The sequence below is a fragment of the Conger conger genome, chromosome 1 (assembly GCF_963514075.1).
Source record: "Conger conger chromosome 1, fConCon1.1, whole genome shotgun sequence".
NCBI lineage: Eukaryota > Metazoa > Chordata > Actinopteri > Anguilliformes > Congridae > Conger > Conger conger.
The window spans coordinates 88,657,813-88,727,092 of record NC_083760.1 but is presented as its reverse complement, the minus strand read 5'-3'; the positions used below and the strand labels follow the sequence as shown (position 1 = coordinate 88,727,092).

The window sequence follows — 69,280 nt, the reverse complement described above, 5'->3', positions numbered from 1 at the left end:
CTCTCCTTAACGCATACGCATTTCAGCATGGGCAGAGATATTATAGGTGCGTTGAAGTTTACAGAGTTACCTCGGGTTGATTTTGAGTGAAAGTCCTCTGCCTCCAACGAGCAGGCAGGGCGAAGGGGAGACCACAAGGAAGATATAGTGCACTGAGAGCATCACACCATTTCACCTCCCCAATCAAGAACGGTGAACATTAAGCTTCCAAGCAATAATACGCCTGGGCGTTTATCACCAAAAATATTGGCTCAATTTCCCAAGCATTCACTTAAAAGTAAAAGTAGGCAGAACAAGTCGTCTGGCAGTCAGAGGGTTGCCGGTTCGATACCCTGCCCGTGGGTGTCTCGAAGTGTGCCTGAGCAAGACGCCAAACCCCCCACATTCTCCTGACGAGCTGGTTGGTGTCTTGCATGTCAGCCAATCGCCGTTGGTGTGTGTGTGTGTGTGTGTGTGTGTGTGTGTGTGTGTGTGTGAGAAGCATCAATTGTACAGGGCTTTGGATGAAGGCACTATATAAATGGAAACCATTTACCATCCTGTCCTGGAGGGGGCGCTGTGTCAGCAGGTTTAGCTCATCACGCCTTCAGTGAAGTCCTATATTCTGCCCCTTTTTTTCTGCCTTTCATTGCACGGCCAGGTAAGACCTACGCTACCCCTGAAGAGGAGGCTCGTCGGAAGCAGGCCTGGCTGGAGACCAGGGTCAGGGTGACGGAGCACAACCGCAACTATCTGGCCGGGAAGGAGACTTGGACAATGGGGGCGAACATGTTCGCTGACAGGGTGAGAACGGAATTTAGCCGCTTAGCAGATGCTGTAATCCAGAGTGGCCCCTAGGGCCCAAGTCATCACGGGTCATGCCCATAGCAGTACAGGGGGCCGCGGGGTGTTATAATGGATACTGGGCTAGGGCTCGTCACCTGAAGGTTGCTGGTTCCATTCCCTCAACTTAATCTGGATTACATCAGTATACACTCACTGAGCACTTCATTAGAAACACCTGTACACCTCCTTAGTGATGCAGTTATCTAATCAGCCAATTGTGTGGCAGCAGTGCAATGCACAAACTCATGCAGGTACGGGTCAGGAGCTTCAGATGTTCACATCAACCATCAGAATGGCGAAAAAATGTCATCTATGTGACTTTGACTGTGGCATGATTGCTGGTGCCAGACGGGCTGGTTTGAGTATTTCTGTAACTGTTGATCTCCTGGGATTTTCACACACACCACTTTGTAGAGTTCACAGAGAATGATGCGAAAAACAAAAAATGGCCAGACTGGTCAAAGACATTGATAACCACACATTACAACATTTCATTCAGAAATGAAACATAATAGTAATGATAATAATAATCATGAATACAGTCCCGGCCAAAAGTTTTGTCGCATGAGTGGACAAAAGTGACAATTGGTAATTACCCAACTCTTAATTAGCTAATAAAGTTAGGAAACAACACAAATTAATCATAAGTGTCTAAAGTTTATTAGAAGCTAGCAAAATGACATTTCAAAATTGTTACTAAATGTTACAGCTTGATAATGATCAACAGGCCAGTTTTGGCCAGACAAAAGTCTTGTTGCAATGGCCAACTCCAATTTCTAGGCCACAGTGAATAAGGAGGAAACAAACAAGGGGCTTGATTAGTCAGCTGTAGGTAACTTTGAGCTATAAAAGCAGAAATTTGACACTTTAAGCCATCAAGTTCATGCTCAACATTGCTTCTGTCAACATGCCCAAGATCAAACCAGAAACCAAAGTGCTGATCATCAAGAATCTCAAGTCCAAGTCTCCTGCTGAAGTTGCAGACATCTTCAATGTGTCTAAACGGCAGGTGGAGAGGATTTGCAAGCACTACCAAGAGACTGGCGACGTCCATGAAAGACCCAGGTCGGGCAGACCGCGCAAGACAACTGCTCAAGACGACAGCTTACTGGTCCGACTGTCAAAAGCCAGCCCCATGTCAACCGCCTCACAGCTCCAGGAGGAGTGGACGCCAGCAACACCTGTTTCGTCAAGAACTGTACGTGGGATTCTTGCTCGCAATGGTCTCCACGGTCGTATTGCTGCCCAGAAACCAGCGCTAAACAAGAGACAGTAGATTTTTCCGATGAATCGTCAGTTGAGCTCCATCCCAAGCGCCGCCAATATTGCCGACGACCCAATATTGCCCCGTCTGGACCCACGGTTCACCCAGAAGACCCAAATTTGGAGGTGGAAAGATTATGGTTTGGGGTTACATCCAATACGGAGGTGCCAGGGAGATCTGTAAGGTGGATGGTAACATTGACCGTGCCAAATATCAACAGATTCTTGCCTCCCAGTACATTGCCAACTACAAGAGGGGTCAGATTTTTCAACAGGATGGAGCTCCTTGCCATACCTCAGGTTCCACTATGAAGTTTCTCAGGGGGAAGAAGATCAAGGTCTTCAGGGATGGCCAGCACAGTCTGCAGATATGAATATTATTGAGCATATCTGGGGAAGAATGAAGGAGGAAGCTTGGAGGACCAAGCCAAAGAACTTGGAGGAGCTTTGGGATACCTGCAAGGTGGCCTTCCATGCCATCCCCGACAACTTCATTAACAAGCTCTACGACTCTCTGCCAAACCGGATGGCAACTGTTCTGCAGGCCAAAGGAACCCATACAAAATATGAATTTCTTAACTTATAGTCCATGATGAAATAGGAGACTGATTTTTCATTTGGTATTTTATTTACTTTTTGAGAAAGATGAAATGTATTGATTATAATTTGATTCGCGGCAAGACATGTGTCCAGGTATAAACTGACTTGTTCATCATCTATGAAATTTTTGTTTTGCTAATATCTAAATGAACTTCAGACACTTATGATTAATTTGTGTTGTTTCCTAACTGTATTAGCTAATTAAGAGTTGGATAATTAGCAATTGTCACTTTTGTCCACTCATGCGACAAAACTTTTGGCCGGGACTGTACTAAGGTACAGTATTGGATGCAGCACAGGTCTAGTTGGGTGTAGATAATAATGGTGCGATTAGCTGAGACAGGATGCAGTTTGCAGTGGAAACAGGTGAGGCCCCAAGGAAGGAGTGTTTCCATCAGCAGAGTCTCGGCAGCAGATTAGCGACTCAAACGCTAACATATTTCTGACAGGGGCACTTTGCAGAAGGCTGTGAGCTCTGGCCTGGCCACATTGTATTTGCTCTCAGTGAAGGGGTGTTAGGCTCTGTCTGCGTCGGCTGCGCAGGCACTGCTGTCCGTCTGCGCAGTGACTGCGCAGCTCAGCAGAGTCCTACCGCTGGCCGCTGGCTTTTTAAATGGGGGGGGCCGGAAAAGGGATGTGCGGGCACTTCAGCTTGGCATAAGTTTGACTCTGTACCTCTCCTCCCACAGCTAGAAGGTGACCGTTGTTGCTGCATTGGTGGTGTTGGCGGGGCTGATGGGATGATAGGAATGTTCTAGCAGTGGGCATCGGTCTCAACGCACTGACACCTCTTCTGCTCCACCCGTCTTCTTCATTAAAGATGCTCTCCATTCAGATCTCGAGTCTGACTCAGTTCACTGTGGCATTCTTGGTGTGTGAGTGCTTGTGTGTCTGTGTGTGTGTGTGTGAGTTTGCGTGTGTGTGCGTTGGTATCTCAATCAAACCTCTCAATCAAGGGGTTAAGACTTAGAGAGCAGCAATGAAGAGGCTATACCACAAGATGCAAACCACTCCTCAGTAGTAAGATTACAATTTGCACAAGAAATACAGAAAAGTTCTGGAACAAAGTTTAATGGACTGAAGAGATTAAGATTAACCTCTACCAAAGTGATGGAAAGGCCAAAGTGTGGAGAAAGAAGGGATCTGCTCATGATCCAAAACATAGGAGCTCATCTGTGAAGCACGGTGGAGGAAGGGTCATGGCTTGAGCTTGCATGGCTGCTTCTGGAGTGGGCTCACTAATCTTTATTGATGATGCAACTCATGATGCTAGCAGCAGGATGAATTCAGAAGTCTACAACAACATTCTGTCCTCCAATTTACGGAGAAATGCATCCAAACTAATTGGGAGGAACTTCATCATGCAACAAAACAATGACCCAAAACACAGTACTAACACAACAAAGGACTTCATTAGGGTGAAAATGTGGAAGGTTTTAGACTGGCTAAGTCCATCACCAACCAGTCTGCCAGAAGCTGCTATCTCCTCAACACTTGAAATTTTGAGTTCAGAGTTCAAAGAAGAGACAAATCCAATGAAAAACTCAAAAGTGGAACCGGTCATTTCATTTGTCCTTTGCTTTGTTTTTGTTTTCTTATGACATTTTGACTGGTTGGACAAGGTGTGAAGTCCAGGGGTCAGAAAGTTAAAGTCCTGCAGTTTGTTTCCTCCTCCCATGACCTCAGCCAGCTGATTTCACTCATTAGTTCTATCTGCTGGCTGACGAATTGTACTAATTAGCAAATCCAGGTGGTTGGAACAAAAAACAGCAGAGGACTTTTACTTTCTGAACCTGGACTTCCCACCCCTGCTCATTGGCAGTGACGGTTTTGATTGGAATCAGTCTTTTCATGACCAACATTTTGCTCAGCTTCCAACCACTTCATCTCTTCTTCTGTGAAAACAGAATGAACAGAAACAAACTTTACAACGCAGACCACAATAAAACTGATGGCAAAGCACCAGTGTAGTCTCAGTCCAGACAGGTGTGGCCGAACACTCTCTACTCACCAGAGGGCATAATTAGTCCCATTGGAGGATGTTCACCTTCAAGCTGTGGGAGGAGAGGAGCAGTCAGATGTAGCTCTCACAGTTGTCTGGCAGTCGGAGGGTTGCCGGATCAATCCCGCCCTGAGTGTGTCGTAGTGTCCCTGCACAAGACACCTAACCCCCAAATGCTCCTGATAAGCCGGTTGGTGCCTTGCACGGCAGCCAATCGCCGTTGGTGTGAGTGTGTGTGTGTGTATGAGTGGATGAATGAGAAGCATCAATTGTACAGCGCTTTGAATAAAGGCGTTACATATTTTTTTAAAAGAACAACAACGAACCAGGCAATGCCTCAGAGAGAGGGAGGCGTGAGCAGAGAGAGACTCACCAGCCTAAAAGACTAATCGAAGAACAGGGACTGTGCTCATCTCTTCAAGACGTGATATATTTATATATATATATATTTATAATAATTGCTGGCTACCAGGTTTCAAAATATGATATTATATTATATTATATTATATTGTATTATATTATGTTATATGCAATTACGTCACAATTATTTGCGACTCTATTCATTACAAAAAGAAAAACAACAAAATTATATTTCAAAGATTTTTTCATTTTATTTACTGAACCTTTATTTTGAAAAACTAAACTGAAGTTCCCAAACGTTGCAAGCCAACGATTTCTGCTCGTTAAAACTGTGAAGACACAAATCATTAATGAAACATGTATTTCAATTAATATGTCCATACACACATTCCCTTGTTTGGCTGTATTCATTTATGCATGGGTTGTGTTTAAATATTAAGAGCAAACTGCATCTCAAAGACACTGTCACTCAAAAATGAGTAAGGTAGCACACCCCACAAGGAGAACAAAAATCAGAGTACTTATGTTCACATTTTTTCTATTTATTTTGGCATTGTGAATAAAATAAATAAATAATCAAATATCGCACCAGAGGGCAGCGCTGAGTTGCTGAGTCGTCAGAGGTCTGATCAATTACACATACTTCCGGTGAAGCAGATGCAGGGCGAACTTTACAATAAAGTAGAGTCAAACAAGCAAACGGGCCCTGTTTGAATGAGTGAAGTAGATATTCCCGCAAGGAACAAATCACATAGAGAGGGTTTAACTCATTGCATAGACTACCTCAGAGACGGTAAGTATTGGTTATTATTTGGTATTATGTAACGATGTTAATTTCGAAAATGTGATTTACCATTTTTCATTTTATTCATAGAAACTGACGGTATACCTCCGCTTGTAAATGTAAAACCTTATGAATGCGACGTTTGACAATGCTAAAGAAAACCTACATTGCTTTTAGTATAATCATTACATTACATTACATTACATTATTGGCATTTGGCAGACGCTCTTATCCAGAGCGACGTACAACAAAGTGCATACCCATAACCAGGGATAAGTTCGCTGAAAGACCCTAGAGGGAAGTACAATTTCAACTGCTACCTGTACAACAAAGGGCCTTTTTTTTTTTTTTTTTTTTTTTTTTTTGAACAAACAAACAAACAAACAGAGCAAAAGTCACCAAAGTTAACTATCCAAACACTGCTTACCTAGCCAACTAAAAATACCGATACACAAAGCAGTCACAGAGACAACAATTAAGGTTCACAGGGAGGTAGGGAGGGATGGGGAGAGGTGCTGCTTGAAGAGGTGCGTCTTCAGCTTGCGCTTGAAGGTGGGGAGAGATTCTATAGTTCTGACCTCAACGGGGAGTTCGTTCCACCACCGTGGAGCCAGAACAGACAGTAGTCGTGAGCGTGAGGTGGAGGTTCTGAGAGGGGGAGGTGCCAAGCGGCCTGTGGAGGCTGAACGATGAGGTCTGGCAGGGGTGTAGGGTCTGATGATTTTTTGCAGATAAGCTGGGGAAGACCCTTTAACTGCTTGGAAGGCTAGCACCAATGTTTTGAATTTGATGCGAGCCATGACAGGCAGCCAGTGGAGGGAAGTAAGCAGGGGGGTGACGTGTGAGTATTTGGGAAGGTTGAAGACCAAACGAGCTGCTGCATTCTGGATGAGTTGGAGGGGTCTGATGGCGGACGCTGGGAGGCCAGCCAAGAGGGAATTGCAGTAGTCCAGGCGGGACAGAACCATCGCTTGGACCAGGAGCTGGGTCGAGTAGGGGGTGAGAAAGGGGCGGATTCTCCGTATGTTGTATAGGAAGAACCTGCAAGACCGGGTCACCGCCGCAATGTTCTCGGAAAGGGACAGTCTGCTGTCCATCACCACACCGAGGTTCCTTGCACTGGGTGACGGCGTGAGTGTGGTATCCCCGAGAGAAATGGAGAGATCCAGATGGGGAGAGGTATTAGCAGGGATGAATATCATTTCAGTTTTACCTGGGTTGAGCTTTAGATGGTGGTTGTCCATCCAGCTCTGGATGTCCCTCAGGCAAGCAGAGATACGGGCTGAAACCTGCGTATCAGACGGCGGGAACGAGACGAAGAGTTGGGTATCGTCCGCATAGCAGTGGTAGGATAGCCCATGTGCAGTGATCACAGGGCCAAGGGAGCGAGTGTAGAGAGAAAAAAGAAGTGGGCCAAGGACTGAGCCCTGGGGAACTCCTGTGGCGAGGGGCCGAGGTGTCGATACCGAACCAGCCCAGGCAACCTGGAAGGAGCGACCAGAGAGGTAGGACTCAATCCAGTCCAGGGCTGTGCCACAGATGCCCGTTGCCGACAGGGCAGACAGGAGGATGGAGTGATCCACAGTGTCGAAGGCAGCAGAGAGATCTAGAAGAATGAGGATAGAGGAGAGGGAGGCTGCTCGTGCGGCATGAAGTGACTCACTGACGGAGAGGAGCGCAGTCTCTGTCGAGTGGCCCGATCTGAAGCCAGACTGATGGGGGTCTAGCAGGTTGTTGTTAATCATTCACTTTTCTGCATTGATCAGCGGAAGCAATTAAGCAATTAAACATGAAGTAGCCGTTTGATCGCGAAATAAAGGCGGTGCCCACTGCGCAGGTTCCCAGGACTTTATTTCTGAGCTGGCGCTGCGTCCAATTACATTTCAATTATTTTAGACATGTAGCGTTTGATGCAGATGGGGTTGTATTAAGAGTACTGAGATTTGTGGTGTTTGCTGTTTCAATGATATTATTATGCCATCTAAAATGTGAAGGGATATTTGAGGTGCAGTTGGTTCATGACAGAAAATGTGTCATTACATTATAATAACTAGTTGTATATTTTTTCATTTATTCGTGGAGTAAAAAAGACTTGTTAATTGTAATAATGACAGCAGCTGATATGAGTTAATGAATTTATTTTGTTTTATTGGTTTTCTGTAAAGGTTTTCAACCTAACTCAAAACTCCAAGCTAACTTAAAAAACTCCAACAAAACCGATTGTGTGGAATATAAATGCTGTGGACTTGGAAAATAAACGTAAGGAAAGGAGTTGAGTTGTCCAGCGCGTCCTCTGTTGTTCTCTGAGCCATTTTCGAGTTTAGGCAGGCAGGATCTTACTTCCGCTAAATTAACGGAAGAGTTCACAAAGAACTGTAAAATAGCTTGTCCACAAGTGCAAGTACACAACGAGCTCGACATTTTGTTTTACTTATACTTCATAAACAACGTTTTAATTGCTTAACACACTGAAATAACGTGTGTAACGTTGTAAGCTTCCGTGAGCTAGCCAGCTAAATTGCTTGTAATTACGCATGACGTAATCATTACATTATATTACATTACTGGCATTTGGCAGACGCTCTTATCCAGAGCGACGTACAACAAAGTGCATACCCATAACCAGGGATAAGTTCGCTGAAATACCCTAGAGGGAAGTACAATTTCAACTGCTACCTGTACAACAAAGATAAGGACGAGGGCCAATTTCTTTTTTTTTTTTTTTTTTTGAACAAAGAAACAAACAACAGAGCAAAAGTGACCAAAGTTCACTATCCAAACACTTAATAGCGACTCGCATTACACACTTTCATATTGGCATTGTATTTCTACATTGATAATTCTGTTAAATAAATTGAATTCATTTCAATCTGCATCCTCTGGACTTGCACCACTGCACACCATGCAGCTTTGAGTCCTAACAGACATGGACGATTTTTTTGAAGGACAGGCTTTAAATCAGGCTTTACACTTTGAGTTTCGCCTGCCATGCTCCCAATGTAACCTGTCTCCCGGTTCCCCGAGAAAACCGGCGTCCCATAAAACAATGTCATTAAAGATTTCAAGGTTAAAACAATTGGCTCCGTTTCAGCGATTCTGTCACAGTCTGTAATTTCGTATGTTGCTGTGACGCAGTCTGAATAACAGAAAATTGTCTACGTATGACAGACGGCGGTCAAAGCAATCTTAACTGAAACAGGTCTTCGGAAATGTATTTCAGATTTCTCCATTTTTCTCCCAATTTGGTTGCTCATTGTACCCCATCTAATCCAATTAGAGTTAGTGTTAGATACACCACCCACACCCCGTCCCTCGGCGGCCCGAAGGAGAGCAACACGCCTTCTTCAAGCCGTTTCGTCTCATTCTCGTGACCGTGATTCTCGCCCGAGGTGCTTTTTGTGCGGCGATCAGCTATCCCTGCCATGTCCCTCCCTCTAGAGCAGCGAGCGAATTATGTCGTTCCACCGAGCCGGCCAAACAGAAGATACCATTTGTGTTAATTTGCTGTCGTTGTTTTGAATTCAACTTCCTGGTTCAAGTCTCGAGTTACTCCTGTAAAGTCAAATCTGTAAGCTGAAACCAATTTTTTGTTATCTAATTATTTCCCCCACATAAGCATCTCTCTCTCTCTCTGACAGGGCTTTGTGTTTTTGCAGATGAAGCTGTTGATCTTGGTAGCTGCTTTACTGGCCGTGACCAGTGCTGCCAGCATATCTCTGGAGGACCCAGAGGTCCATGCCTCTAAAACTGGTAAAAGAGCTGGCAAAACCCTGATACTTCTTCCAGCCAATCAGCTGTGCCCATTCAGCAAGGGCAGTGGTCCCCAAACTGTGGGGAAAGTATGTCTCTCTGCAGACTGTGTTTAGCATGTTTTACCCGGGTTTGATGGAAGGACAGTGCTCGTCAATACAGGGCTATTGTTCCCATTGCACTGCCTCTGTGCAATTCTGCCACCTCAGTGGAATGCTCCCAGAACTGTTGAGTTGAAATAGTACGGTATAGATCATGGGTTTTCCACAAACGGTTTTTTTTTTAAAGCTAGTTTTGTAGACAACAGGTTTGTGTCATTGGTGGGCTGATACACAGGGTGCTGAATAATGATCTTGAAATGGCATTTGGAGATAAACCTCAGGTGATGCAAGTTACCTGTGAGTCAGCAGCCAGCTGTGCTACAAAGGTTAACCAGGTTTGTTAAACATACAGAGATAACATCAGCAGGAACATTGTTGTTACTGTCTTGTGACTCTTTATTTGATTTGTTGTTTTTCTGTAAACCCTGGGTATTTTGCGCGAAACATGGAATACGACTTAATAGCGACTCACATTACACACTTTCATATTGGCATTGTATTTCTACATTGATCATTCTGTTAAATAAATTGAATTCAATTCAATCTGCATCCTCTGGACTTGCACCACTGCACACCATGCAGCTTAGAGTCCTAACAGACATAGATGTAAAATATTTTCGAGAGAACCGTGAGTTGTATCATATTTACTGGGTATATTGTATGAGGAATGTACTATAAAATTCACCATAACAAATTGAAATAAACTGACACCAGCCCAAATACCACTTCATAGGTTAATGACAGTGGATAAGTACTGTTAATAACTGAGGATTAGTACTGTAGATATCTGAGTCTATTTTCAGAACATTGACATATTTTTTCAATGGGGGGAAAAAAGGGATGTGCGGGCATTTCATTATGACCTAAGTCTGACTCTGTTCCTCTCCTCCCACAGCTTGAAGGTGAACGTATTTGCTGAATAGATGCTGGATTGGCCGTGGTGTTGTAGAGGCTGTTGGAATGCTGTAGGAGTGGGCTTCGGTCACTGACGCCTCTTCTCCTCCACCCGTCTTCTTCATTAAAGATGCTCTCCATGCAGATCTCGAGTCTGACTCAGTTCACTGTGGCATCCTTGGTGTGTGAGTGCTTGCGCGTCTGTGTGTGTGTGTGTGGTCCTACAAATAAACAAGGTAGTACAATGCAAAGCCCGGGTGACTTGTAGCGTAGTGGTTAAGGTCCATGACAGGGAGTCGCAAGGACAATGGTTCGATCCCCCAATGTAGCCACAAACATTTCTGTCTGTATCACATTTTAGTCTTGTAATGACACAATCTTATTTTTTCTCTCAAGTAGAAATATTATGAATTTTATTACTCAATTGGCAAATCATGAGTTGAGTAAACGCCTTGTTAATGAGACGTCAGACGAGAATGGCCAGACTGGTCGAAGGTGACGGTAACATAAACAACCACACATTACAACAGTGGTATGCAGAAGAGCATCTCTGACCACACAATGCAATTAAGTGGGTAGGCCACAGCAGTAGAAGTCTAATAAGTAGCTAATAAAGTGCTCACTGGGGGCGATATGGCTCAGGCAGTAGGAGCAGTCGTCTGGCAGTCGGAGGGTTGCCGGTTCGATGCCCCGCCTGGGCTGTGTCCCTGAGCAAGACACCTAAGCCCCAAATGCTCCTGACGAGCTGGTCGGTGCCTTGCATGGCAGCCAATCGCCGTCGGTGTGTGTGTGTGTGTATGAATGGGTGAATGAGAAGAATCAATTGTACAGCGCTTTGGATAAATAATGCTAATAATGGTCTGCTATAAAAAATGCAGACCATTTACCCTGTATCTACAATGCACAGAAATGTGGAGGAACGGTACAGTCTGAGGGCCTGGGTTTTAGTTTAGTTTATGTTTTAGTGATGGTTTCATCTTGTCGGTAACTGCATGTGCTGCTGCCTGCTTAGCCAGGTGCCCCCTCGTTCAGCACAGATGGAAGAGGCCTTCGGTGGCTCTGGATGTTGGCTCTGGATGAGTCCAGCGCCTCTACCTCTGGTTCTCACCTGAACGGCCGCGTTTCCCCATTCTGTCCTCCCCGGGCTCCTCAGGGCCGTCCAAGTCATGGATCATTTCCTTTGATTCAGAATGAAATGTCTGGTGCTGTCCACTTCTGTCATGCTCTCAACGTTGAGCGGATGAATGAGAAGCATCAATTGTACAGCGCTTTCAATAAAGGTGTTATATATATATATGTTTTAAAAAGAACAACAATGAACCAGGCATTGCCTCAGAGACTGGCCCCTCAGAGAGAGGGAGGCGTGAGCAGAGAGAGACTCACCAGCCTAAAAGACTAATCGAAGAACAGGGACTGTGCTCATCTCTTTAAGACATGAGTCTAAAGATAAAATTTTCGTTTACTAACTATTTTAAATTATTGCCGTAAGTTTTGATGCAGATAAGTCGGTAGGGAATTGATAGGCTTCGGCCTGAATGAAATGAAAATGCATCAACAATGGCTGGCTACAAGGTTTCATAATCTTATATTATATTATAGGCAATTACATCACAATTATTTGCAACCGTCTTTATTACGAAAAGAAAAGCGACAGAATTATATTTCAAAGATCATTTTATTTACTGAACCTTTATTTTGAAAAACTGAACTGAATATTGCAAGCCAACGATCTCGATGCGCCAACTCGGAACTGTATGTCTGCTTTTGAACTCCGGAAGAAACACACGCCTTTACAGTAAGCTCTGTTTGTAGATACATTTCTGCTCATTAAAACTGTTTAGCTGTGAGGATTTATGACGCACGCACAGTAGTTTGACAAAACTATCTTAACTGGATGGATCTTACTTCCGCTAAATTAACGGAAGAGTTCACAAATAACTGTAAAAGAGCAGTTATACTTTAGAAACAACGTTTTAATTGCTTAACACTGAAATAACGTATGTAACGTTGTAATCCTCCGTGAGCTAGCAATCTAAATTGCTTGTAATTACGCGTGAATACGACACAAATCACTAATACGACACACTTCCACATTGGCATTGTATTTCTACATTGATCATTCTGTTAAATACATTATATTAATTTTAACCTGCATCCTCTTGACTCGCACCACTGCACACCTAGCAGCTTAGAGTCCTAACAGACATAGACATTAAATATTTTCGAGAGAACCTTGAGTTGTATCACATTTAGTGGGTATATTGTGTGAGGAATGTACTATAAAATTCACCATAACAAATTGAAATAAACTGACACCAGCCCAAATGCGACTTCAGAGGTTAATGACGGTGGATAAGTACTGTAAATAACTGAGGATAAGTACTGTAGATATCTGAATCTATTTTCAGAACATTGCCACTCTGCAAACTTTTTGTCGTAATTCTGTGAGTAGAAAGTTTATGATCTCTCTGTTTTTACAGCGACGTCGGGGGAAGAGGAAGGGGACGTGGGTAAGTTGAGAGCCTGAAGTCCAGTTCAGATGAAACCTACAGCAGCTTTGAGCAGTTTTGTCAAATCTAGGCTCAGACAACAAATTCAATTCTTCAGAAAGGAGACAGAATGAGTTAAATTAGCAGGCTGAATGGAATGGACACAAAGGCTCTTAACAGTCAAATTTTCTTGAGGAAAAAAATTTAGTAAAGGCTACGCAATCCAAAGAAAACAACAAAACAATTAAACGACTGTTGCCTATTTTAAGTTGGATTAGAAGATTTGTCTTGTCTCTGAAGACCACAGCAGGTGACAGCAGTCAATCTAAATTATGGCCACTTGCACTGAGATCATACCAGTCCAAGTCACTTAGGTCACTCTGTCACAACTCTTGGGCTGAGTCCGCACCGCGTACGTCACTCCTCTCTCCATATCCATATCCTGGAGTGGCGCGCAGAGGGAGCGCGCCACTCCAGCTTGACTACAGCTGTCTTGTGTTGCTCTCTCTTCAACAGCTCGTAGATATCTTCTGAAGCCAAATTCTGGGATCCTGCTCTAAGGTCTAAAAACTTATCCCTTATATATCTTTTTTGCATACAAAAGTGTACCTTTTTTGATAAGAAATGCCCCCATTATGTCAAGCGGGAAGACATTTATCTTTTATATAACCTGTTTTTCAATGACCATATTAATTATTTCTGTTTTTCCAATTGTCATTTTCTCATACCTCAAAAGAACTGTCCCCAATATTTTATTTCATGGGCCCCTCTGGTTTGGGAATTTCCCCCATCTTAATATATGAGTGGAAAAACACTAGCCCTTATGTTGTTTTTAATGAACCTATTCATCACTGGTGTCTGTGTCAGTTTCATAATCTCTCCTTGACTTCCTCCAAACTTTGATTTCATGTAAGCCAGACGTTAAAGCCTGCCACCATCCCAACACCCTCTTCAGGTGCCCCTTTTTGTGGCGCCTTAAGGGATCTACAAAGGACATCCAGCCAATAGCTGAGTGTAAATCATCCGCCATTAATTATTAATTTTCTTTCGGTATTGACATCCCTTCCGTTTTCCTTATTTTTTGTTTTTCTTTAGCCAGGCATTGTGCCCCTCCCCTGTAGGGTTGGGGTATTCTCAGTCAGAACTTTAACCTTGCTCCTTAAAACCCTAAATCTAAGTCCCCCGACTTCAGACTCCTCTACTGACAAGTATGGCTGCTCATTCTCTGAACCACATATTTTTCTTCTTACGGGCGTTCTTACTACCACCTCGATGGCGTGTGCGAGGGGTTAACAATGCATTCCTTTCTAACCCATCCCCCGTCAATCTCTCATCAGGGGGGCCTAGGGCCGGGTCCTCGACAACTCTTGAACAACAACCAAACCTCTTCACCATATCTTCATATACATATTTAGTTGCAGCAACGTGATACACTGCTTGAAGGAGCAGGCCACTGACTGTTATCGAAAACATGAAATTAAGGAATCCATTGAGCTATGTGTTAAGGTAATTCGAGAGTCGAGAGGGGAGAGATAATACATGTATGTTTTAAAAAACTGAATTTGTTTGCAGAACAGTGTCTCTGTTGGATGGTCGATTTTAAGCATGTGACCTTGCTGTCTTTGTAGAACTCTATGACAATAACAGCGGAGATATAGACCAGGAATTTGAGATCTGGAAGAAGAAATATGGTAAGACTGAGAGCGTTGGAGTTTCATCCAACTCAAACACAAAATTAATATACTGTACTATATAATATACTATTCATTCTTTGTCTAGGCAGGTGAAAGCCAACATGAAGTTCACTTTGCCCATAACTGATCCAAGATGTATAATATGGGGCGGCCTGTAGCGTAGTGGTTAAGGTACATGACTGAGACCCGCAAGGTCGCCAGTTTGATGCCCTGGTGTAGCCATTATAAGATCTGCACAGCCCTTGATTAAGGCCCTTCACCCTACATTGTTCAATACCCTGCCTGTGGGTGTGTTGCAGTGTGCCTGAGCAAGACGCCCAACCCCCACATGCTCCTGACAAGCTGGTTGGTGCCTTGCATGGCAGCCAATCGCTGTGTTTGTGTGTTTGTGTGCGTGTGTGCGTGTGTGTGGCATTAATTGTACAGGGCTTTTGATAAAGGCGCTATATAAACGCCAACCATTTACCATCCTGTCCTGGAGGGGGCGCTGTGTCAGCAGGTTTAGCTCCAGTCTTCTGCCCATCACGTCTTCAGTGAAGTCCTATATTCTGCCCCTTTTTTTCTGCCTTTCATTGCATGGCCAGGTAAGACCTACACTACCCCTGAAGAGGAGGCTGGTCGGAGGCAGGCCTGGCTGAAGACCAGGGTCAGTGTGACGGAGCACAACCGCAAGTATCTGGCCGGGAAGGAGACTTGGACAATGGGGGCGAACATGTTCGCTGACATGGTGAGAACGGAAAAATAAATACATTAGCATTTAGCCGCTTAGCAGATGCTGTAATCCAGAGTGGCCCCTAGGGCCCAAGTCATCACGGGTCATGCCCATAGCAGTACAGGGGGCCGCGGGGTGCTATAATGGGTACGGGGCTAGGGCTTGTCACCTGAAGGTTGCTGGTTCCATTCCCTCAGCGCAAGTTCTGTGTGAGGTACTTCATCTGGATTACATCAGTATACACTCACTGAGAACTTTATTAGGAACGCCTGTACACCTCCTTAGTCATGCAGTTATCTAATCAGCCAATTGTGTGGCAGCAGTGCAATGCATAAAATCACGCAGATACGGGTCAGGAGCTTCAGATGTTCACATCAACCATCAGAATGGGGAAAAAATGTCATCTATGTGACTTTGACTGTGGCATGATTGCTGGTGCCAGACGGGCTGGTTTGAGTATTTCTGTAACTGTTGATCTCCTGGGATATTCACACACATCAGTTTCTAGAGTTCACAGAGAATGATGCAAAAAACAAAAAACATCCATCGTCTTAGTTTTTTTATTGTCATGTCACGTATTACGTCAGTCTAGTCTCGCCACGTTTTCAAGTTTTATTTCGTGTTACGTTTCATTTTCGTGTCAAGTTATCTTCATGTTTAGTTTTTGTTACAATTTATTTTTTAGTCTTGTCATGTCACGTTATATAATTTATTCATGTCACATTTCGCAAATTTGTTATGTCACGATTTATGTTGTTTCGTGTTATGATGTTCCGTTTATTGATTAGCATCCACTTTTTCATGTCTTTCGGCAAACCTTATTATTGTAAACCAAAATGATTGCCTCCTATTTATCAGTGCACTTTTGAGTGGTTTTCCAAGCCATTTTCCACGTTACGATCCAAGCCTGTTTATTGACAAAAGATTATTGACTTCTGTTTTGTTGGCCACTGCCTGCCTGTACCACACTCTTGCCGGCTATCTTTGTACTTTTGCCTGCCTACCATCCGTATGCACTACTGCCCCGCTGACAGCTTTCCTGGTTACTGGACTTTTTGCATGGTGTACCGATTTTGAGACTGCCTTCTCCCTCGGTACTGTACTTTGGTTTTGGCTGGATTATATGTGTAGGAACTTTGCTTATTTTTCCACCACGCTCATTGGACAATCCCTTTTTTGAAGCCCTGATGGGACGTTATTACGCCTTTCTTTGTCTGAGTCCTGCATTTTGGGTCCAACCCCCACGCACCCGTCTCAAATGTTGTGTTTATGTTTTTAAATGGGGGGGGCGGGAAAAGGTATGTGCGGGCATTTCATCATGGCCTAAGTTTGATTCTGTTCCTCTCCTCCCACAGCTTGAAGGTGAACATATTTGCTGAATAGATGCTGGATTGGCCGTGGTGTTGGCGGGGCTGTAGGAATGATGTAGCAGTGGGCATCGGTCACTGACGCCTCTTCTCCTCCACCCGTCTTCTTCATTAAAGATGCTCTCCATGCAGATCTCGAGTCTGACTCAGTTCACTGTGGCATTCTTGGTGTGTGAGTGCTTGCGTGTCTGTGTGTGTGTGAGTGAGTGAGTTTGCGTGTGTGTGCGGTCCTACAAATAAACAAGGTAGTACACTGCAAAACCCGGGTGACTTGTAGCGTAGTGGTTAAGGTCCATGACAGGGAGCCGCAAGGACAATGGTTCGATCCCCCAATGTAGCCACAAACATTTCTGTCTATCACATTTTAGTCTTGTTATGACACAATCTTATTTTTTCTCTCAAGTAGAAATATTATTAATTTTATTACTCAATTGGCAAATCATGAGTTGAGTAAACGCCTTGTTAATGAGACATCAGACGAGAATGGCCAGACTGGTTGAAGGTGACAGTAACAAACAACCACACATTACATCAGTGGTATGCAGAAGAGCATCTCTGACCACACAATGCATCATAGCTCTTAAGTGGATAGGCTACAGCAGTAGAAGTTGAATAAATAGCTAATAAAGTGCTCACTGAGTTTATGTATGTATCTACATTGCACAGAAGTGTGGAGGGACGGTACAGTCTGAGGGCCCAGGTTTTAGTTTAGGTTATGTTTTAGTTATGGTTTCACATTGTCTGTAACTGCATGTGCTGCTGCCTGCTTAGCCAGGTGCCCCCTCGTTCAGCACAGATGGAAACGGCCTTCGGGGGCTCTGGATGTTGGCTCTGGATGAGTCCAGCGCTTCTACCTCTGGTTCTCACCTGAACGGCCGCATTTCCCCATTCTTTACATTACATTACATTATTGGCATTTGGCAGACGCGAAGGCCTTTTTTTTTTTTCTTTTTTTTTTTTTTGAGAACAAAGAAACGAACAAACAGAGCAAAAGTGACCAAAGTTAACTATCCAAACACTGCTTACCTAGCCAGCTAAAAATACCGATACACAAAGCAAGTCACAGAGACAACAATTAAGGTTCACAGGGAGGTAGGGAGGGATGGGGAGAGGTGCTGCTTGAAGAGGTGCGTCTTCAGCTTGCGCTTGAAGGTGGGGAGAGGTTCTACAGTTCTGACCTCAACGGGGAGTTCGTTCCACCACCGTGGAGCCAGAACAGACAGTAGTCGTGAGCGTGAGGTGGAGGTTCGGAGAGGGGGAGGTGCCAAGCGGCCTGTGGAGGCTGAACGAAGAGGTCTGGCAGGGGTGTAGGGTCTGATGATTTTTTGTAGATAAGCTGGGGAAGACCCTTTAACTGCTTGGAAGGCTAGCACCAATGTTTTGAATTTGATGCGAGCCATGACAGGCAACCAGTGGCTGTCCTCCCCAGGCTCCTCAGGGCCGTCCAAGTCATGGATCATTTCCTTTGATTCAGAATGAAATGTCTGGTGCTGTCCACTTCTGTCATGCTCTCAACGTTGAGCGGATGAATGAGAAGCATCAATTGTACAGCGCTTTCAATAAAGGCGTTATATATTGTGGTGCCTCGGGGTGGATCCTGAGGGGCAGTGGGCGGGCGCAGCTGGAAACCAGACACAGGAGATAGCAGATATCAGAAAAAATTATTTTTATTTTTTCTGTGGTTTTTTTTTTTTGGGTATTGGTGATAGCGCCCCCCCTCAGGGCAAGGGTAGGGGAAAACTGGAGAAATAAAAGGGGCCGTTCAGGCAAAAATAAACTAAGGTTCTTCCCAGACTGGGGTATGCTCCAGGGCCTCCTCCCTCCTTCCCTCTTCAGCCACGTCTGGGCTGGGTGGGGGAAACACAAAGATATAGGGTAAGTAGGACGGGTCTTTGTTTGGCTCACGTGTCCGGCGTCCGTTCCGGGTCTTTGGGGTTGCCGTTCGTAAAGGTGGGGTCTCCTTCAGGGTCAGTACAGCAGGGCATAGACGGTCCTTCTCTCTCTCTCTCTCTCTCTCTCTCTCTCTCTCTCTCTCTCTCTCTCTCTCTCTCTCTGCCTTTCTCTCTCTCTCTCTCTCTCTCTCTCTCTCTCTCTCTCTGCCTTTCTCTCTCTCTCTCTGCCTTTCTCTCTCTCTCTCTCTCTGCCTTTCTCTCTCTCTCTCTCTCTCTGCCTTTCTCCCTCTCACACGCTCAGGAAGGGTGCCGACTGAACCTGTTTGCAGCCTCGACCGCGCCTTAAATACCATTCCCTGCTCGTTAGGAAACAGGCTGCAGCTGAGTCAGTACCTTTCCATTCTGCTCACTCATGTGCGCTGTCCGGGGTCCTGGACTGCAGGTAGAGGGATCTCTCTCCAAGGTGCTGATCTTCCCATCACCTCTCTAGGAAGATATACTCCTTCCCAGACCTCTCCTAATGCGTGACGTCTGCGCGGTTGCTCTCCGCGGGTCCCTCCAGGGTTCCCCACCCACGTGGCACAACATGCAGGAGCAGGGGTGCCACAATATATATATATGTTTTAAAAAAGAACAACAATGAACCAGGCATTGCCTCAGAGACTGGCCCCTCAGAGAGAGGGAGGCGTGAGCAGAGAGAGACTCACCAGCCTAAAAGACTAATCGAAGAACAGGGACTGTGCTCATCTCTTTTAGACATGAGTCGAAAGATAAAACTTTTGTTTACTAACTATTTTAAATTATTGCCGTAAGTTTTGATGCAGATAAGTCGGTAGGGAATTGATAGGCTTTGGCCAGACATGAAATGCATCAACAATTGCTGGCTACAAGGTTTCATAATCTTATATTATATTATAGGCAATTACATCACAATTATTTGCAACTGTATTCATTACGAAAAGAAAAGCGACAGAATTATATTTCAAAGGTCATTTTATTTACTGAACTTTTATTTTGAAAAACTCAACTGAAGTCAACTGAACTCAACTGAACCCAAATATTGCAAGCCAACGATCTCGATGCGCCAACTCGGAACTGTACGTCTGCTTTTGAACTCCGGAAGAAACACACGTCTTTACGGTAAGCTCTGTTTGTAGATACATTTCTGCTCATTAAAACTGTTTAGCTGTCAGGATTTATGACGCACGCACAGTAGTTTGACATATGACTGCAAAGAAAGTCATGCTAAACAGAACTGTCTTAACTGGATGGATCTTACTTCCGCTAAATTAACGGAAGAGTTCACAAATAACTGTAAAAGAGCAGTTATACTTTAGAAACAACGTTTTAATTGCTTAACACTGAAATAACGTATGTAACGTTGTAATCCTCCGTGAGCTAGCAATCTAAATTGCTTGTAATTACGCGTGAATACGACACAAATCACTACTACGACACACTTCCACATTGGCATTGTATTTCTACATTGATCATTCTGTTAAATACATTGTATTAATTTTAACCTGCATCCTCTTGACTCGCACCACTGCACACCTAGCAGCTTAGAGACCTAACAGACATAGACATTAAATATTTTCGAGAGAACCTTGAGTTGTATCACATTTAGTGGGTATATTGTGTGAGGAATGTACTTTAAAATTCACCGTAACGAATTCAAATAAACTGACACCAGCCCAAATGCGACTTCAGAGGTTAATGACAGTGGATAAGTACTGTAAATAACTGAGGATAAGTACTGTAGATATCTGAATCTATTTTCAGAACATTGTCATTCTGTTTTTACAGCGATGTCGGGGGATGAGGAAGAGGACGTGGGTAAGTTGAGAGCCTGAAGGTTCAGATGAAAGCTACAGCAGCTTTGAGCAGTGTTGTGAAATCTAGGCTCAGACAACAAAGGACAACGTTTTATTTGCTTAACACACTGAAATAACGTATGTAACGTTGTACTCCTCCGTGAGCTAGCCATCTAAATTGCTTGTAATTACGCATGAATACGACACACTTCCACATTGGCATTGTATTTCTACATTGATCATTCTGTTAAATAAATTGTATTAATTTTAACCTGCATCCTCTTGACTCGCACCACTGCACACCTAGCAGCTTAGATTCCTAACAGACATACCGTTAATCCTCAAATTGTGTCCGGGGTCTTTTATTTACTTAGGTTGGACAAAGCACAGGCCTTTATATGGGGCAGGCTTGTATTCGAGGCAGGCCTGTATTTCTTATTAGGCTTCTGTTGTGGAATTTTATTCTTAGAAATAAAGTAAAAGGCTACACTTAAAGCGGGCCAACACTGTTCAACACTTCCTGTAACCGTTCAGAAATCAATTAGTGTAGGCTAATCAGGAAACACCGTTTGGTAATTCATAGTGTCAGTCTTAACAGACTTAGTTTATTGCAAATATTCTCAAACACAATACATCACATGCAAGTCCAGAATCCATAAAATAACTACTTGCCAGACACGCCTTCATGAACAATAACAAATTAGCGTAGATAACAGCAAGTTAAGGATCTTTTTTTCCTAAAGTGCATTTTATTGTGAGATATGCTTTTCGTTTGGAGCAGCATAACGGTTATCCGGCTATCAAAAGATTTTCGCTTTGGTTTGGGATTTAATTTACTTTTGGACTGTTTGATTCTATTGCTAAATGTTGGGACTGATGGGCACTGAAATCTGGGAGGTATTTGATGGTTCACTGTTACGTTTTATGTAGTTGAAAGAGTGTCGGGATTTCCACCCGTCTGTTTAGTGCGAGGCAAGGCAGCCGCTTTCATTCATTCATTGAACGTGCGCTGTGCTGTAAATACATGCAATCCTTTTTGCGTAGCCAAGTAGACTAAATTGAGTTAATTTTAAAATTTTCCTGATTTACTTTTTATTTAATTCGTAGGCTGGAATGCCTCGCGGCAACAATTGTGTTTGTGAATGTATACTGCTTCAGCCTTTGGCAAGCTACTTAGAAGGGGGCGGCAAGCGACTGATAGCTTGAGAGCAACGTGTCGGAGACCCATGGTGTAGGACAACGACTTTTCATTGGCAACAGTATTAAACCAACCAACAATATAAAATATTAAGAAGAGCTCTTTTATTTCATTGAGTTAAATCGAAACAATGTCTTCTAGTGCTCATGGACTGATAGCCCTACTGGTAGGCAATATTACCCCGGCTTGTATTTTGGGGCCTGAATTGTCTGAATTGGCCACGCCCCCGGCTATTATCCGAGGCCCGGCTTCAAATAGAATCCCGGACACAATTTGAGGATTTACTGTAGACATTAAATATTTTCGAGAGAACCTTGAGTTGTATCACATTTAGTGGGTATATTGTGTGAGGAATGTACTATAAAATTCACCATATATTCACTCAAATACGACTTCAGAGGTTAATGACAGTGGATAAGTACTGTTAATAACTGAGGATTAGTACTGTAGATATCTGAATCTATTTTCAGAACATTGCCACTCTGCAAACCTTTTGTCGTAATTCTGTGAGTAGAAAGTTTATGATCTCTCTGTTTTCACAGCGACATCGGGGGAAGAGGAAGAGGACGTGGGTAAGTTGAGAGCCTGAAGTCCAGTTCAGATGAAACCTACAGCAGCTTTGAGCAGTTTTGTCAAATCTTGGCTCAGACAACAAATTACATTCTTCAGAAAGGAGACAGAATGAGTTAAATTAGCTGGCTGAATGGAATGGACGCAAAAGGCTCTTAACAGTCTAATTGTCTTGAGGAAAATTTTTTAGTAAAGGCTATGCAATCCAAAGAAAACAATAAAACAATTAAACGACTGTTGCCTATTTTAAATTGGATTAGAAGATTTGTCTTGTCTCTGAAGACCACAGCAGGTGACAGCAGTCAATCTAAATTATGGTCACTTGCACTGAGATCATACCAGTCCAAGTCACTTAGGTCACTCTTGAACAACAACCAAACCTCTTCACCATGTCTTCATATACATATTTAGTTGCAGCAACGTGATACACTGCTTTATCGAAAACATGAAATTAAGGAATCCATTGAGCTATATGTTATATGTAGGTAATTCATGGAGGGGAGGCATTGTATCAGAGGCAATGGAGGGGAGGCATTGTATCAGAATTAAACGTTCAGTCCCGTTACAAGAGTTGAGAGGGGAGAGATTATTCATCTTTATTTGAAATAACTGAATTTGTTTGCAGAACAGTGTCTCTGTTGGATGGTTGATTTTAAGAATGTGACCTTGCTGTCTTTGTAGAACTCTATGACAATAACAGCGGGAATATAGACCAGGAATTTGAGATCTGGAAGAAGAAATATGGTAAGACTGAGTGCGTTGGAGTTTCATCCAACTCAAACACAAAATGAATATTTTATACAGCTGTACTATATGATATACTATTCATTCTTTGTCCAGGCAGGTGAAAGCCAACATGAACTTCACTTTGCCAATAACTGATCCAAGATGTATAATATGGGGCGGCCTGTAGCGTAGTGGTTAAGGTACATGACTGAGACCCGCAAGGTTGGCGGTTCCATGCCCCGTTGTAGCCATCACAAGATCTGCACGGACCTTGACCCTTTTACCCTGCACTGCTCCAGGGGAGCATTGTCTCCTACTTAACCTAATCAACTGTACGTCGCTCTGGATAAGATACGTCTGCCAAAAGACAGAATGTACTCTACGTGAGTCATCGCAAGGTGTGCTTCTCTCCTTAATGCATACGCATTTAAGCATGGGCAGAGATATTATAGGTGCGTTGAAGTTTACAGAGTTACCTCGGGTTGATTTTGAGTGAAAGTCCTCTGCCTCCAACGAGCAGGCAGGGCGAAGGGGAGACCACAAGGAAGATATAGTGCACTGAGAGCATCACACCATTTCACCTCCCCAATCAAGAACGGTGAACATTAAGCTTCCAAGCAATAATACGCCTGGGCGTTTATCACCAAAAATATTGGCTCAATTTCCCAAGCATTCACTTAAAAGTAAAAGTAGGCAGAACAAGTCGTCTGGCAGTCAGAGGGTTGCCGGTTCGATACCCTGCCCGTGGATGTGTCGAAGTGTGCCTGAGCAAGACGCCAAACCCCCCAAATGCTCCTGACGAGCTGGTTGGTGTCTTGCATGTCAGCCAATCGCCGTTGGTGTGTGTGTGTGTGTGTGTGTGTGTGTGTGTGAGAAGCATCAATTGTACAGGGCTTTGGATGAAGGCACTATATAAATGGAAACCATTTACCATCCTGTCCTGGAGGGGGCGCTGTGTCAGCAGGTTTAGCTCATCACGCCTTCAGTGAAGTCCTATATTCTGCCCCTTTTTTTCTGCCTTTCATTGCACGGCCAGGTAAGACCTACGCTACCCCTGAAGAGGAGGCTCGTCGGAAGCAGGCCTGGCTGGAGACCAGGGTCAGGGTGACGGAGCACAACCGCAACTATCTGGCCCGGGAAGGAGACTTGGACAATGGGGGCGAACATGTTCGCTGACAGGGTGAGAACGGAATTTAGCCGCTTAGCAGATGCTGTAATCCAGAGTGGCCCCTAGGGCCCAAGTCATCACGGGTCATGCCCATAGCAGTACAGGGGGCCGCGGGGTGTTATAATGGATACTGGGCTAGGGCTCGTCACCTGAAGGTTGCTGGTTCCATTCCCTCAACTTAATCTGGATTACATCAGTATACACTCACTGAGCACTTCATTAGAAACACCTGTACACCTCCTTAGTGATGCAGTTATCTAATCAGCCAATTGTGTGGCAGCAGTGCAATGCACAAACTCATGCAGGTACGGGTCAGGAGCTTCAGATGTTCACATCAACCATCAGAATGGCGAAAAAATGTCATCTATGTGACTTTGACTGTGGCATGATTGCTGGTGCCAGACGGGCTGGTTTGAGTATTTCTGTAACTGTTGATCTCCTGGGATTTTCACACACATCAGTTTCTAGAGTTCAGAGAGAATGATGCGAAATGTGCGCAGCTCAGCAGAGTCCTACCGCTGGCCGCTGGCTTTTTAAATGGGGGGGCTGGAAAAGGGATGTGCGGGCATTTCAGCTTGGCATAAGTTTGACTCTGTACCTCTCCTCCCACAGCTAGAAGGTGACCATTGTTGCTGCATTGGTGGTGTTGGCGGGGCTGATGGGATGATAGGAATGTTCTAGCAGTGGGCATCGGTCTCAATGCACTCTCTTCTGCTCCACCCGTCTTCTTCATTAAAGATGCTCTCCATTCAGATCTCGAGTCTGACTCAGTTCACTGTGGCATTCTTGGTGTGTGAGTGCTTGTGTGTCTCTGTGTGTGTGTGAGTTTGCGTGTGTGTGCGTTGGTATCTCAATCAAACCTCTCAATCAAGGGGTTAAGACTTAGAGAGCAGCAATGAAGAGGCTATACCACAAGATGCAAACCACTCCTCAGTAGTAAGATTACAATTTGCACAAGAAATACAGAAATGAGCCATAGTTCTGGAGCAAAGTTTTATGGACTGAAGAGATTAAGATTAAGCTCTACCAAAGTGATGGAAAGGCCAGAAAGTGTGGAGAAAGAAGGGATCTCATGATCCAAAACATAGGAGCTCATCTGTGAAGCACGGTGGAGGAAGGGTCATGGCTTGGGCTTGCATGGCTGCTTCTGGAGTGGGCTCACTAATCTTTCTTGATGATGCAACTCATGATGCCAGCAGCAGGATGAATTCAGAAGTCTACAACAACATTCTGTGCCAATTTACGGAGAAATGCATCCAAACTAATTGGGAGGAACTTCATCATGCAACAAAACAATGACCAAAAACACAGTACTAACACAACAAAGGACTTCATTAGGGTGAAAATGTGGAAGGTTTTAGACTGGCTAAGTCCATCACCAACCAGTCTGCCAGAAGCTGCCATCTCCTCAACACTTGAAATTTTGAGTTCAGAGTTCAAAGAAGAGACAAATCCAGTGAAAAACTCAAAAGTGGAACCGGTCATTTCATTTGTCCTTTGCTTTGTTTTTGTTTTCTTATGCAATTTTGACTGGTTGGACAAGGTGTGAAGTCCAGGGGTCAGAAAGTTAAAGTCCTGCAGTTTGTTTCCTCCTCCCATGACCCAGCCAGGTGATTTCACTCATTAGTTCTATCTGCTGGCTGACGAATTGTGCTAATTAGCAAATCCAGGTGGTTGGAACAAAAAACAGCAGAGGACTTTTGCTTTCTGAACCTGGACTTCCCACCCCTGCTCATTGGCAGTGACGGTTTTGATTGGAATCAGTCTTTTCATGACCAACATTTTGCTCAGCTTCCAACCACTTCATCTCTTCTTCTGTGAAAACAGAATGAACAGAAACAAACTTTACAACGCAGACCACAATAAAACTGATGGCAAAGCACCAGTGTAGTCTCAGTCCAGACAGGTGTGGCCGAACACACTCTACTCACCAGAGGGCATAATTAGTCCCATTGGAGGATGTTCACCTTCAAGCTGTGGGAGGAGAGGAGCAGTCAGATGTAGCTCTCACAGTTGTCTGGCAGTCGGAGGGTTGCCGGATCAATCCCGCCCTGAGTGTGTCGTAGTGTCCCTGCACAAGACACCTAACCCCCAAATGCTCCTGATAAGCCGGTTGGTGCCTTGCACGGCAGCCAATCGCCGTTGGTGTGTGTGTGTGTGTATGAGTGGATGAATGAGAAGCATCAATTGTACAGCGCTTTGAATAAAGGCGTTACATATTTTTTTAAAAGAACAACAACGAACCAGGCAATGCCTCAGAGAGAGGGAGGCGTGAGCAGAGAGAGACTCACCAGCCTAAAAGACTAATCGAAGAACAGGGACTGTGCTCATCTCTTCAAGACGTGAGTCTAAATATCAAATTTAGAATCAATAATTGCTGGCTACCAGGTTTCAAAATATGATATTATATTATATTATATTATATTGTATTATATTATGTTATATGCAATTACGTCACAATTATTTGCGACTCTATTCATTACAAAAAGAAAAACAACAAAATTATATTTCAAAGATTTTTTCATTTTATTTACTGAACCTTTATTTTGAAAAACTAAACTGAAGTTCCCAAACGTTGCAAGCCAACGATTTCTGCTCATTAAAACTGTGAAGACACAAATCATTAATGAAACATGTATTTCAATTAATATGTCCATACATACATTCCCTTGTTTGGCTGTATTCATTTATGCATGGGTTGTGTTTAAATATTAAGAGCAAACTGCATCTCAAAGACACTGTCACTCAAAAATGAGTAAGGTAGCACACCCCACAAGGGGAACAAAAATCAGAGTACTTATGTTCACATTTTTTCAATTTATTTTGGCACTGTGAATAAAATAAAATAAATAAATAATCAAATATCGCACCAGAGGGCAGCGCTGAGTTGCTGAGCCGTCAGAGGTCTGATCAATTACACATGCTTCCGGTGAAGCAGATGCAGGGCGAACTTTACAATAAAGTAGAGTCAAACAAGCAAACGGGTCCTGTTTGAATGAGTGAAGTAGATATTCCCGCAAGGAACAAATCACATAGAGAGGGTTTAACTCATTGCATAGACTACCTCAGAGACGGTAAGTATTGGTTATTATTTGGTATTATCTAACGATGTTAATTTCGAAAATGTGATTTACCATTTTTCATTTTATTCATAGAAACTGACGGTATACCTCCGCTTGTAAATGTAAAACCTTATGAATGCGACGTTTGACAATGCTAAAGAAAACCTACATTGCTTTTAGTATAATCATTACATTACATTACATTACATTATTGGCATTTGGCAGACGCTCTTATCCAGAGCGACGTACAACAAAGTGCATACCCATAACCAGGGATAAGTTCGCTGAAAGACCCTAGAGGTAAGTACAATTTCAACTGCTACCTGTACAACAAAGGGCCTTTTTTTTTTTTTTTTTTTTTTTTTTTTGAACAAACAAACAAACAAACAGAGCAAAAGTCACCAAAGTTAACTATCCAAACACTGCTTACCTAGCCAACTAAAAATACCGATACACAAAGCAGTCACAGAGACAACAATTAAGGTTCACAGGGAGGTAGGGAGGGATGGGGAGAGGTGCTGCTTGAAGAGGTGCGTCTTCAGCTTGCGCTTGAAGGTGGGGAGAGATTCTATAGTTCTGACCTCAACGGGGAGTTCGTTCCACCACCGTGGAGCCAGAACAGACAGTAGTCGTGAGCGTGAGGTGGAGGTTCTGAGAGGGGGAGGTGCCAAGCGGCCTGTGGAGGCTGAACGAAGAGGTCTGGCAGGGGTATAGGGTCTGATGATTTTTTGCAGATAAGCTGGGGAAGACCCTTTAACTGCTTGGAAGGCTAGCACCAATGTTTTGAATTTGATGCGAGCCATGACAGGCAGCCAGTGGAGGGAAGTAAGCAGGGGGGTGACGTGTGAGTATTTGGGAAGGTTGAAGACCAGACGAGCTGCTGCATTCTGGATGAGTTGGAGGGGTCTGATGGCGGACGCTGGGAGGCCAGCCAAGAGGGAATTGCAGTAGTCCAGGCGGGACAGAACCATCGCTTGGACCAGGAGCTGGGTCGAGTAGGGGGTGAGAAAGGGGCGGATTCTCCGTTTGTTGTATAGGAAGAACCTGCAAGACCGGGTCACCGCCGCAATGTTCTCGGAAAGGGACAGTCTGCTGTCCATCACCACACCGAGGTTCCTTGCACTGGGTGACGGCGTGAGTGTGGTATCCCCGAGAGAAATGGAGAGATCCAGATGGGGAGAGGTATTAGCAGGGATGAATATCATTTCAGTTTTACCTGGGTTGAGCTTTAGATGGTGGTTGTCCATCCAGCTCTGGATGTCCCTCAGGCAAGCAGAGATACGGGCTGAAACCTGCGTATCAGACGGCGGGAACGAGACGAAGAGTTGGGTATCGTCCGCATAGCAGTGGTAGGATAGCCCATGTGCAGTGATCACAGGGCCAAGGGAGCGAGTGTAGAGAGAAAAAAGAAGTGGGCCAAGGACTGAGCCCTGGGGAACTCCTGTGGCGAGGGGCCGAGGTGTCGATACCGAACCAGCCCAGGCAACCTGGAAGGAGCGACCAGAGAGGTAGGACTCAATCCAGTCCAGGGCTGTGCCACAGATGCCCGTTGCCGACAGGGCAGACAGGAGGATGGAGTGATCCACAGTGTCGAAGGCAGCAGAGAGATCTAGAAGAATGAGGATAGAGGAGAGGGAGGCTGCTCGTGCGGCATGAAGTGACTCACTGACGGAGAGGAGCGCAGTCTCTGTCGAGTGGCCCGATCTGAAGCCAGACTGATGGGGGTCTAGCAGGTTGTTGTTAATCATTCACTTTTCTGCATTGATCAGCGGAAGCAATTAAGCAATTAAACATGAAGTAGCCGTTTGATCGCGAAATAAAGGCGGTGCCCACTGCGCAGGTTCCCAGGACTTTATTTCTGAGCTGGCGCTGCGTCCAATTACATTTCAATTATTTTAGACATGTAGCGTTTGATGCAGATGGGGTTGTATTAAGAGTACTGAGATTTGTGGTGTTTGCTGTTTCAATGATATTATTATGCCATCTAAAATGTGAAGGGATATTTGAGGTGCAGTTGGTTCATGACAGAAAATGTGTCATTACATTATAATAACTAGTTGTATATTTTTTCATTTATTCGTGGAGTAAAAAAGACTTGTTAATTGTAATAATGACAGCAGCTGATATGAGTTAATGAATTTATTTTGTTTTATTGGTTTTCTGTAAAGGTTTTCAACCTAACTCAAAACTCCAAGCTAACTTAAAAAACTCCAACAAAACCGATTGTGTGGAATATAAATGCTGTGGACTTGGAAAATAAACGTAAGGAAAGGAGTTGAGTTGTCCAGCGCGTCCTCTGTTGTTCTCTGAGCCATTTTCGAGTTTAGGCAGGCAGGATCTTACTTCCGCTAAATTAACGGAAGAGTTCACAAAGAACTGTAAAATAGCTTGTCCACAAGTGCAAGTACACAACGAGCTCGACATTTTGTTTTACTTATACTTCATAAACAACGTTTTAATTGCTTAACACACTGAAATAACGTGTGTAACGTTGTAAGCTTCCGTGAGCTAGCCAGCTAAATTGCTTGTAATTACGCATGACGTTATCATTACATTACATTACATTACTGGCATTTGGCAGACGCTCTTATCCAGAGCGACGTACAACAAAGTGCATACCCATAACCAGGGATAAGTTCGCTGAAATACCCTAGAGGGAAGTACAATTTCAACTGCTACCTGTACAACAAAGATAAGGACGAGGGCCAATTTCTTTTTCTTTTTTTTTTTTGAACAAAGAAACAAACAACAGAGCAAAAGTGACCAAAGTTCACTATCCAAACACTTAATAGCGACTCGCATTACACACTTTCATATTGGCATTGTATTTCTACATTGATAATTCTGTTAAATAAATTGAATTCATTTCAATCTGCATCCTCTGGACTTGCACCACTGCACACCATGCAGCTTTGAGTCCTAACAGACATGGACGATTTTTTTGAAGGACAGGCTTTAAATCAGGCTTTACACTTTGAGTTTCGCTTGCCATGCTCCCAATGTAACCTGTCTCCCGGTTCCCCGAGAAAACCGGCGTCCCATAAAACAATGTCATTAAAGATTTCAAGGTTAAAACAATTGGCTCCGTTTCAGCGATTCTGTCACAGTCTGTAATTTCGTATGTTGCTGTGACGCAGTCTGAATAACAGAAAATTGTCTACGTATGACAGACGGCGGTCAAAGCAATCTTAACTGAAACAGGTCTTCGGAAATGTATTTCAGATTTTTCCATTTTTCTCCCAATTTGGTTGCTCATTGTACCCCATCTAATCCAATTAGAGTTAGTGTTAGATACACCACCCACACCCCGTCCCTCGGCGGCCCGAAGGAGAGCAACACGCCTTCTTCAAGCCGTTTCGTCTCATTCTCGTGACCGTGATTCTCGCCCGAGGTGCTTTTTGAGCGGCGATCAGCTATCCCTGCCAAGTCCCTCCCTCTAGAGCAGCGAGCGAATTATGTCGTTCCACCGAGCCGGCCAAACAGAAGATACCATTTGTGTTAATTTGCTGTCGTTGTTTTGAATTCAACTTCCTGGTTCAAGTCTCGAGTTACTCCTGTAAAGTCAAATCTGTAAGCTGAAACCAATTTTTTGTTATCTAATTATTTCCCCCACATAAGCATCTCTCTCTCTCTCTGACAGGGCTTTGTGTTTTTGCAGATGAAGCTGTTGATCTTGGTAGCTGCTTTACTGGCCGTGACCAGTGCTGCCAGCATATCTCTGGAGGACCCAGAGGTCCATGCCTCTAAAACTGGTAAAAGAGCTGGCAAAACCCTGATACTTCTTCCAGCCAATCAGCTGTGCCCATTCAGCAAGGGCAGTGGTCCCCAAACTGTGGGGAAAGTATGTCTCTCTGCAGACTGTGTTTAGCATGTTTTACCCGGGTTTGATGGAAAGACAGTGCTCGTCAATACAGGTCTATTGCTCCCATTGCACTGCCTCTGTGCAATTCTGCCACCTCAGTGGAATGCTCCCAGAACTGTTGAGTTGAAATAGTACGGTATAGATCATGGGTTTTCCACAAACGGTTTTTTTTTTAAAGCTAGTTTTGTAGACAACAGGTTTGTGTCATTGGTGGGCTGATACACAGGGTGCTGAATAACGATCTTGAAATGGCATTTGGAGATAAACCTCAGGTGATGCAAGTTACCTGTGAGTCAGCAGCCAGCTGTGCTACAAAGGTTAACCAGGTTTGTTAAACATACAGAGATAACATCAGCAGGAACATTGTTGTTACTGTCTTGTGACTCTTTATTTGATTTGTTGTTTTTCTGTAAACCCTGGGTATTTTGCAGGAAACATGGAATACGACTTAATAGCGACTCACATTACACACTTTCATATTGGCATTGTATTTCTACATTGATAATTCTGTTAAATAAATTGAATTCATTTCAATCTGCATCCTCTTGACTCGCACCACTGCACACCATGCAGCTTAGAGTCCTAACAGACATAGACGTAAAATATTTTCGAGAGAACCGTGAGTTGTATCATATTTACTGGGTATATTGTATGAGGAATGTACTTTAAAATTCTCCATAAAAAAACGGAATGAATTCAAATAAACTGACACCAGCCCAACTGCGACTTCAGAGGTTAATGACAGTGGATAAGTACTGTAAATAACTGAGGATGAGTGCTGTAGATATCTGAATCTATTTTCAGAACATTGCCACTGTGCAAACTTATTGTCGTAATTCTGTGATTGTTCACGATCTCTCTGTTTTTACAGCGATGCAGAGGAAAAAGGAATATGACGTGGGTAAGTTGAGAGCCTGAAGTCCAGTTCAGATGAAACCTGCAGCAGCACTGAGCAGCGTTGTGAAATCTAGGCTCAGAAAGCAAAGGGCCTCTGCAGTTTGTTCCAGTCGCCTGAATCTGCTCATTACAATTCTTCAGCAAGGAGATATAATGAGTTAAATTAGGTGGCTGAATGGAATGGACACAAAAAGCTTTCAACAGTCAAATTTTTCTGGGAAAAAATGTAGTAAAGGCTACGCAATCCAAAGACAATAACAAAACAAAGTAACAACTGTTTCCTGGTGTTATTTCAGCATTTGTGGCCTCTCTTTTAGCTTGAGCAAGATCTCCTCTGACCTCTCCCATCAACAAGCAGTTTTTGCACACAACTACAGCAGGCTGGATGTCTTTTGAGTATCGCACCATTGTCCATCGACCCTTGAGGCTGTAATGTGTGCTAATCGCAGCAGAACATCTTCTGAGATCATACCAGTCCAAGTCACTTAGGTCACTCTTGAACAACAACCATACCTCTTCACCATATCTCCATATACATATTTAGTTGCAGCAACGTGATACACTGCTTGAAGGAGCAGGCCACTGACTGTTATCGAAAACATGAAATTAAGGAATCCATTGAGCTATGTGTTCAGGTAATTCGAGAGTCGAGAGGGGAGAGATAATACATGTATGTTTTAAAAAACTGAATTTGTTTGCAGAACAGTGTCTCTGTTGGATGGTCGATTTTAAGCATGTGACCTTGCTGTCTTTGTAGAACTCTATGACAATAACAGCGGAGATATAGACCAGGAATTTGAGATCTGGAAGAAGAAATATGGTAAGACTGAGAGCGTTGGAGTTTCATCAAACACAAAATTAATATACTGTACTATATAATAAACAATTCATTCTTTGTCTAGGCAGGTGAAAGCCAACATGAACTTCACTTTGCCAATAACTGATCCAAGATGTATAATATGGGGCGGCCTGTAGCGTAGTGGTTAAGGTACATGACTGAGGCAAGGTCGCCAGTTTGATGCCCTGGTGTAGCCATTATAAGATCTGCACAGCCCTTGATTAAGGCCCTTCACCCTACATTGTTCAATACCCTGCCTGTGGGTGTGTTGCAGTGTGCCTGAGCAAGACGCCCAACCCCCACATGCTCCTGACAAGCTGGTTGATGCCTTGCATGGCAGCCAATCGCTCTGTGTGTGTGTGTGTTTGTTTGGTTGTTTGTGTGAAGCATCAATTGTACAGGGCTTTGGATGAAGGCGTTATATAAATGGCAACCATTTACCATCCTGTCCTGGAGGGGGCGCTGTGTCAGCAGGTTTAGCTTCAGTCTAATTTACCCATCATGACTTCAGTGAAGTCCTATATTCTGCCCCTTTTTTTCTGCCTTTCATTGCACGGCCAGGTAAGACCTACGCTACCCCTGAAGAGGAGGCTGGTCGGAGGCAGGCCTGGCTGAAGACCAGGGTCAGCGTGACGGAGCACAACCGCAAGTATCTGGCCGGGAAGGAGACTTGGACAATGGGGGCAAACATGTTCGCTGACCTGGTGAGAACGGAAAAATAAATACATTTGCATTTAGCCGCTTAGCAGATGCTGTAATCCAGAGTGGCCTCTAGGGCCCAAGTCATCACGGGTCATGCCCATAGCAGTACAGGGGGCCGCGGGGTGCTATAATGGGTACGGGGCTAGGGCTCGTCACCTGAAGGTTGCTGGTTCCATTCCCTCAGCGCAAGTTCTGTGTGAGGTACTTCATCTGGATTACATCAGTATACACTCACTGAGAACTTTATTAGGAACGCCTGTACACCTCCTTAGTCATGCAGTTATCTAATCAGCCAATTGTGTGGCAGCAGTGCAATGCATAAAATCACGCAGATACGGGTCAGGAGCTTCAGATGTTCACATCAACCATCAGAATGGGGAACAAATGTCATCTATGTGACTTTGACTGTGGCATGATTGCTGGAGCTAGCCGGGCTGGTTTGAGTATTTCTGTAACTGTTGATCTCCTGGGATATTCACACACATCAGTTTCTAGAGTTCACAGAGAATGATGCAAAAAACAAAAAACATCCAGCGTCTTAGTTTTTTTATTGTCATGTCACGTATTATGTCAGTCTAGTCTCGCCACGTTTTCAAGTTTTATTTCGTGTTACGTTTCATTTTCGTGTCAAGTTATGTTCATGTTTAGTTTTTGTTACAATTTATTTTTTAGTCTTGTCATGTCACGTTATATAATTTATTCATGTCACATTTCGCAAATTTGTTATGTCACGATTTATGTTGTTTCGTGTTATGATGTTCCGTTTATTGATTAGCATCCACTTTTTCATGTCTTTCGGCAAACCTTATTATTGTAAACCAAAATTATTGCCTCCTATTTATCAGTGCACTTTTGAGTGGTTTTCCAAGCCATTTTCCACGTTACGATCCAAGCCTGTTTATTGACAAAAGATTATTGACTTCTGTTTTGTTGGCCACTGCCTGCCTGTACCACACTCTTGCCGGCTATCTTTGTACTTTTGCCTGCCTACCATCCGTATGCACTACTGCCCCGCTGACAGCTTTCCTGGTTACTGGACTTTTTGCATGGTGTACCGATTTTGAGACTGCCTTCTCCCTCGGTACTGTACTTTGGTTTTGGCTGGATTATATGTGTAGGAACTTTGCTTATTTTTCGACCACGCTCATTGGACAATCCCTTTATTGAAGCCCTGATGGGACGTTATTACGCCTTTGTTTGTCTGAGTCCTGCATTTTGGGTCCAACCCCCACGCACCCGTCTCAAATGTTGTGTTTATGTTTTTAAATGGGGGGGGCGGGAAAAGGTATGTGCGGGCATTTCATCATGGCCTAAGTTTGACTCTGTTCCTCTCCTCCGACAGCTTGAAGGTGAACATATTTGCTGAATAGATGCTGGATTGGCCGTGGTGTTGGCGGGGCTGTAGGAATGATGTAGCAGTGGGCATCGGTCACTGACGCCTCTTCTCCTCCACCCGTCTTCTTCATTAAAGATGCTCTCCATGCAGATCTCGAGTCTGACTCAGTTCACTGTGGCATTCTTGGTGTGTGAGTGCTTGCGTGTCTGTGTGTGTGTGAGTGAGTTTGCGTGTGTGTGCGGTCCTACAAATAAACAAGGTAGTACACTGCAAAGCCCGGGTGACTTGTAGCGTAGTGGTTAAGGTCCATGACAGGGAGCCGCAAGGACGATGGTTCGATCCCCCAATGTAGCCACAAACATTTCTGTCTGTATCACATTTTAGTCTTGTAATGACACAATCTTATTTTTTCTCTCAAGTAGAAATATTATGAATTTTATTACTCAATTGGCAAATCATGAGATGAGTAAACGCCTTGTTAATGAGACGTCAGACGAGAATGGCCAGACTGGTCGAAGGTGACGGTAACATAAACAACCACACATTACAACAGTGGTATGCAGAAGAGTACTCTGACCACACAACACATCATAGTTCTTAAGTGGATAGGCCACAGCAGTAGAAGTCTAATAAATAGCTAATAAAGTGCTCACTGGGGGCGATATGGCTCAGGCAGTAGGAGCAGTCGTCTGGCAGTCGGAGGGTTGCCGGTTCGATGCCCCGCCTGGGCTTGTCGAAGTGTCCCTGAGCAAGACACCTAACCCCCAAATGCTCCTGACGAGCTGGTCGGTGCCTTGCATGGCAGCCAATCGCCGTCGGTGTGTGAGTGTGTGTATGAATGGGTGAATGAGAAGAATCAATTGTACAGCGCTTTGGATAAATGCGCTATAAAAAATGCAGACCATTTACCATGTATCTACAATGCACAGAAGTGTGGAGGGCCCGGGTTTTAGTTTAGTTTATGTTTTAGTTATGGTTTCATATTGTCTGTAACTGCATGTGCTGCTGCCTGCTTAGCCAGGTGTCCCCTCGGTCAGCACAGATGGAAGAGGCCTTCGGGGGCTCTGGATGTTGGCTCTGGATGAGTCCAGCGCCTCTACCTCTGGTTCTCACCTGAACGGCCGCGTTTCCCCATTCTGTCCTCCCCAGGCTCCTCAGGGCCGTCCAAGTCATGGATCATTTCCTTTGATTCAGAATGAAATGTCTGGTGCTGTCCACTTCTGTCATGCTCTCAACGTTGAGCGGATGAATGAGAAGCATCAATTGTACAGCGCTTTCAATAAAGGTGTTATATATTGTGGTGCCTCGGGGTGGATCCTGAGGTGCAGTGGGCGGGCGCAGCTGGAAACCAGACACAGGAGATAGCAGATATCAGAAAAAATTATTTTTATTTTTTCTGTGGTTTTTTTTTTTTGGGTATTGGTGATAGCGCCCCCCCTCAGGGCAAGGGTAGGGGAAAACTGGAGAACATGCAGGAGCAGGGGTGCCACAATATATATATATGTTTTTAAAAAGAACAATGAACCAGGCATTGCCTCAGAGACTGGCCCCTCAGAGAGAGGGAGGCGTGAGCAGAGAGAGACTCACCAGCCTAAAAGACTAATCGAAGAACAGGGACTGTGCTCATCTCTTTAAGACATGAGTCTAAAGATAAAATTTTCGTTTACTAACTATTTTAAATTATTGCCGTAAGTTTTGATGCAGATAAGTCGGTAGGGAATTGATAGGCTTCGGCCTGAATGAAATGAAAATGCATCAACAATGGCTGGCTACAAGGTTTCATAATCTTATATTATATTATAGGCAATTACATCACAATTATTTGCAACCGTCTTTATTACGAAAAGAAAAGCGACAGAATTATATTTCAAAGATCATTTTATTTACTGAACCTTTATTTTGAAAAACTGAACTGAATATTGCAAGCCAACGATCTCGATGCGCCAACTCGGAACTGTATGTCTGCTTTTGAACTCCGGAAGAAACACACGCCTTTACAGTAAGCTCTGTTTGTAGATACATTTCTGCTCATTAAAACTGTTTAGCTGTAAGGATTTATGACGCACGCACAGTAGTTTGACATATGACTGCAAAGAAAGTCATGCTAAACAAACCTATCTTAACTGGATGGATCTTACTTCCGCTAAATTAACGGAAGAGTTCACAAATAACTGTAAAAGAGCAGTTATACTTTAGAAACAACGTTTTAATTGCTTAACACTGAAATAACGTATGTAACGTTGTAATCCTCCGTGAGCTAGCAATCTAAATTGCTTGTAATTACGCGTGAATACGACACAAATCACTAATACGACACACTTCCACATTGGCATTGTATTTCTACATTGATCATTCTGTTAAATACATTATATTAATTTTAACCTGCATCCTCTTGACTCGCACCACTGCACACCTAGCAGCTTAGAGTCCTAACAGACATAGACATTAAATATTTTCGAGAGAACCTTGAGTTGTATCACATTTAGTGGGTATATTGTGTGAGGAATGTACTTTAAAATTCACCGTAACGAATTCAAATAAACTGACACCAGCCCAAATGCGACTTCAGAGGTTAATGACGGTGGATAAGTACTGTAAATAACTGAGGATAAGTACTGTAGATATCTGAATCTATTTTCAGAACATTGTCACTCTGTTTTTACAGCGATGTCGGGGGATGAGGAAGAGGACGTGGGTAAGTTGAGAGCCTGAAGGTTCAGATGAAACCTACAGCGGCTTTGAGCAGTGTTGTGAAATCTAGGCTCAGACAACAAAGGACAACGTTTTAATTGCTTAACACACTGAAATAACGTATGTAACGTTGTACTCCTCCGTGAGCTAGCCATCTAAATTGCTTGTAATTACGCATGAATACGACACACTTCCACATTGGCATTGTATTTCTACATTGATCATTCTGTTAAATAAATTGTATTAATTTTAACCTGCATCCTCTTGACTCGCACCACTGCACACCTAGCAGCTTAGATTCCTAACAGACATACCGTTAATCCTCAAATTGTGTCCGGGGTCTTTTATTTACTTAGGTTGGACAAAGCACAGGCCTTTATATGGGGCAGGCTTGTATTCGAGGCAGGCCTGTATTTCTTATTAGGCTTCTGTTGTGGAATTTTATTCTTAGAAATAAAGTAAAAGGCTACACTTAAAGCGGGCCAACACTGTTCAACACTTCCTGTAACCGTTCAGAAATCAATTAGTGTAGGCTAATCAGGAAACACCGTTTGGTAATTCATAGTGTCAGTCTTAACAGACTTAGTTTATTGCAAATATTCTCAAACCCAATACATCACATGCAAGTCCAGAATCCATAAAATAACTACTTGCCAGACACGCCTTCATGAACAATAACAAATTAGCGTAGATAACAGCAAGTTAAGGATCTTTTTTTCCTAAAGTGCATTTTATTGTGAGATATGCTTTTCGTTTGGAGCAGCATAACGGTTATCCGGCTATCAAAAGATTTTCGCTTTGGTTTGGGATTTAATTTACTTTTGGACTGTTTGATTCTATTGCTAAATGTTGGGACTGATGGGCACTGAAATCTGGGAGGTATTTGATGGTTCACTGTTACGTTTTATGTAGTTGAAAGAGTGTCGGGATTTCCACCCGTCTGTTTAGTGCGAGGCAAGGCAGCCGCTTTCATTCATTCATTGAACGTGCGCTGTGCTGTAAATACATGCAATCCTTTTTGCGTAGCCAAGTAGACTAAATTGAGTTAATTTTAAAATTTTCCTGATTTACTTTTTATTTAATTCGTAGGCTGGAATGCCTCGCGGCAACAATTGTGTTTGAATGTATACTGCTTCAGCCTTTGGCAAGCTACTTAGAAGGGGGCGGCAAGCGACTGATAGCTTGAGAGCAACGTGTCGGAGACCCATGGTGTAGGACAACGACTTTTCATTGGCAACAGTATTAAACCAACCAACAATATAAAATATTAAGAAGAGCTCTTTTATTTCATTGAGTTAAATCGAAACAATGTCTTCTAGTGCTCATGGACTGATAGCCCTACTGGTAGGCAATATTACCCCGGCTTGTATTTGGGGGCCTGAATTGTCTGAATTGGCCACGCCCCCGGCTATTATCCGAGGCCCGGCTTCAAATAGAATCCCGGACACAATTTGAGGATTTACTGTAGACATTAAATATTTTCGAGAGAACCTTGAGTTGTATCACATTTAGTGGGTATATTGTGTGAGGAATGTACTATAAAATTCACCATATATTCACTCAAATACGACTTCAGAGGTTAATGACAGTGGATAAGTACTGTTAATAACTGAGGATTAGTACTGTAGATATCTGAATGTATTTTCAGAACATTGCCACTCTGCAAACCTTTTGTCGTAATTCTGTGAGTAGAACGTTTATGATCTCTCTGTTTTTACAGCGACATCGGGGGAAGAGGAAGAGGACGTGGGTAAGTTGAGAGCCTGAAGTCCAGTTCAGATTAAACCTACAGCAGCTTTGAGCAGTTTTGTCAAATCTTGGCTCAGACAACAAATTAAATTCTTCAGAAAGGAGACAGAATGAGTTAAATTAGCTGGCTGAATGGAATGGACGCAAAAGGCTCTTAACAGTCTAATTGTCTTGAGGAAAATTTTTTAGTAAAGGCTATGCAATCCAAAGAAAACAATAAAACAATTAAACGACTGTTGCCTATTTTAAGTTGGATTAGAAGATTTGTCTTGTCTCTGAAGACCACAGCAGGTGACAGCAGTCAATCTAAATTATGGTCACTTGCACTGAGATCATACCAGTCCAAGTCAATTAGGTCACTCTTGAACAACAACCAAACCTCTTCACCATGTCTTTATATACATATTTAGTTGCAGCAACGTGATACACTGCTTTATCGAAAACATGAAATTAAGGAATCCATTGAGCTATATGTTATATGTAGGTAATTCATGGAGGGGAGGCATTGTATCAGAGGCAATGGAGGGGAGGCATTGTATCAGAATTAAACGTTCAGTCCCGTTACAAGAGTTGAGAGGGGAGAGATTATTCATCTTTATTTGAAATAACTGAATTTGTTTGCAGAACAGTGTCTCTGTTGGATGGTTGATTTTAAGAATGTGACCTTGCTGTCTTTGTAGAACTCTATGACAATAACAGCGGGAATATAGACCAGGAATTTGAGATCTGGAAGAAGAAATATGGTAAGACTGAGTGCGTTGGAGTTTCATCCAACTCAAACACAAAATGAATATTCTATACAGCTGTACTATATGATATACTATTCATTCTTTGTCCAGGCAGGTGAAAGCCAACATGAACTTCACTTTGCCAATAACTGATCCAAGATGTATAATATGGGGCGGCCTGTAGCGTAGTGGTTAAGGTACATGACTGAGACCCGCAAGGTTGGCGGTTCCATGCCCCGTTGTAGCCATCACAAGATCTGCACGGACCTTGACCCTTTTACCCTGCACTGCTCCAGGGGAGCATTGTCTCCTACTTAACCTAATCAACTGTACGTCGCTCTGGATAAGATACGTCTGCCAAAGGACAGAATGTACTCTACGTGAGTCATCGCAAGGTGTGCTTCTCTCCTTAATGCATACGCATTTAAGCATGGGCAGAGATATTATAGGTGCGTTGAAGTTTACAGAGTTACCTCGGGTTGATTTTGAGTGAAAGTCCTCTGCCTCCAACGAGCAGGCAGGGCGAAGGGGAGACCACAAGGAAGATGTAGTGCACTGAGAGCATCACACCATTTCACCTCCCCAATCAAGAACGGTGAACATTAAGCTTCCAAGCAATAATACGCCTGGGCGTTTATCACCAAAAATATTGGCTCAATTTCCCAAGCATTCACTTAAAAGTAAAAGTAGGCAGAACAAGTCGTCTGGCAGTCAGAGGGTTGCCGGTTCGATACCCTGCCCGTGGGTGTGTCGAAGTGTGCCTGAGCAAGACGCCAAATCCCCCAAATGCTCCTGACGAGCTGGTTGGTGTCTTGCATGTCAGCCAATCGCCGTTGGTGTGTGTGTGTGTGTGTGTGTGTGTGAGAAGCATCAATTGTACAGGGCTTTGGATGAAGGCACTATATAAATGGAAACCATTTACCATCCTGTCCTGGAGGGGGCGCTGTGTCAGCAGGTTTAGCTCATCACGCCTTCAGTGACGTCCTATATTCTGCCCCTTTTTTTCTGCCTTTCATTGCACGGCCAGGTAAGACCTACGCTACCCCTGAAGAGGAGGCTCGTCGGAAGCAGGCCTGGCTGGAGACCAGGGTCAGGGTGACGGAGCACAACCGCAACTATCTGGCCGGGAAGGAGACTTGGACAATGGGGGCGAACATGTTCGCTGACAGGGTGAGAACGGAATTTAGCCGCTTAGCAGATGCTGTAATCCAGAGTGGCCCCTAGGGCCCAAGTCATCACGGGTCATGCCCATAGCAGTACAGGGGGCCGCGGGGTGCTATAATGGGTACTGGGCTAGGGCTCGTCACCTGAAGGTTGCTGGTTCCATTCCCTCAACTTAATCTGGATTACATCAGTATACACTCACTGAGCACTTCATTAGAAACACCTGTACACCTCCTTAGTGATGCAGTTATCTAATCAGCCAATTGTGTGGCAGCAGTGCAATGCACAAACTCATGCAGGTACGGGTCAGGAGCTTCAGATGTTCACATCAACCATCAGAATGGCGAAAAAATGTCATCTATGTGATTTTGACAGTGGCATGATTGCTGGTGCCAGACGGGCTGGTTTGAGTATTTCTGTAACTGTTGATCTCCTGGGATTTTCACACACATCAGTTTCTAGAGTTCAGAGAGAATGATGCGAAATGTGCGCAGCTCAGCAGAGTCCTACCGCTGGCCGCTGGCTTTTTAAATGGGGGGGCCGGAAAAGGGATGTGCGGGCATTTCAGCTTGGCATAAGTTTGACTCTGTACCTCTCCTCCCACAGCTAGAAGGTGACCATTGTTGCTGCAGTGGTGGTGTTGGCGGGGCTGATGGGATGATAGGAATGTTCTAGCAGTGGGCATCGGTCTCAATGCACTGACACCTCTTCTGCTCCACCCGTCTTCTTCATTAAAGATGCTCTCCATTCAGATCTCGAGTCTGACTCAGTTCACTGTGGCATTCTTGGTGTGTGAGTGCTTGTGTGTCTGTGTGTGTGTGTGAGTTTGTGTGTGTGTGCGTTGGTATCTCAATCAAACCTCTCAATCAAGGGGTTAAGACTTAGAGAGCAGCAATGAAGAGGCTATACCACAAGATGCAAACCACTCCTCAGTAGTAAGATTACAATTTGCACAAGAAATACAGAAATGAGCCATAAAAGTTCTGGAGCAAAGTTTTATGGACTGAAGAGATTAAGATTAACCTCTACCAAAGTGATGGAAAGGCCAGAAAGTGTGGAGAAAGAAGGGATCTCATGATCCAAAACATAGGAGCTCATCTGTGAAGCACGGTGGAGGAAGGGTCATGGCTTGGGCTTGCATGGCTGCTTCTGGAGTGGGCTCACTAATCTTTATTGATGATGCAACTCATGATGCTAGCAGCAGGATGAATTCAGAAGTCTACAACAACATTCTGTCTGCCAATTTACGGAGAAATGCATCCAAACTAATTGGGAGGAACTTCATCATGCAACAAAACAATGACCCAAAACACAGTACTAACACAACAAAGGACTTCATTAGGGTGAAAATGTGGAAGGTTTTAGACTGGCTAAGTCCATCACCAACCAGTCTGCCGGAAGCTGCTATCTCCTCAACACTTGAAATTTTGAGTTCAGAGTTCAAAGAAGAGACAAATCCAGTGAAAAACTCAAAAGTGGAACCGGTCATTTCATTTGTCCTTTGCTTTGTTTTTGTTTTCTTATGACATTTTGACTGGTTGGACAAGGTGTGAAGTCCAGGGGTCAGAAAGTAAAAATTCCTGCAGTTTGTTTCCTCCTCCCATGACCCAGCCAGGTGATTTCACTCATTAGTTCTATCTGCTGGCTGACGAATTGTGCTAATTAGCAAATCCAGGTGGTTGGAACAAAAAACAGCAGAGGACTTTTGCTTTCTGAACCTGGACTTCCCACCCCTGCTCATTGGCAGTGACGGTTTTGATTGGAATCAGTCTTTTCATGACCAACATTTTGCTCAGCTTCCAACCACTTCATCTCTTCTTCTGTGAAAACAGAATGAACAGAAACAAACTTTACAACGCAGACCACAATAAAACTGATGGCAAAGCACCAGTGTAGTCTCAGTCCAGACAGGTGTGGCCGAACACACTCTACTCACCAGAGGGCATAATTAGTCCCATTGGAGGATGTTCACCTTCAAGCTGTGGGAGGAGAGGAGCAGTCAGATGTAGCTCTCACAGTTGTCTGGCAGTCGGAGGGTTGCCGGATCAATCCCGCCCTGAGTGTGTCGTAGTGTCCCTGCACAAGACACCTAACCCCCAAATGCTCCTGATAAGCCGGTTGGTGCCTTGCACGGCAGCCAATCGCCGTTGGTGTGAGTGTGTGTGTGTGTATGAGTGGATGAATGAGAAGCATCAATTGTACAGCGCTTTGAATAAAGGCGTTACATATTTTTTTAAAAGAACAACAACGAACCAGGCAATGCCTCAGAGAGAGGGAGGCGTGAGCAGAGAGAGACTCACCAGCCTAAAAGACTAATCGAAGAACAGGGACTGTGCTCATCTCTTCAAGACGTGATATATTTATATATATATATATTTATAATAATTGCTGGCTACCAGGTTTCAAAATATGATATTATATTATATTATATTATATTGTATTATATTATGTTATATGCAATTACGTCACAATTATTTGCGACTCTATTCATTACAAAAAGAAAAACAACAAAATTATATTTCAAAGATTTTTTCATTTTATTTACTGAACCTTTATTTTGAAAAACTAAACTGAAGTTCCCAAACGTTGCAAGCCAACGATTTCTGCTCATTAAAACAGTGAAGACACAAATCATTAATGAAACATGTATTTCAATTAATATGTCCATACATACATTCCCTTGTATGGCTGTATTCATTTATGCATGGGTTGTGTTTAAATATTAAGAGCAAACTGCATCTCAAAGACACTGTCACTCAAAAATGAGTAAGGTAGCACACCCCACAAGGGGAACAAAAATCAGAGTACTTATGTTCACATTTTTTCAATTTATTTTGGCACTGTGAATAAAATAAAATAAATAAATAATCAAATATCGCACCAGAGGGCAGCGCTGAGTTGCTGAGCCGTCAGAGGTTTGATCAATTACACATACTTCCGGTGAAGCAGATGCAGGGCGAACTTTACAATAAAGTAGAGTCAAACAAGCAAACGGGTCCTGTTTGAATGAGTGAAGTAGATATTCCCGCAAGGAACAAATCACATAGAGAGGGTTTAACTCATTGCATAGACTACCTCAGAGACGGTAAGTATTGGTTATTATTTGGTATTATGTAACGATGTTAATTTCGAAAATGTGATTTACCATTTTTGATTTTATTCATAGAAACTGACGGTATACCTCCGCTTGTAAATGTAAAACCTTATGAATGCGACGTTTGACAATGCTAAAGAAAACCTACATTGCTTTTAGTATAATCATTCACTTTTCTGCATTGATCAGCGGAAGCAATTAAGCAATTAAACATGAAGTAGCCGTTTGATCGCGAAATAAAGGCGGTGCCCACTGCGCAGGTTCCCAGGACTTTATTTATTTATTATTTATTTCGGACTTTATTATCACTTACATTTCAATTATTTTAGACATGTAGCGTTTGATGCAGATGGGGTTGTATTAAGAGTACTGAGATTTGTGGTGTTTGCTGTTTCAATGATATTATTATGCCATTTAAAATGTGAAGGGATATTTGAGGTGCAGTTGGTTCATGACAGACAATGTGTCATTACATTATAATAACTAGTTGTATATTTTTTTCATTTATTCGTGGAGTAAAAAAGACTTGTTAATTGTAATAATGACAGAAGCTGATATGAGTTAATGAATTTATTTTGTTTTATTGGTTTTCTGTAAAGGTTTTCAACCTAACTCAAAACTCCAAGCTAACTTAAAAAACTCCAACAAAACCGATTGTGTGGAATATAAATGCTGTGGACTTGGAAAATAAACGTAAGGAAAGGAGTTGAATTTGAATTTGAATTTGAATTTATTTGTTTATAATGTCGTGGACAGTCCCCATTAATTAACTGTAAACAGTAAATGGAGCAGCTTTAGCCTACATGACTAATTTCCAGCTGTAGTCCCCGGCCAGTTGACAGTAGGCTCCCTAAAATACATTAGTTAAAAAAATAATAAAATTACAGTTGCAGCAAGCACAAACAAATGGAGCAAGACATACAAACATGTCAAGCAGAATTGGAGCAAGCACAAACATGCGGGGAGACAAGACATGCAAGCACAAATGGCAGCAACATCAATGCAGTACATGAGATAAAACAGTACAAGGGAAGAGCAAATAGTCATAGCAGACATACAGACACAGCAACATACAGACATAATAGCGTACAGACATAGTAGCATACAGACACAGCAGCATACAGGCACAGTAGCATCCAGACATTGAAACACACACAGACATATGCAGGTGGGTAGCAAAGATGGAGGTGTACATAACACACGTCACATCTGACAGAGATTAATGTATGCAGTGGTAGTTATCGCAAAGCCATGTTTTAAGGTGTGTTGTAAAGGTGGAGTATGTATGTATATTTTTTATGTAGGTAGGTATTGAGTTCCAGTTTTGTATTGCTATAACAGAGAATGATAATTGACCAAATGTACTTTTCCTAAATGGGACTAAGAAGTCGCCTCGTGTGGTGCTTCTGGTGATCTGACTGGTATTGTTACATTGGATTATGAATGAGTTAAGAGGAGGAGGAGCAGTGTTATGCAAGACTTTGTAGACCAGGCAGATGTTTTTCTATTTGATCACATCTTCCCAGCTCAGAAGTTTACGGTTATTTAGGATGATACAATGATGAGAGCTGTTAGGCTTCTTGTCCAGGACTTTAAGGGTTTGCTTGTAGAGAATTGCTAGTGGTTTGAGTGTTGAGCTGTTAGTTTGTCCCCAACTTGTCAAACAGTATGTCAGATGTGACATAATCATGGCGTTCATGTATAATTTGGCAGCATTAAAAGGCATTACATTTCTGATGTATTTAAAATTAGTTAGGCTAAACTTGACTCTTTGGCATACTTTCTTAATGTGTGCTTTGAATGACAGATTGGAGTCAACAATGATACCCAGATATTTAAATTGTGGCACAATGCTAATATTTTTACCTGAGATTGATATATTGGACACGGTGTTACATTGTCTTTTAGTGAAAAACATTCCTACAGTTTTATTTACGTTAAGTTGAAGGCATGAACGGTTCAGCCAATTTGTGATCTGATCCATAGCTGTGATGAGTTTGGCAGCAGCCAGATGTTTGGTCTTGGCATGCACATATATTACAGTGTCATCTGCATATAATTGTGTTTCAACATCAGGGCAGACAGATGGCAGATCATTAATATATAGGCTAAACAGAAGCGGGCCAAGTATTGATCCTTGAGGTACACCGGTGCATAGGTTAAGAGCTGATGAACGGTGGTTGTTCACAGAAACATGTTGGCTTCTACCAGTTAGGTATGACTCAATGCATTTGAGTGCTAACGAGGAGAAGTTAAAAGCAGACAGTTTGGCAATAAGGACCTTATGGTTGACTGTGTCGAAAGCTTTGCGAAGGTCTAAGAACACAGCACCGACAACACCTCCTTTGTCGACCATTGCGCGGACCTTCTCTAAGAAGAAACAGTTAGCTGTTTCAGTGGAGTGATGGGCCCTGAAGCCAAACTGCATGGGATGGAGATTAAATGGACCATTATTTAAGAAAGAAACAAGCTGCTCTGATACCCACTTCTCAGCAACCTTGGAAATCACAGGTAAAATGCTGATTGAGCGATAGTTGCATATGTTCTGGGGATCATCTGACTTGAATATGGGAGATACAATTGCAGTCTTCCAGGTACTTGGGAATGTCCCCTGTAATACTGACAGGTTAATAGTTTGGGTGATAGGGGGGACTATGTATTCTTTCAGAGATTTAAGCATTATAGAATCCATACCATATATATCCTTCACCGTTGAGGTTCTAAGATAATTAATGATTGCTTGAGTCTTAAGTTCAGAGATGGGTTGAATGCTGAAGGAAGGCTTGCTTTCGTCAACCTTAATAATATTTTCTGTTGTTAAGGGGAAATTCTGTGCGATTTCGGCTACAGAATTGATAAAATATTCATTAAAGGCTACAGCTATTTGTGCTGGGTCTTGCATTAGCTTACCATTCAGTTTCAGCTCTAACTGGTTCCTAGGCCTGTGGTTGATCCCCATTACATTCTTAATCTGTTCCCAGATCAGCTTTGTGTTACCCTTTGCCTCATTGATAATTGTTATAAAAAAGTTGGCTTTGGCCTTTCTGATTGCTTTGGTTACTTTGTTACGTAATGAGGTGAACCTCTGCCTATCACTATTTAATTTAGTCTTCAGAGCTCTTTTCAATGCAGAGTCTCTTTCCTTCATCAGGTTAAATATTTCAGTATTGAGCCAAGGAAGTGCATTGTTTTTTTTCTTTCCTTTCACTTTTCTAGTGAACTCCTCAACTAAACTATGTAACTTGGTTGTAAGCGTTTTGCAATCTGCTTCTACGTTGCTCCCAGTCAGTATATTTTTCCAATCAGTCTGCTGAACTGCTCTTTCAAAATTAACCATTTCATTTTTTGGAATCCTAAGTTGCTCCACAGGTTTATGAGAATGATGAAAGCGCTTCTTTGTGAGTTTTCTTGACATTAATGTCAAATTATGTTATTAGTTGAGTTGTCCAGCGCGTCCTCTGTTGTTCTCTGAGCCATTTTCGAGTTTAGGCAGGCAGGATCTTACTTCCGCTAAATTAACGGAAGAATTCACAAAGAGTTCACAAAGAACTTTAAAATAGCTTGTCCACAAGTGCAAGTACACAACGAGCTCGACATTTTGTTTTACTTATATTTCATAAACAACGTTTTAATTGCTGAACACACCGAAATAACGTGTGTAACGTTGTAAGCTTCCGTGAGCTAGCCAGCTAAATTGCTTGTAATTACGCATTACGTAATCACTTTACTTCCACTCTTGACAGCTTGCTTCTCAATCGCGTGCTGCAAACACACATTCGCAGTCGCGTTTTTTTCTTTTTTTTTTTTGAAGGACAGGCTTTAAATCAGGCTTTAAATCAGGCTTTACACTTTGAGTTTCGCCTGCCATGCTCCCAATGTAACCTGTCTCCCGGTTCCCCGAGAAAACCGGCGTCCCATAAAACAATGTCATTAAAGATTTCAAGGTTAAAACAATTAGCTCCCTTTCAGCGATTCTGTCACAGTCTGTAATTTCCTATGTTGCTGTGACGCAGTCTGAATAACAGAAAATTGTCTAGGTCTGACAGACGGTCTCCTCTCCCTTTTCATTTATAAACTTGTGCTGATTCTAAACTGGTTAGTGAGTGTCTTGGAAGATAATTCCAATAAAGTGAGTTGCAGGTTCAATGCAAGTGAGGGCTGAGTAGCTGGGGCATAAGGGCTTGAATTGATTCAGTAGACATTCTGTAGAAATTGGTAGGACATTACATCGCCTGCACTTGGTCTTCAGAAAATCATGTGACCGGTGACCGGAAACTCGAACCAGAGGGCAAAGTTTTTAGTCGATAAGAGGAACGAAACGCCCACTTTAACAAAGCAATCTTAACTGAAACAGGTCTTTGGAAATGTATTTCAGATTTTTCCCTTTTTCTCCCAATTTGGTTGCTCATTGTACCCCATCTAATCCAATTAGAGTTAGTGTTAGATACACCACCCACACCCCGTCCCTCGGCGGCCCGAAGGAGAGCAACACGCCTTCTTCAAGCCGTTTCGTCTCATTCTCGTGACCGTGATTCTCGCCCGAGGTGCTTTTTGTGCGGCGATCAGCTATCCCTGCCAAGTCCCTCCCTCTAGAGCAGCGAGCAAATTATGTTGTTCCACCGAGCCGGCCAAACAGAAGATACCATTTGTGTTAATTTGCTGTCGTTGTTTTGAATTCAACTTCCTGGTTCAAGTCTCGAGTTACTCCTGTAAAGTCAAATCTGTAAGCTGAAACCAATTTTTTGTTATCTAATTATTTCCCCCACATAAGCATCTCTCTCTCTCTCTCTCTGACAGGGTTTTGTTCCTTTGTGTTTTTGCAGATGAAGCTGTTGATCTTGGTAGCTGCTTTACTGGCCGTGACCAGTGCTGCCAGCATATCTCTGGAGGACCCAGAGGTCCAGGCCTCTAAAACTGGTAAAAGAGCTGGCAAAACCCTGATACTTCTCCCAGCCAATCAGCTGTGCCCATTCAGCAAGGGCAGTGGTCCCCAAACTGTGGGGAAAGTATGTCTCTCTGCAGACTGTTTAGCATGTTTTACCCGGGTTTGATGGAAAGACAGTGCTCGTCAATACAGGTCTATTGCTCCTATTGCACTGCCTCTGTGCAATTCTGCCACCTCAGTGGAATGCTCCCAGAACTGTTGAGTTGAAATAGTACGGTATAGATCATGGGTTTTCCACAAACGGTGTTTTTTTTAAAGCTAGTTTTGTAGACAATAGGTTTGTGTCATTGGTGGGCTGATACACAGGGTGCTGAATAACGATCTTGAAATGGCATTTGGAGATAAACCTCAGGTGATGCAAGTTACCTGTGAGTCAGCAGCCAGCTGTGCTACAAAGGTTAACCAGGTTTGTTAAACATACAGAGATAACATGAGCAGGAACATTGTTGTTACTGTCTTGTGACTCTTTATTTGATTTGTTGTTTTTCTGTAAACCCTGGGTATTTTGCGCGAAACATGGAATATGACTTAATAGCGACTCACATTACACACTTTCATATTGGCATTGTATTTCTACATTGATAATTCTGTTAAATAAATTGAATTAATTTCAATCTGCATCCTCTTGACTTGCACCACTGCACACCATGCAGCTTAGAGTCCTAACAGACATGGACGTAAAATATTTTCGAGAGAACCGTGAGTTGTATCATATTTACTGGGTATATTGTATGAGGAATGTACTTTAAAATTCACCATAAAAAAACGGAATGAATTCAAATTGTCACGTTTCAGGTCTGTCTCGCCTTGTTTTATGTTTATTCATTTTGTATTAGTCTTGTATTGTCTTATCATGTATTATGTTGTCTAGGTTCGTCATGTTTAGTTATGTTTCGTTACGATTTATTTTCTTGTCATGTCTAGTTATGTTTTCGTACGATTTTATTACCTGGTTATGTTGAGTGATTATCGTCTTAGTTTTCGCGTTGTCATGTTTTGATTTATGTTTATTATTACGTTAACTGGTCACGGTTTATGCATACACTTTTACATGTTTTTCCGCAAACCTTGCGTTTCGCCTTTTCTCTCTCTCTCCTTCTGTCATTCACTTCCTATTGTTTCTATTTGTCTATTTACTAAAACTACTAACGCTAGATCAGGATTGGGTAGAGACTAACAAACTAATCATGTGTTCATGTTACCTTACGTTTCTCGTGCATGTCATTTACTAATTTACTAATGCTAGGGCAGGATAGGTTTATTACTAATGATTACTAATCTCCTTGTTAAACTTGTCATCCATCGCACCTGTTTTCCATTTCCTTGCTACTCTCTAACTAATTGTCTACACCTGTCTACACCTGCATTTATAGCCCAGTCGCGCAACTGTTCACGGCGAAATTGTCTGCCTCTGTTTACCACGCAACTCTTGAGCATTATTTACTGTTTGATTACACGTTACGATCCACGCCTGTTTACCGACCATTGTTTATTGATTTCTGTTTTGTGACCATCGTTTGTTTTTTGACTTTGTCCTTGCCTACCGTTTTTGTACTTTTGCTTCGCTGATTGTTTCATGGTTTCGACTCCCGCTTCGTCCACGACTACGCCTCTGCCTGCCGTCCGTCTGTTCATCTGCCCCGCTGACAGCTCTCCTGCTACCGGACCTCCCTGCACGTCTACCGACTACGAGTTTGCCTCTTCCCTCGGCACCGTGCTTTTTGTTTGTTTACTTTTTGTTTGGCTGGATCTACGTGTATGGACTTTGCTTGTGTTGACTACTCTCCTGGGATTCGTGCCGAATAAAGCCCTGAGGGGTCTTTATATTACTATTGTTTCTGAGTCGTGCATTTTGGGTCCAACCCCCACGCACCCGTCTCACAAATAAACTGATACCAGCCCAACTGCGACTTCAGAGGTTAATGACAGTGGATAAGTACTGTAAATAACTGAGGATAAGTACTGTAGATATCTGAATCTATTTTCAGAACATTGCCACTGTGCAAACTTATTGTCGTAGTTCTGTGATTGTTCACGATCTCTCTGTTTTTACAGCGATGCAGAGGAAAAAGGAATATGACGTGGGTAAGTTGAGAGCCTGAAGTCCAGTTCAGATGAAACCTGCAGCAGCACTGAGCAGTGTTGTGAAATCTAGGCTCAGAAAGCAAAGCGCCTCTGCAGTTTGTTCCAGTCGCCTGAATCTGCTAGCAAGTTCTCCTCTGACCTCTCCCATCAACAAGCAGTTTTTGCACACAACTACAGCAGGCTGGATGTCTTTTGAGTATCGCACCATTGTCCATCGACCCTTGAGGCTGTAATGTGTGCTAATCGCAGCAGAACATCTTCTGAGATCATACCAGTCCAAGTCACTTAGGTCACTCTTGAACAACAACCATACCTCTTCACCATATCTTCATATACATATTTAGTTGCAGCAACGTGATACACTGCTTGAAGGAGCAGGCCACTGACTGTTATCGAAAACATGAAATTAAGGAATCCATTGAGCTATGTGTTCAGGTAATTCGAGAGTCGAGAGGGGAGAGATAATACATGTATGTTTTAAAAAACTGAATTTGTTTGCAGAACAGTGTCTCTGTTGGATGGTCGATTTTAAGCATGTGACCTTGCTGTCTTTGTAGAACTCTATGACAATAACAGCGGAGATATAGACCAGGAATTTGAGATCTGGAAGAAGAAATATGGTAAGACTGAGAGCGTTGGAGTTTCATCCAACTCAAACACAAAATTAATATACTGTACTATATAATATACTATTCATTCTTTGTCTAGGCAGGTGAAAGCCAACATGAAGTTCACTTTGCCCATAACTGATCCAAGATGTATAATATGGGGCGGCCTGTAGCGTAGTGGTTAAGGTACATGACTGAGACCCGCAAGGTCGCCAGTTTGATGCCCTGGTGTAGCCATTATAAGATCTGCACAGCCCTTGATTAAGGCCCTTCACCCTACATTGTTCAATACCCTGCCTGTGGGTGTGTTGCAGTGTGCCTGAGCAAGACGCCCAACCCCCACATGCTCCTGACAAGCTGGTTGGTGCCTTGCATGGCAGCCAATCGCTGTGTTTGTGTGTTTGTGTGCGTGTGTGCGTGTGTGTGGCATTAATTGTACAGGGCTTTTGATAAAGGCGCTATATAAACGCCAACCATTTACCATCCTGTCCTGGAGGGGGCGCTGTGTCAGCAGGTTTAGCTCCAGTCTTCTGCCCATCACGTCTTGAGTGAAGTCCTATATTCTGCCCCTTTTTTTCTGCCTTTCATTGCATGGCCAGGTAAGACCTACACTACCCCTGAAGAGGAGGCTGGTCGGAGGCAGGCCTGGCTGAAGACCAGGGTCAGTGTGACGGAGCACAACCGCAAGTATCTGGCCGGGAAGGAGACTTGGACAATGGGGGCGAACATGTTCGCTGACATGGTGAGAACGGAAAAATAAATACATTAGCATTTTGCCGCTTAGCAGATGCTGTAATCCAGAGTGGCCCCTAGGGCCCAAGTCATCACGGGTCATGCCCATAGCAGTACAGGGGGCCGCGGGGTGCTATAATGGGTACGGGGCTAGGGCTTGTCACCTGAAGGTTGCTGGTTCCATTCCCTCAGCGCAAGTTCTGTGTGAGGTACTTCATCTGGATTACATCAGTATACACTCACTGAGAACTTTATTAGGAACGCCTGTACACCTCCTTAGTCATGCAGTTATCTAATCAGCCAATTGTGTGGCAGCAGTGCAATGCATAAAATCACGCAGATACGGGTCAGGAGCTTCAGATGTTCACATCAACCATCAGAATGGGGAAAAAATGTCATCTATGTGACTTTGACTGTGGCATGATTGCTGGTGCCAGACGGGCTGGTTTGAGTATTTCTGTAACTGTTGATCTCCTGGGATATTCACACACATCAGTTTCTAGAGTTCACAGAGAATGATGCAAAAAACAAAAAACATCCATCGTCTTAGTTTTTTTATTGTCATGTCACGTATTATGTCAGTCTAGTCTCGCCACGTTTTCAAGTTTTATTTCGTGTTACGTTTCATTTTCGTGTCAAGTTATGTTCATGTTTAGTTTTTGTTACAATTTATTTTTTAGTCTTGTCATGTCACGTTATATAATTTATTCATGTCACATTTCGCAAATTTGTTATGTCACGATTTATGTTGTTTCGTGTTATGATGTTCCGTTTATTGATTAGCATCCACTTTTTCATGTCTTTCGGCAAACCTTATTATTGTAAACCAAAATGATTGCCTCCTATTTATCAGTGCACTTTTGAGTGGTTTTCCAAGCCATTTTCCACGTTACGATCCAAGCCTGTTTATTGACAAAAGATTATTACATTACATTACATTATTGGCATTTGGCAGACGCTCTTATCCAGAGCGACGTACAACAAAGTGCATACCCATAACCAGGGATAAGTTCGCTGAAAGACCCTAGAGGTAAGTACAATTTCAACTGCTACTTGTACAACAAAGATAAGGGCAAGGGCCAATTTTTTTTTAATTTTTTTTAATTTTTTTTTTTTTTGAACAAACAAACAAACAGAGCAAAAGTCACCAAAGTTAACTATCCAAACACTGCTTACCTAGCCAACTAAAATACTGATACACAAGTCACAGAGACAACAATTAAGGTTCACAGGGAGGTAGGGAGGGATGGGGAGAGGTGCTGTTTGAAGAGGTGTGTCTTCAGCTTGCGCTTGAAGGTGGGGAGGGATTCTATAGTTCTGACCTCAACGGGGAGTTCGTTCCACCACCGTGGAGCCAGAACAGACAGTAGTCGTGAGCGTGAGGTGGAGGTTCTGAGAGGGGGAGGTGCCAAGCGGCCTGTGGAGGCTGAACGAAGAGGTCTGGCAGGGGTGTAGGGTCTGATGATTTTTTGCAGATAAGCTGGGGAAGACCCTTTAACTGCTTGGAAGGCTAGCACCAATGTTTTGAATTTGATGCGAGCCATGACAGGCAGCCAGTGGAGGGAAGTAAGCAGGGGGGTGACGTGTGAGTATTTGGGAAGGTTGAAGACCAGACGAGCTGCTGCATTCTGGATGAGTTGGAGGGGTCTGATGGCAGACGCTGGGAGGCCAGCCAAGAGGGAATTGCAGTAGTCCAGGCGGGACAGAACCATCGCTTGGACCAGGAGCTGGGTCGAGTAGGGGGTGAGAAAGGGGCGGATTCTCCGTATGTTGTATAGGAAGAACCTGCAAGACCGGGTCACCGCCGCAATGTTCTCGGAAAGGGACAGTCTGCTGTCCATCACCACGCCGAGGTTCCTTGCACTGGGTGACGGCGTGAGTGTGGTATCCCCGAGGGAAATGGAGAGATCCAGATGGGGAGAGGCATTAGCAGGGATGAATATCATTTCAGTTTTACCTGAGTTGAGCTTTAGATGGTGGTTGTCCATCCAGCTCTGGATGTCCCTCAGGCAAGCGGAGATACGGGCTGAAACCTGCGTATCAGACGGCGGGAACGAGACGAAGAGTTGGGTATCGTCCGCATAGCAGTGGTAGGATAGCCCATGTGCAGTGATCACAGGGCCAAGGGAGCGAGTGTAGAGAGAAAAAAGAAGCGGGCCAAGGACTGAGCCCTGGGGAACTCCTGTGGCGAGGGGCCGAGGTGTCGATACCGAACCAGCCCAGGCAACCTGGAAGGAGCGACCAGAGAGGTAGGACTCAATCCAGTCCAGGGCTGTGCCACAGATGCCCGTTGCTGACAGGGCAGACAGGAGGATGGAGTGATCCACAGTGTCGAAGGCAGCAGAGAGATCTAGAAGAATGAGGACAGAGGAGAGGGAGGCTGCTCGTGCGGCATGAAGTGACTCACTGACGGAGAGGAGCGCAGTCTCTGTCGAGTGGCCCGATCTGAAGCCAGACTGATGGGGGTCTAGCAGGTTGTTGTTAGAAAAGAAGGAAGAAAGTTGAGTAGAAGCGGCTCGTTCTATAGTTTTAGAAAGGAAAGGAAGAAGAGATACCGGGCGGTAGTTCTGGATGATGGAGGGATCCAGAGTAGGCTTTTTTAGCAGCGGAGTGATGTGGGCCCTCTTGGAGGATGCCGGAAAACAGCCGGAAGACAGGGAGGAGTTGATAAGGGAGGTGACAAATGGGAGAATGTCAGGTGTGATAGTTTGGAGAAGAGAAGAGGGGATAGGGTCAAGGGCACAGGTTGTAGGGCGGTGGCAGAGCAGGAGTTGAGAAACATCAGAGTCTGTAAGGGGGGAGAAAGTTGAGAAGGAAGGGATGGGCCTAGAGGGGGGGAAGGGCACAGTGAGGGGGGCGGTGGTTGTAAAGGATCTGCGGATGACTGCGACCTTCTCATCGAAGAAATCAGCAAAGTCATCAGCAGCGAAGGAGGACTGAGGAGGAGGAGGCGGTGCGTTGAGGAGAGAGGAGAAAATGGAGAAAAGTTTCCGGGGGTTAGAAGCAGAGTTCTGAATTTGCGTTTGATAGTATTTTGCTTTGGCGGCAGTGACATCGGAAGAGAATGCCGCCAGGAGAGACTGGTAAGTCATGAGGTCGGAAGCGTCTCTGGATTTCCCCCACTTCCTCTCCGCTGCGCGGAGGCTGGCCCTGGAGGTACGGAGGGTGTCAGATATCCAAGGACTGGGAGGGGATGTGCGAGGTGGCTTTGAGACAGGGGGACAGAGAGAGTCAAAGGCGGAGGAGAGAGATGAAAGGAGGGTGGCAGATGCAGAGTCAGCGGGGAGTTTGGAGAAGGATTCGAGAGGGGGGAGTGAGGCGGTGACGGTGCTGGCAAAGGAAGAGGGTGAGAGGGAGCGGAGGTTACGGCGGGCTGAGGAAGTGTGGGAGGGAGGAGGGAGAGGAGGATGGGGAGGAAGAGGGAGGGAGAATGAGATGAAGTGGTGATCAGATGTATGCAGAGGGGTAACCGTGAAATTGGAGCATGAGCAGTTCCTTACAAAGACAAGGTCTAGGACATTGCCAATTACAGTGGGTTGGAGGAGAGTGTTGCAGGGAGAGGCCGAAGGAGTGGATTAGCGGTAGAAAGGCAGCAGACTGGGAGGCTTCTAGGTGGATGTTGAAGTCTCCAAGGAGAATCAGTGGGGTGCCATCCTCAGGGAAGGAGCTGAGAAGGGTGTCTAGCTCATCAAGGAAGTTTCCCAGGGGCCCTGGAGGACGGTAGATAACTGCAATGAAAAGGTTAGTAGGGTAGGATACTGCAACAGAATGGAATTCAAAAGTGGATATGGACAGGTGAGAGAGGGGGAGAACAGAGAATTTCCACGAGGGGGAAATTAAAAGACCAGTACCACCGCCACGGCCGGAAGGCTGGGGAGTGTGCGAGAAGGAGAAGGAGGATGAGAGGGCAGCGGGAGTGGCGTTGTTGTCAGGTGTGATCCAGGTCTCCGTGAGGGCAAGGAATTGTAGGGACTGGAGGGAGGCATACGCAGGGATGAAGTCAGCCTTCCGAGTGGCAGACTGGCAGTTCCATAGTCCCCCTGTGACAGCAAAGTCCTCACAGGGGGTCAGCGGGGGATAGCTGAGGTTTGAGGGGTTCCGACGCCGTGGAGGCCCACGTCGCAGGGGCGGTCTTCGAGGGAGAGAGCAGACTGGGATGGGGTGAAACATAACATCACAAACGGGGACGGAGCGACGCTAGCGTCGCTCTGACACGCCTATTTAAATGGCCTACAATTGCTCACAAGCAATACCAAATCAAAGCTAATCTACTGATAAATTCCACAGCTATTTAAGTTACGCAAGACAAATGTTCAATCACTCTACAGGTATGCAACCAGTAGAAGTGATTAACAGGTAATAGACAAACAACCTGGCTCAAGCCCTAACCCTTGCTGTTCAAATGAGCAATTTAAAAAAATCTACGTTACCGCGTCAAGAGGAAAACCCGCAGCGATACTAAACACCTGGTCAGAATGATGCACTTACTGACTAAGGACAACTTTCGCCAGTCTAATATACGCTATTGACTTCTGTTTTGTTGGCCACTGCCTGCCTGTACCACACTCTTGCCGGCTATCTTTGTACTTTTGCCTGCCTACCATCCGTATGCACTACTGCCCCGCTGACAGCTTTCCTGGTTACTGGACTTTTTGCATGGTGTACCGATTTTGAGACTGCCTTCTCCCTCGGTACTGTACTTTGGTTTTGGCTGGGCTGGATTATAAGTGTAGGAACTTTGCTTATTTTTCGACCACGCTCATTGGACAATCCCTTTATTGAAGCCCTGATGGGACGTTATTACGCCTTTGTTTGTCTGAGTCCTGCATTTTGGGTCCAACCCCCACGCACCCGTCTCAAATGTTGTGTTTATGTTTTTAAATGGGGGGGGCGGGAAAAGGTATGTGCGGGCATTTCATCATGGCCTAAGTTTGACTCTGTTCCTCTCCTCCCACAGCTTGAAGGTGAACATATTACACGTTTCTGTCAGCAGTGATCAGTTTGTCAAATGTTTAAGCAATACGAACCATAATTTCTGCTCAATTAACGACCCATCGGCCTTAATTCTTCAGGGGATGTCATTATGTGGTGCTTATCCTTTACAGCATTAATCTATATTAGTGGGGCAGTCTGTAGCCCACTGGCTAAGGTACATGACTGGCACACCTGACTCTCAGAAGTAGCAGCTCAACACGATCTTGGGCAGTCAGTAGCCTACTGGCTAAGATACATAACTGGGACCTGGAAGGTTGGTGGTTCAAGCCCCAGTGTTGCCACGATCAGGTCCGCCCAGCTGTTGGGCCCCTTGAGCAAGGCCCTTAAGCAGGGGAGGTGGTCCCCTGTTTAGCCTAAACATCCGTAAGTAAGTAAGTCGCTCTGGATAAAAGCATCAGCTAAATGAACATGGACATATCACTGTGCCTGCATGCCTAGACAGTGAGGCCACAGCTCTCTGTCATGAGAAAACGTTTTGAAGAAAGAGAACACTCGGTTTCTTTTTTTCCTGCATTTTAATGGATGCAAGCACTCCGCAGTAATGGGAGGGACAGATCCTGTAGATTGACGGCCCTGGGTGGGTCAGGCAAACATACAGGTAATGAGCTGGTTACTAAGGCTGATTACGCAATGAGTACAGAAATACACAGTCAATATGAAAACCCCACCACCTCCTAGTTGACACAGATGAGCGTAGAGAACAACCGCAGGTGGATTGCACCTCGTACAAAAAATTCAGATGCGGTAGATATTAGATTCAGATTCACCCCAGCCAACCTCTCCTTACGCTGCTCTGTATGTTTGTCCACATTTTGTCCTGATGTCATTTCGGTACTCATAAAATATCTTTCCTTTCTATGTCTTCCTTTTTTTTAGAGTGGGAATTTTAGGAAATTTAGGCTGGGAATGTCGTAGAGGTCATATGTGGTGGCAGCAATTCCTCCGGAGCAGGGCTGCACAACTCCGGTCCGGGAGGGCCGATCTGTGTGCTGGTTTTTGTTTCAACCAATGAACGAAAATTAAAGTTTCTGACCACTCTATAAACTACACTGGTTCACGCCTCTACTGGATCGCAGTGAAATCTTTAGGATACACCTGCAGTCTGTGACTGTAGCTGGTGCTTATACACATACCAGAATCATTTAGACTTGATTGAGCTAATGAAACGATTAGAAGTTGGCACAACATCCTGAAACAGATCGGCCCTTGCTGTGCACCCCTGCTCCAGAGCATTATTCTATATTAGCCACTGCTATTGCAATCTAGTTAGCAACAAGAGCAACGTGGACAAGCATAAGGGCCCACTGGAGGTGAGGTAGCACGTGAACCATACAGTGCATTAGTGTTGGTGTCCAACAACACCAGCACCAGCTAATTTAACCCAGGGTACAAACCAAAGAGGGAAAAGAACCAAAGCAAAACACCAGTGTACACTTTCTCCAGAGGGGGGTGGTCACTGGTCAACCACTCCCTGCCATTCCCTACAGGACCACTGGGTTCACCTGAATTACAGGAATCCCACTGTGGGAGAAGAGGAGTCAAATTTAGGTCACCGTCAACTGCTGTCATTTCTTTCATTAGAAAAATATAAACACAGCATTTTATTCACTCTGTCTCTCTGGCATGTCCTCTGCTGTGAAAACAGAGATATCATAAACTTTACAGAAATAAAACAAAGATTGGGGATAGCTTGTACAAATACTTGTCCTGAAAAAGAAAGAAACCGCTGGCATACTGAGCAATAGATATCGAACAGGTGGACCAAGGAAAACAAAAAAACATTGTAAGAGCTGTGAAGAAAAACACCAAAACATCAGTCAGTGACATCTCAAACAATCTCCACAGGGCAGGGGTGAAGGTATCTCAATCAAACCTTCGAAGACTTAAAGAGCAGCAATGAAGAGGATACCACAAAGATTACAATTTGCACAAGTACAGAAATGAGCCACAAAACTTCTGGAACAAAGTTTTATGGACTGATGAGATTAAGATTAACCTCTACCAAAGTGATGGAAAGGCCAAAGTGTGGAGAAAGAAGGGATCTGCTCATGATCCAAAACGTAGGAGCTCATCTGTGAAGCACGGTGGAGGAAGGGTCATGGCTTGGGCTGCAACAGCATTCTGTCTGCCAATTTACGGAGAAATGCATCCAAACTAATTGGGAGGAACTTCATCATGCAACAAGACACTGACCCAAAACACAGTACTAACACAACAAAGGACTTCACTAGGGTGACAATGTGGAAGGTTTTAGACTGGCTAAGTCCATCACCAAACCTTAACCCAATTAAGGTCATTGCCCTTGGCTAGAGGCGAGTTGCCATTAGTTGATCGGTAGCACGTTCTTCCAACAAATACTTAGACGAGTGAGAGGCCTGGGTTCAAATCCCGCCTCGGGCTCTGGCAAAATCTCACCCGTTACATTAAGATCAGAAATGTTTCAGCCTGTAAGAAAATTGTTTATCAATGAATTAATTCATGAATTGTTTCAGGAGATGCTGCATTTTGTTCAGTCTGCCGGAGGCTGCTATCTCCTCAACACTTGAGTTCAGAGTTCAAATAAGAGACAAGTCCAGTGAAAAACTCAAAAGTGGAACCAGCCATTTAATTTGTCCTTTGCTATGTTTTTGTTTTCTTATGACATTTTGACTGGCTGGACAAGGTGTGAAGTCCAGGGGTCAGAAAGTAAAAGTCCTGCAGTTTGTTTCCTCCTCCCATGACCTCAGCCAGCTGATTTCACTCATTAGTTCTATCTGCTGGCTGACGAATTGTGCTAATTAGCAAATCCAAGTGGTTGGAACAAAAACCTGCAGAGGACTTTTACTTTCTGAACCTGGACTTCCCACCCCTGCTCATTGGCTGTCATGGCTTTGATTTAAATGGGACTTTTCACTCTCAACTTACCTAAATTTTGCTCAGCTTCCAAACGCTTCATCTCCTCTTCTGTGAAAACAGAGAGAACACAAACGAACTTTACAACGCAGACCACAATAAACCTGATGGCAAAGTACCAGTGTACTTTTTGTCCAGACGAGTGTGGCCGAACGCTCTCTACTCACCAGAGGGCATAATTAGTCCCATTGCAGGACCTTCACCTTCAAGCTGTGGGAGGAGAGGAGCAGTCATATGTGGCTCTACCTGTTCTGTTGCCCACTCCTTTACTTAAAATACAGTAGTGTGCAGTGATGTTATACGCTTAACACAATGAAGATAAATCAGGACTATTTATTTTTGTGTAATATTGGTTCATGTAGATGAAAATAAGTAAACAGACAACAATATGTTGTGAAAACAAAAATAATAGTCTCTTTTGGGGGAAAAAAGTCAATATCTCTCCACCTTTGCTTTGATTACTGCATTTAATCGTTCACATATATTTTTTTTTCTTCACTCGTTAACCCATTCCATTTGGTTTGAAGTTCATTCCAAAGAGATTCTTTCGATGTTACAACAGATTTATTTATCTTGGTATCCAGCAAATCCCAGATTTGCTCAATCGGATTCAGGTCTCGATTTTGAACTTCTATGTCACCAGATGATTCTTTTCATCAAGTGACCAACCGGCATCATGTAAGGCCACAATGCAGCTACGAACAATCTCAGAGAGCTCCTTCCGTCGTGCCATCGTGTTTAACACTGTGACACTGCTCAAAGTACATGTTACCCTAAATACTGGAACAACTGACCATCAGAAGAAATTTTGCAGAATAATATTGCTTCAAACCATTTTTAAAAAAATGTTTAGCATCAACCATCATGGAATGAGCCTTCTAACATGCATTCATGCTTTGCAAATAATAAAAAATTCAATTTTCAAGAAAAAAAAAGAAGATGTTTTCAGTGTTTATGTTCATTAGCCATACTTTAACCCCAATGTAATTGTGGGAATGATTTTTTTGTTCTCATTGCCTACAATAGAGTTGTTCAATATATTTTCACTAAAAAAGTTTTTAAGAAGTAATATAGGACCCCTTTTAGACAAAGATGTTGGTGTATAATCATTACTGCACACTACTGTATATACTCACTCACTGACTCACACTCACTGTTCTGCTGCCCACCCCTAAAACATTTAAGCACAAGATCTCTCTCTCTCTCCCGGAAAACCCTTTCTTTTTAATATATGAACACAAAATGTTCCTCTCTCTCTCTCCTTCCCTCCCTCTGCTTTTCCTGGTCCCAGCCACCGGCCTATTGAACTGTTCAGTCACCGGCTCACAGCCTTCTGCAAAGTGCCCCTGAAATATGTCAGCGTTTGAGTCGCTAATCTGCTGGTGATACTCTGCTGATGGAAACACTCCTTCCATGGGGCTGGTATGAACCTAAAATGGGGCGAAATGGCTCAGGCAGTAAGTAATCTGGCAGTCGGAGGGTTGCCGGTTCAATCCCCCACCCCGGCTGTGTCGAAGTGTCCCTGAGCAAGACACCTAACCCCCAAATGCTCCTGAAGAGCTGGTCGGTGCCTTGCATGGCAGCCAATCGCCGTTGGTGTGTCTGAGTGTGTGTATGAATGGGTGAATGAGAAGCATCAATTGTAAAGCGCTTTGGATAAAGGCGCTATATAAACGCCAATCATTTACCCTTACCATTTAAAACTCACCTGTTCACACTGCATACCGTCTGCACAAGGTTACAATTTAAGCCCTGGGATCTGAGCCTGTTACCGCAGGTTTACTAGCCCATCTGCTAAATCAGTACATGTCGATGTAACGGAAGGAAACTCACGTCGGCAGCGAAATGGTTCACGCCCTGGGTGGAGGTCACCTTGCCCGCCATGTACAGCCTGTTATGCTCCGTTACCGTCACTCTTGTCTTGAGCCACGCTTGCTTACGACGCGCATCCTCCTCAGGGCTGTAGCACTTACCTGGTTGTCCAAAGACAGGAACAGAAAGGCAGAAAATAAGGCAGAAAATAAGGATTCAACAAGTATTTTGCTCTAGAATTAAACATACACAGTATGCCCCCTGCAGGACTGGAGTTAAACCTGCAGACACTGTGGCCTTCCAGGACTGGAGTTAAACCTGCAGACACTGCGGCCCTCCAGGACTGGAATTAAAACTGCAGACACAGCGCCCCCTCCAGGACTTGAATTAAAACTGCAGACACTGCGGCCCTCCAGGACTGGAATTAAAACTGCAGACACAGCGCCCCCTCCATGACTGGAGTTAAACCTGCAGACACTGCGGCCCTCCAGGACTGGAGTTAAACCTGCAGACACTGCGGCCCTCCAGGACTGGAGTTAAACCTGCAGGCACTGCGGCCCTCCAGGACTGGAGTCTCAACCGCATATTCTTTCATCAAGAGGAAGCCATAGAATATTGTTTAAAAGGCTCGCAAGGCCCTTTCAAAGTTCTCTTGGCTTCTTCATTTTGATGCAGTTTCTTACCCCACCACCAGATGGCAGTACTGATGCCAATCGTACATTTCAGTGGTTCTCCAGTGCTTTATCTTACCATGATATAAACCACAAAATTCAAAGTAAGAAAGAAAAAAGTCTTACCATGTTTCTTCTTCCACTCTTTCCAGTCTGTCTCTACATTCCCGTCGTTATTGTCGTAGAGTTCTACAAAGACAGCAAGGTCACATGCTTAATGTAGGCCAACAGTTTTTAAAATCCTTAAAGGTACAATAGGTCATTTTGGACTTCTAACGGTCAAGAGAGGAATATCAGCAAAAAACACCTTCAAACTACAATACTGTTTATCCCTCCCCCTTCTCTGTAAACGCGCTGATGTTGAAACGCCATTGGCTGTGGCAATTAGAACCAATTTTCAACCAATGAGCTTAAATTATTGTACAGCTATACCATATTTTGGTAGAGAGGGTCAGGCCATCAACCCTATAAACACAGACAGAGTGTGAGTCAACATGTCAGTGAGCCTTTGTCAATGATCGGAAGGGATTTACAATGGTCTTGTAACAATGCTTTAGCACAACAATCTTACGTATTGTACCTTTAAATGTGCTTTCAGGATTGTCTGTTATGTCTCGTATTAAGTCAGTGCTAAACTGCACGTGTGTAACATTGGGGAGTCTTTGGTGTTTTCATAGCCTCTAAATGTGTCCGTTTTGTGTCATATCTGCTTGCTTTGTGTGCTCCGTTGTTTCTTTCCCTGGGCCTATAAGCTCTGTGTGTCCGTTTTCAGCTGCTTTTAAGGCCATATTATGGCCTCTTCTCTGGTCTGTGTTGTTATTAACCCTTGTGTTGTCTCAATATGTTCAACAGCAGAGAAAACCCCCTAAATAGTCTTTTTTCAACTTGAAATTTGATGACAAAGTTTGGGATGAGTGACAGGTTGTTTCTCCATGCAAAATAGATTTGGGGTTTAAAATTAAATCATGCTGCTTCATTTGAGGGGTTTTGTGGGTCATATATAGGGGTTATAGGGGAATATACAGAATGTTAAAACTACACAAGGGTTAATGTGTTAACAGCCTGCCCAGTCCAGCAGAACGACATTAGGCTAAATCTGGCATATTTACATGGTAGAATAGTCATGTTGATCAGTGTGTATTGTCCCTGGCATATTTACAGGGTAGAATAGTCATGTTCTTACCCACTTCCAGCATCGGCTTAATCACACATTGCTGGGCCATTGCTGAAGAGATAGAGACAACACAAACTTTACAAACACAGACCACAATCAGAGAGACTCACAGAGACATTGTTCTGCAAAAACATTCAGTTATTTACTGATCCACTGATCCAATGTCCAGCTTTTGTTTGTTTATTTATTATGATTTTTTATTTATTTAGTTATCTTTTAATCTGGCACCAAATATGGGGCAGACAATATCTAACTTTTTATTTTCAGTTGAAATCTTGTGCAGTCCCCTCTCTGCTGATTTGGGAGAGAGAAGATGCCTGCAGTTCCCCTCCGATGCCCAAGGTGTCCCCAGTCTGCTTCTCTTCACACCACACACTGAGAAATGTTCTTGTCTTGTAGCATTTCATTGTGGGGGCGACATTGGCTCAGGCAGTAAGAGCAGTCGTCTGGCAGTCAGAGGTCCCTGAGCAAGACACCTAACCCCCTAATGCTTCTGACGAGCCGCATGGCAGCCAATGGCATCAATTATACACCGTTTTGGATAAAGGCGCTATATAAATGCCAACCATTTATGAGTGAATTGGTCCTGGTGCATATGGTGAATTAGCTGATTGAGCCAGGGTGGCAACTGGTGACAGCAAAATTCTCCATATGCACCGGCCCTCCGGGACTGGAGTTAAACCTGCATACACACCAGCCCTCCAGAACTGGAGTTAAACCTGCATACACACCGGCCCTCCAGAACTGGAGTTAAACCTGCATACACACCGGCCCTCCAGGACTGGAGTTAAACCTGCATACACACTGGCCCTCCAGGACTGGAGTTAATCCTGCATACACACCAGCCCTCCAGAACTGGAGTTAATCCTGCATACACACCAGCCCTCCAGGACGGAGTTCAACCTGGAGACACATCGCCCCCTCCAGGACTGGAGTTGAACCTGCAGACACAGCGCCCCCTCCAGGACTTTCTCATCCACAGGGTGGCCTGTAGCGTAGTGGTTAGGGTAAATAACTGGGACATGCAAGGTCGGTGGTTCGATCCCTGGAGAAGCCACAATAAGATCCACACAGCCATTGGGCCCCTTGCCCTGCATTGCTCCAGATTGTCTCCTCCTTAGTCTAATCAACTGTGCGTCGCTCTGGATAAGAGTGTCTGCCAAATGCCATTAATGTAATGTGCACTCACAGTCTGCATTCAGGAATGTGTTTAGTCACACTAATAATTTTTTAGACAGAGTTTCTCTCAAGTTTGCCAGGGATGGGAGGGGTTCAGTCAGCTGGGGTGATGATAGCATCATGATCTACCCCACCCTCCCATGCCTGGAGGGGGAGCGTGCATTTGCCTGTCCTCGGCCTGGATTTGGCACACTTGACTTAGCACCACAACACCATCTTGGGCAATCAATGCTTCTCATTCACTCACACACACACACTCACACACAAACGGTTGGCTGCCATGCAAAGCACCAACCGGCTCATCAGGAGCATTTGGCACTTCGACACACACCCGGGGCGGGATCGAACTGGCATCTCTCCGACAGCCAGACGACTCCTCTTACCTCCTGAGCCAATGAGACGACTGCTCTTACCTCCTGAGCCAATGAGACGACGGCTCTTACCTCCTGAGCCAATGAGACGACGGCTCTTACCTCCTGAGCCAATGAGACGACGGCTCTTACCTCCTGAGCCCCCATGTCACCCCGCTCTGTTATCTACTGTACTGGACATTTTACTGTGCATTTTCTGGCAATGCACAGAAAATACTTTCTTTTCTTTTTTTTAAACAAAAAAACTAAATGCTGAACATACTGTACTTTCTTTATTAATGTTTCAGTGAAACCAACCAAAATCAAACAGTGATTTATATATATTTTTTCAATAGATTTCACCAAAATCAACCCTACATAATTACTTAGTGCATCGTCCTCAGGCACGTATAACAGCACAAGGTTGAGGAATTGGACATTTGGAGACATTTTTACTCAGTAAAAGTATCTCAGAAGTACTTTTTGTGCATTGCCAGTCAGGGGTGCCAATAATTCTGCATCCGACTGCGCACTACAGAATTATTGGCACCCTTGATAAATCTGCACTAAAACAATATACGTGTGCGCGTGTGTGTGCACCGTATCTATTTATTTAAAAACATTTCCATCTCTTTTTAATTTAATGTCTGGCAGTGAAAGTGATTCTTACCTGCAATGTCCTTCCTGACTGTAACGCAGGCCTTTGGAGTCTGTCAGGTCACAATATGCGATCTGAGAAATATAACAACGACGGCGGACCGGTCCATGGTGTAATGTACCGGCGGGGGTTGCGAGTTATTATCCCTCTTCTGAATATTTCTCTGTTCTTGCCCATATGCGTAATTCCGAGAGTTAACCATATTTTATAGAAGCATCAAAGTGCTTCTCACGTAATTTTATCCATTGCGGCTGTGCGCTTATTCATTTAAAAATGAATGAAGTGCCCAGAAAGGAATGGTGTGCCCCAGGTGGCTGCCCTGACCTGATCTTACCTGGGAGGGAGACGCCCGTTAACTATTTGGCGTTCAGTCGAAATATGAAGTTGCATTGTGCACCACGCCCACATGTGTACAGCACAGACTGAACGTACCTGCTGACACGCCGTTCAGCACCTGTTCAGGGGTGTGTTTGATTTAACGGGCACTGTAGTAAAATGTAGTAAAAATGTATTTATCCATCCATCCATCCATCCATCCATTATCTGAACCCGCTTATCCTGATCAGGGTCGCAGGGGGGCTGGAGCCTATCCCAGCATACATTGGGCGAAAGGCAATTTATTTATTTATTTATTTATTTATTCATTTTTAAGAAGTGTCCGGTCTCAAGTGAACTTGAGAAGGCACGTTTTCTTTTACTCTTAATTAGTGAAACAACTTGCCGTCTTAACATAACTTCATTTTCCTTTTTATTTTTTTTTATTTTTTTTATTTTGTTTATTTTTTTACAGTGAGCCTGTGCCTTAGATTGGGGAGCGTTTGTAGCCTACTATCATAGAGCAGGTCGTAATTCATCTTTTTTTATTTACTTACTCTCTTTTATGTACTTTTATGTACTTACCTCTAGGGTCTTTCAGCGAACTTATCCCTGGTTATGGGTATGCACTTTGTTGTACGTCGCTCTGGATAAGAGCGTCTGCCAAATGCCAATAATGTAATGTAATGTAATTTAACCAGTATTTATTTAACATCTGTTAAAATGTTTACCAAGAGAATATTAAATAATGGGCGGTACGGATGGTGCAGTGGGTAGCACTGCCGCCTCACAGCAAGGAGGTCCTGGGTTCGAATCCCCGTCGGCCTGGGCCTCTCTGTGCGGAGTTTGCATGTTCTCCCCGTGTCTGCGTGGGTTTCCTCCGGGTACTCCGGTTTCCTCCCACAGTGCAAAGACATGCAGGTTAGGCTGATTGGAGAGTCTAAATTGCCCATAGGTATGAGTGTGTGAGTGAATGGTGTGTGTGCCCTGCGATGGACTGGCGACCTGTCCAGGGTGTATTCCTGCCTTTCGCCCAATGTATGCTGGGATAGGCTCCAGCCCCCCTGTGACCCTGTTCAGGATAAGCGGGTTAAGATAATGGATGGATGGATATTAAATAATGCATTCTGGGTCTTAGATGTGTGGCATTCATCTTGAATAATATTGCGAAACCTGTTGGCTACATCTTGAATCCAGTGAAACCAGGTGAATATTCAGGGTTATGCTGAATATTGAAAACCTATTGATGTTCAAAAAGGACAGAATAATCATCATAATTCGATGCCGCATACCCATAGATGCCCCTCTGATGTGGAGAAATAAATCATTTTCATAATGGAATTTTTGTGAAAACAAGTTATCGTTAGTTGGCCTACAACCTAATGCTTGATGTGATGTTAGAATGGTCTTCTCCAGGAAAATCTGCCGTAAGTTCCGATCTGGAAATTCACTTCTCACGTGACAGCGTGCGAAAATAGGCGCGTAGACATTTCTGTAAAGTTTTCTTGAGAGTTCAACGCCCGTTTGGGGAAAGTGCACAGTATGTCCCAGAAATGGGAGTGTCACACAGTGGGAAGATAGCAGAAATGATTTGATCCCACAGAGATCAGATAACACTAGCAGAGACATTAGCATTTCCTCCATGGGTGATTTTGACAAAACCTGAAAGTCAAGAAAAAAAAAATGGCCGTGTGTGTGTGTGTGTGTGTGTGTGTGTGTGTGTGTGTGTGCAAATAAATGGTGGTAACAAATACAGATAAAGACTGTATGCACCCCTAATATTTTGTATGCACCCCAAATATTAGGCTACATATGCGAATTCTCTGTACAGTTGATAATTCAATTTCTGTTGGAGTTGAAGGTTGTATTTTATGTGTTTTTAAGTATTGTGTGACTCTCTCTGCAAACAAATTTACCTATGGGTACAAATAAAGTACCTTGAACCTTGAACCTTACATGGCTCAGGCAGTAAGAGCAGTCGTCTGGCAATCGGAGGGTTGCTGGTTCGATCCCCCGCCCGGGCTGTGTCGAAGTGTCCCTGAGCAAGACACCTAACCCCCAAATGCTCCTGACGAGCTGGTCGGCGCCTTGCATGGCAGCCAATCGCCGTTGGTGTGTGAGTGTGAGTGTGTGTATGAATGGGTGAATGAGAAGCATCAATTGTACAGCGCTTTGGATAAAGGCGCTATATAAATTCCAACCATTTAGCCAGATAAACATGGGATCGCCCCCTTCTCACTGCCTTTATCCTAATCAAATGAACTGCTTGGGGGAGAACCATGAAGATGACAGGAAACATATTTAATCGTTATTTGTATTTTATTGCATTTAAGTATTTGGCGTGGGTAACGTCGTACATACAACCTTTGCATTAAAGAAAACAAAATGAATGTCGACAAACCACTATCGGTCAATTTGACACGGGCATGTTTAAAGGTTTAAAGTGCTTGGCCAGGCCTCAGTGGTACTGTCACAGTACCAGCTGTGTTCGAAGTAAAGAGAAAAAAAATCAGTGCAGTTATGTAAACTTCA

The 69,280-nt window shown here is 43.8% G+C and overlaps 7 protein-coding genes and 1 long non-coding RNA gene across 13 annotated transcripts in view; 6 read left to right on the top strand and 2 right to left on the bottom strand.

Moving 5' to 3' along the window:
* Window positions 1-3,522, top strand: part of LOC133141662 (cystein proteinase inhibitor protein salarin-like) — a 15,972-nt gene extending 12,450 nt beyond the window's left edge. Inside the window, exons 12-13 of the mRNA XM_061262287.1 lie at window positions 641-783; window positions 3,378-3,522. Coding sequence (XP_061118271.1) covers window positions 641-783; window positions 3,378-3,446 — 212 coding nt within the window. The 3' untranslated portion in view covers window positions 3,447-3,522. The remainder of the gene's footprint in view (window positions 1-640; window positions 784-3,377) is intronic.
* Window positions 3,523-5,745: 2,223 nt separating this feature from the next.
* On the top strand, window positions 5,746-10,789 carry LOC133129990 (uncharacterized). The gene is made up of 3 exons (XR_009708892.1): window positions 5,746-5,843; window positions 9,491-9,584; window positions 10,581-10,789. It is a non-coding gene; the product is annotated as an uncharacterized LOC133129990 (long non-coding RNA).
* Window positions 10,790-12,301: 1,512 nt separating this feature from the next.
* On the top strand, window positions 12,302-24,961 carry LOC133129944 (cystein proteinase inhibitor protein salarin-like). Of its 4 annotated transcripts, none has more exons than XM_061244219.1 (6): window positions 12,302-12,374; window positions 20,540-20,569; window positions 22,288-22,317; window positions 22,997-23,059; window positions 24,078-24,221; window positions 24,822-24,961. In XM_061244219.1, the coding sequence occupies exons 1-5, from the start codon at window positions 12,314-12,316 to the stop codon at window positions 24,215-24,217; spliced, it is 324 nt and encodes a 107-aa protein (XP_061100203.1). In that variant the 5' UTR covers window positions 12,302-12,313; the 3' UTR covers window positions 24,218-24,221; window positions 24,822-24,961. The 4 variants fall into 4 exon arrangements, with proteins under 4 accessions (XP_061100203.1, XP_061100202.1, XP_061100201.1 ...); XM_061244218.1 differs by lacking the exon at window positions 12,302-12,374 and adding an exon at window positions 19,766-19,873 and having other exon boundaries at window positions 24,826-24,961; XM_061244217.1 differs by lacking the exon at window positions 12,302-12,374 and adding an exon at window positions 19,766-19,873.
* A 2,199-nt stretch (window positions 24,962-27,160) lies between these two features.
* On the top strand, window positions 27,161-35,057 carry LOC133129902 (cystein proteinase inhibitor protein salarin-like). 2 transcript variants are annotated; one of them, XM_061244215.1, is made up of 6 exons: window positions 27,161-27,283; window positions 30,930-31,023; window positions 32,005-32,034; window positions 32,788-32,850; window positions 33,430-33,572; window positions 34,913-35,057. In XM_061244215.1, exons 2-6 carry the CDS (start codon window positions 30,930-30,932, stop codon window positions 34,934-34,936), a joined length of 354 nt encoding a protein of 117 aa, XP_061100199.1. In that variant the 5' UTR covers window positions 27,161-27,283; the 3' UTR covers window positions 34,937-35,057. The 2 variants fall into 2 exon arrangements, with proteins under 2 accessions (XP_061100199.1, XP_061100196.1); XM_061244212.1 differs by lacking the exon at window positions 27,161-27,283 and adding an exon at window positions 29,155-29,533.
* A 1,766-nt stretch (window positions 35,058-36,823) lies between these two features.
* On the top strand, window positions 36,824-41,989 carry LOC133129886 (cystein proteinase inhibitor protein salarin-like). The gene is made up of 6 exons (XM_061244211.1): window positions 36,824-36,905; window positions 37,572-37,601; window positions 39,318-39,347; window positions 40,027-40,089; window positions 41,102-41,244; window positions 41,849-41,989. Exons 1-6 carry the CDS (start codon window positions 36,845-36,847, stop codon window positions 41,897-41,899), a joined length of 378 nt encoding a protein of 125 aa, XP_061100195.1. The 5' UTR covers window positions 36,824-36,844; the 3' UTR covers window positions 41,900-41,989.
* A 2,188-nt stretch (window positions 41,990-44,177) lies between these two features.
* On the top strand, window positions 44,178-64,787 carry LOC133129860 (cystein proteinase inhibitor protein salarin-like). Of its 2 annotated transcripts, none has more exons than XM_061244209.1 (6): window positions 44,178-44,323; window positions 49,130-49,249; window positions 51,333-51,362; window positions 51,920-51,982; window positions 52,570-52,712; window positions 64,514-64,787. In XM_061244209.1, exons 1-6 carry the CDS (start codon window positions 44,245-44,247, stop codon window positions 64,643-64,645), a joined length of 567 nt encoding a protein of 188 aa, XP_061100193.1. In that variant the 5' UTR covers window positions 44,178-44,244; the 3' UTR covers window positions 64,646-64,787. The 2 variants fall into 2 exon arrangements, with proteins under 2 accessions (XP_061100193.1, XP_061100194.1); XM_061244210.1 differs by lacking the exon at window positions 44,178-44,323 and adding an exon at window positions 44,893-45,025 and having other exon boundaries at window positions 49,156-49,249.
* LOC133129928 (cystein proteinase inhibitor protein salarin-like) lies at window positions 58,194-66,507 on the bottom strand. The gene is made up of 7 exons (XM_061244216.1): window positions 66,446-66,507; window positions 64,256-64,297; window positions 63,199-63,261; window positions 62,423-62,562; window positions 60,757-60,799; window positions 60,602-60,640; window positions 58,194-59,218 (listed from the first exon to the last, which is right to left on the bottom strand). The coding sequence occupies exons 2-7, from the start codon at window positions 64,293-64,295 to the stop codon at window positions 59,205-59,207; spliced, it is 339 nt and encodes a 112-aa protein (XP_061100200.1). The 5' UTR covers window positions 64,296-64,297; window positions 66,446-66,507; the 3' UTR covers window positions 58,194-59,204.
* Window positions 66,508-69,048: 2,541 nt separating this feature from the next.
* The window catches only part of LOC133122481 (procathepsin L-like), a 10,353-nt gene continuing 10,121 nt past the window's right edge, over window positions 69,049-69,280 (bottom strand). Inside the window, exon 9 of the mRNA XM_061232471.1 lies at window positions 69,049-69,280. This exon is cut by the window's right edge and continues 148 nt beyond it. The gene's annotated coding sequence lies outside the window, so the exon portion shown is untranslated.

Bases quoted from the DNA above. Each gene is read 5' to 3' on its own strand.
- LOC133129944 (XM_061244219.1), top strand. From the start codon at position 12,314: ATGCGCCAACTCGGAACTGTATGTCTGCTTTTGAACTCCGGAAGAAAC. The intron at 12,375-20,539 runs GTAAGCTCTGTT...CTGTTTTTACAG, and splicing joins AAGAAACACACGCCTTTACA to CGATGTCGGGGGATGAGGAA. The intron at 20,570-22,287 runs GTAAGTTGAGAG...CTGTTTTCACAG, and splicing joins GGATGAGGAAGAGGACGTGG to CGACATCGGGGGAAGAGGAA.
- LOC133129902 (XM_061244212.1), top strand. From the start codon at position 29,510: ATGCTGTGGACTTGGAAAATAAAC. The intron at 31,024-32,004 runs GTAAAAGAGCTG...CTGTTTTTACAG, and splicing joins GGTCCATGCCTCTAAAACTG to CGATGCAGAGGAAAAAGGAA. The intron at 32,851-33,429 runs GTAAGACTGAGA...TTGCACGGCCAG, and splicing joins GATCTGGAAGAAGAAATATG to GTAAGACCTACGCTACCCCT.
- LOC133129886 (XM_061244211.1), top strand. From the start codon at position 36,845: ATGCGCCAACTCGGAACTGTATGTCTGCTTTTGAACTCCGGAAGAAAC. The intron at 37,602-39,317 runs GTAAGTTGAGAG...CTGTTTTTACAG, and splicing joins GGATGAGGAAGAGGACGTGG to CGACATCGGGGGAAGAGGAA. The intron at 39,348-40,026 runs GTAAGTTGAGAG...CTGTCTTTGTAG, and splicing joins GGAAGAGGAAGAGGACGTGG to AACTCTATGACAATAACAGC.
- LOC133129860 (XM_061244209.1), top strand. From the start codon at position 44,245: ATGAGTGAAGTAGATATTCCCGCAAGGAACAAATCACATAGAGAGGGT. The intron at 49,250-51,332 runs GTAAAAGAGCTG...CTGTTTTTACAG, and splicing joins GGTCCAGGCCTCTAAAACTG to CGATGCAGAGGAAAAAGGAA. The intron at 52,713-64,513 runs GTGAGAACGGAA...TTTTATTTTCAG, and splicing joins CGAACATGTTCGCTGACATG to TTGAAATCTTGTGCAGTCCC.
- LOC133129928 (XM_061244216.1), bottom strand. From the start codon at position 64,295: ATGGCCCAGCAATGTGTGATTAAGCCGATGCTGGAAGTGG. The intron at 62,563-63,198 runs GTAAGACTTTTT...TTGGACAACCAG, and splicing joins AGAGTGGAAGAAGAAACATG to GTAAGTGCTACAGCCCTGAG. The intron at 60,641-60,756 runs GTGAGTAGAGAG...CTGTTTTCACAG, and splicing joins GGGACTAATTATGCCCTCTG to AAGAGGAGATGAAGCGTTTG.